At 49.8% G+C, this 71711-nt stretch overlaps 1 long non-coding RNA gene across 1 annotated transcript; it reads left to right on the top strand.

Annotated features, from left to right (window-relative positions):
- The first annotated feature begins 32887 nt into the window (after positions 1–32887).
- On the top strand, positions 32888–47561 carry LOC129399428 (uncharacterized). Its single transcript, XR_008627073.1, has 3 exons — positions 32888–33019; positions 37762–37886; positions 47066–47561. It is a non-coding gene; the product is annotated as an uncharacterized LOC129399428 (long non-coding RNA).
- The last annotated feature ends 24150 nt before the right edge of the window (positions 47562–71711 follow it).

Below are 71711 nucleotides of genomic sequence, written 5' to 3'. Positions count from 1 at the left end.
CTCCCAGAAGCACAGCCACAAGTGCAGCCTCTGATAGCCTCCTATAGCCTAGTTCTCCCTCTCAGAGAACCTGCAAGGTACCAAAAGCATCCTGCTTGCATGGCAGAGTCTGGCAAGCTCTCTGTGGCATATTCGATATGCCAAATACAGTAACAATGATGGATCTCATTCCCCTGACCCTGAAAGAGCCTCCAATGCAGCACCATTGGGAAGAACGAGTAAAGAGAGGCTGCTAAAATCTCAGGGCTAGGATGAATGGAAATATTACTGGTGCCCTTTTGAGCAAAGCAATGATCAATGGGATGATAGTGATACAGTGATTTCTAACAAATAAACCTGTAACTTCTTACTTTGGGAGACATAAAAACTCCCGTGTTTATGTCAGCAGAGGCTGGTCTCTCCAAGAGGCAGATATCCTTATGAACCACAGAACGGAACATTTATAGACCTCTGGGGCTCAATAATTTTCCAGGACTCTGTACATTCCAGAACATCTGTTTGCCTAGATGAATACCCTGGTCCTCTTCCTTGAGGAGAACCCACTGTCCAGTCCTGGTGAAGAGAAGTGTTCCCTTCCATTTGGGTGGCTGCTGATCTCCGTGCTCGTAATTGAAGCCATGTAAAGCATGCACTCTAGGGCTGGAGGGATAGGACGGTGGCGATGGGTGTTTGCCTGACACGTGGCTGGCCAAGATTCTATCCCTGGAATCCTAGACGGTCCACTAAGCACCACCAGGAGTAATTCCTGAGCACAGAGCCAGGAGTAACCAGTGAGCATTGCCAGATATATCCCCCAAACCAAGACCAACACCCCCAAAAAACGCATGCACTCTACCACTGAGTTTGAACCAGCAGGTCTGTGTGGGCCAATGTAGATTTTAAGGATATCGATACACACACATCTGAACACATACGCACAGTTAATTTTAAAGAGAGGTTACGCATGCAGAATTGTTCTCAAGTTGGCCTGGAGACCTGGAAAATTTTGTCTCATCCTTAATTGGGCTCCAAATGATGATAAATCAAATCCACTCTGGGGTTTGCACGTGAAACTCACATTGGAATTTATTTCAGGACCTTCCTCAAGTCACAGTAGAATGCCACTTGCAGGACTGATGGTGGATATTTTTGTCTAGAGATGTTTATTCTCCCCAACTGCCTTTCAAACTCCAGCAGCAATAAATGACCCAAACCAATCACAGACTGTATGTGAAAGCTGGATGACAAAAGGCTGCTTCTCTGCTCACCCCTCGCGTTTCTCAATCCCCTGATATTTCTTCAAACTGGAACTCTAGTGCAGGCCACTACTCTGCATCCTTGAAAGGACAGACTCTCTCTGGAGCCTTTGATGAACCGACTCTGGTGGATAATAGCGGCCCCGCATGGGTGTTTTGCTGCGGTGTGGGCAAGGTTCCCTCTGCTATCACCATAATTTACAAGGCTCACATAACCATGTAACGACTTGGTGATTACATGGAAAATATCGTATAAATACATAGTAATTACAAGTTCATGCAGATTACTTGGTATATACATTTGAAGTTACAGAGTAGTTCAAAGATTAATTATCCTGTAACTGGCAGTATTTAAATCATCCCCCCCACCTCTCGTATACAAATACATTAAGGACGACTTCAAGGCTGGTGAGGATGGGGATGTGATGAGTATGATCTGAAAAGAAAAAATGGAATTTGACAGGCATGGATTATTTAAAGCATGCATATGTGAGCAGAGCAGCCGCTGCACTTTGATGCAAATTATAGGGGAAAGAGCAGGGGGATGGAGTGTAGAGAAAGGTGCTGAACAAAGTAAGGATTTCCTGCTGGCGACTTGAAATTTAAACAAATAATCAGTTAAATGGCGGCTCGGCATTACGTTCAGAGTTGTGTGCATTAATGTCAACATCTGGTACCAACATTTTGACAATTCTATTAAAATGCCCCAGCATTCCCTATCTAACACCTGTTAGCTCTAATTTTCTTTCCTGAGAAGCACACCAGTAGACAGGGTAGATTCCAAATCATTTATCACTTTTAAAGTGCTTCCATATGCCTGTTGGACCCAGTCTGGCCCTAGGCAAACGTTTTCTGAATGCATTAAAATTCAGGGCTAGTTTTTCTTTTCTTTTCTTTTTTTGGAGTGTAGACACCAATGTTTCATTGAATTCATGTCTGGTAATTATTAGCTTAAATTATGGCTCACACGTGACTTGACAAAGTGGACCATGAATTAAAACACACACACACATACACCCCAGAACTCTGCAATAGAAGCACCCCAACTCTTATATAGCTTGTTATTGAGTTGTCAGTCAGTAATCATTAGGCAAACACTCTTCATGGAGGGAACCGCTAAGAGGGCCAGGAATCCCAGGAGAGGATCTAAAAATGTCAAAAATGTTACAGTATAAATGAATGACACCAACAAACGGACACGTGTTAGAGATGCAAGCAATTAGTTAATATATTACAAGTTTCAACCTCTGAGCAAAACAGGCAACAAAAAATTTCCTCTTGACAAAAGGCTACAGATAAGATCAAGTTGATTCCCAGACAATACAATCTCCCTGAATTGGAGTAACCCTCCAGCAGGCTGGGAGGGAAGGATGGGGGGGGCACTGGGGGTTGTTGGATGTCCACCCCAGGGTGGGTCCTGCTTTGCCTGGAAACGGACTTGCTTGAGAGTTGGGCTCTGGTACCTGGGAGAAGCACAGCGTGAAAGGAAGAAATCCTGGGTTTGGCTCAGGAAGCTGGCTGCCACTCCTAGCTGGGACTTCAGGATGGAGTTTGGAAGGTAGGATGAAATCTTCTTGCTGGTTTCCAAGGAAAGGAGGAGACTGCAAAAGGCCACGTGGGTGGGACTCTTCTGCTTATTCGTTGCTTTCAGAAGAGATTTTTAACAATAAAATATTATAGACCACACTGTTCTCTTTCATATGTGTATATATGCAGATAAACGCAAATAAAGATGTTATACATAGAAAAAAATACACAGTCATAATCTGAGATGAATAATAGCAAAGGGCATATATATGTATATACACAGATGAAAAGATATTTGAAGCCAAGTACCCATGTGCTTGTGGGCTAAGGATTTGGATAAGTCCCTCTGAAATACTAACAAGACTGCAAACACACGAAAAGATGAGAAAAGATGAAAACCTGGGTTCACAAACTCTAAATGTAAAAAATTTGTAGACAGTTAAAAATGTCCGCCCCTGTACACACGCACACCTACACGTTCACACTTCGTGTGTTTACTAAATAACATTTCAGCACAGTTTTCATCTTATAAGGAAAGTGTTTGAAACTTGGAATAAGTGCACTTAATTAAAGGAAGGCTGTGAAAATGTGCACTAATCTGATATGACTAATAGCAAAGTGCATGAAATTGCTAATTAGAATTTCATTAAAGGTGCTGCTTTATCAGACTGTGAATATCACAACCTTTAAAATTCTTTCAGGAGAGCTTAATTCCTTTTCAAACAGAAATATTCTTTAAAGACATTTGATTTGTTCTGAAGGAATCCGAGACTTAGACTGGCACTTAAAATGTGGCCAGTCTTCCAGAGGAGGATGTCAGAAGAGGGACAGAGACAAGGGACTTGGTTCCGTTTGTCCGGTGTCTACCTTCTCCTCACCTCTCTGAATTATTGTTCAAAAACCCCATCATGAAGAGAACAGAGTCTTCAGTTTGTGGCACATGGCATTTGTTTTTAGTTGAAGCTAAACGTTTATCCTCTCCTAAAAGAATAAAGAAAAAGAAACACTTAAGACATTAAAAATAAAATCACTGAAAAATACACAGGTTGATTTTCCTGTGCATTGCATACAGAAAATGAAAAGCAAAAGACAGGAAAGTATTTTTCTCTCCAAAGTAAAATATCATTCTTTTTTTAAGTGATAAATTTTACTCTTTAAAAGCCAACAACATAACCCTCTTAATAGGTTAACTTTTCTATTATAAAATTGCACTTTTTAAAATTAATGAAGTCCACTATTGACAGCAGCAAATATTATTTCTCCACTTACTTTGACTTACTTCCCTAGAATATAGGCTTTTCTTATTTCACGGTATACTTAGTCCCTGCACTATATCTGCATTTAAGCTTGCTTTTGCCATAAAACATTTTTTTTTAAAGCACCTCTGTTTTTCTATTCTTCTATCTTTTTTTGATGCCATCTTATTTTCAGTTAACTTGTCTTTACCTTCCTAGACATGCAGTCTGGACACAACTGCCAATTGTATTTTTTCCCCATTTTTCCTGTTGTCCAAAGGTTCTTGCAATTAGTAACTGGGTTCTTTTTAATATTCAAGCTTGATTGAACAGTTACATTTTGTTACTGAGAAACCATTAACGTTAGTGGAAACTATTGCTCACTCAAAGCCTCAGGTTTACTTTTACAGAAATTCTACTTTTTTTTTTTTAAAAAGCAAAACAAAAACCCAACAAGGTAAGACAGCCTGGCTTCCAACCTACCCAACACGTTGGTAAATGGTGATGCAATTTTGCAGAATTGGGCGTTTTAAATACATGCTTAAGAGCTCCTCAATCACATTTACCTGATGATTCTATTTTGAAAGTGCCCGGGGTGGAGAGAATAAGAACAGAACTAACTTTAAGAAACTGATTTCTTTGGACATTTAAACAAATCTCAAGTGGGTTAATTAAGGTTTACCCTGACTTTTAACTCCAGCAAAAGAAATTTTCATGGCCCTGAGATGATTTATCAACAGGGCTAGGTAACAGATAAAAGATTCTGGTTTTCTTTCCAACATTTTGGGGGTACATTTGTACAATAAATGCAACTATTTCCAAAGATCGGTCTAGACTTAAATGAATGAAAATGACGGTGGTTAGCTGTAATGTCTGGAGACCGAGGTGGGGTGTCAGCCTTGCCTTGAGTACGGGCCACCGTATTCAAACAAAGCGACTTAATTCGAGTGTTTCAAGTTTTCAAATGGGGAAATATTGTTCTAATATGGCCACAATGGGGCTGTTGTCCTTGCCAGCTTCCCGCGGCTGCCGGCTCCTTACAGCTCGTTTTATGCAGATCCCCGAGATTTAATTCCTCCCAAGTAAATTGCCGAGAGCGCGTGACACAAAGGCGGGCGGACCCGCCTTTCGCCCGTCAGTGCTTGAGCCAACGGTGGCAGGAGTGAAAACAGCGACCAGGCAAACCAGCCCCCCGCCAAAGTTGGGGTGGGGTCTGCCCATCCGGCCGCGGGGAATCGCCACGGAGCCTCCCGTGCTCTCTGCGCGCGGTTCACCAGCTGCCCACGGGGGTCCCCTCTGCGCGCGCGCGCGGGTCGCGGCCACGGCGAGGGCACGAGATGGGGGTGGGGGGTGCAGTTAGGGCGTTCGGCTCTGGCCCGGAGCGGCCGAACCTCGGGTGGAGAGGGGTCCCCGGGCTGGGCGCTCCCGGGTGCTCGGACCCCAGTGCTCCTAGGTGCGGTCGCGCCCGGAGGTGGCTGCGGCGCGGGGGACTCTGGAGCGCGTCGGGGTGCGGGGCGCGGGGCGCGGGCGCGATGCTCTTTCGTTTCCCTTGGCACGCGGGGGGTCCCGGGAGCCCCAGATCCGAGCGTCCAGGCGGATGGAGCCTCGGATTTTCACTCCCCACATTGGCGAAGGGGGAGAGTTCGGGCCCGGGGTGGAGCCGAGACCCTGGGGAAGGCGCGAGGGGGCGGCCCGGGGAAGCGGGTGGCCGCGGAGAGCAGCGTCTGCGGAACCTCAGCGCTTAAGGCTGGGGTGCGGGGTGCGCCCGCGCCTCACAACAGGTCGGGAGGTTTTGAACCGACCACCGAGATACGGTGGGTGGGACCCCATCCTCCACGACCCAAGCCGCACACTCCCCTGGGGACGCGCCCTCCACTCCAGCTTCTTAGCCGGGGGCGCCGCTGCTCCGGTGGGCTGGGGTTTGCAATGCCTGTGGGTCCTCAGAGGGGCATTTCCTGCAGATGGCGTAACCCCCTAACCTCAGCTCCCACCACTGCAAGTGATGGGACCCTACATTCAATGGTCCTTTGGGACATGTCACTGATTGTTAGCAAAGCGCTCTGAAGGGCGCCTGGACAGTGGCAAGAGTCGCAAGGTCAGTGAGTGGGTCACTACTCACCCAGTCTCAGTCATCTGCACTTTCCTTTGCCAGGACCTCCCCAGGGAGGCTCTGCCACAGGGCCTTTGCACTATCCCCACACCCCCTTATGTCCTATTCTGGTTCAGCCTGAGCCCTCCACTCTACTGTCACCTCACAGCATTTTTCATGACCGGCTGGCCAACCACAATCACAAAACTCTTTGTTTAGTTCTTACTATTTATCCTGATCTGTAGGAGTTTCTCTGCAAGCTCGGAGCTTCTTATGGTTCTCCTTCCCTGAAAGTCAATTTCCTGAGAAGGAGGGCCCTCCACTGGCCTGCTCTCTGCAGGACTCAGTACCCCCATCAGTGCCTGTGCAAATAGGGACTAGGTTGGTGCAGTCTCTAGGCTGTGTGGATGGTGTTGGACCCACACAGCAAGGGTACCACTCATCAACTTCAGCCATCAGTCTGGTCAGTGAAATAGTGGGAGTGGAACTTGCATCTTCAAATCAAAAACACGGTTTATTCTATTAAAAAATTAAAAAAAATTTTTTTTAGTTTTTGGGCCACACCCAGTAGTGCTCAGAGGTCACTCCTGGCTCTGTGCTCAGGAATCACTCCTGAGGGGGAGCGATCCCCTTTATCCCATATTGCTGGGGATCGAACCCAGGTCGACTGTGTACAAGGCAAATAAATGCCTTCCCCACTGTGTTATCCCTCCAGCCCCAAACTTGGTTTATTTTTGAGTCATAAATGTTTCAACTATATATAAGTTCCTCTCCTATGTGGGACTTCCCTCACCTCCCAAAATTATGTGATTATACTGTCGTGCTTTCCTTTTCCCTAGCTTGCTTTATTGTAAGAATACAGTATTTCCTAACTAATGAAATAGGTTTATCAAATCTTTAGTTACAGTTCAGGCCTGCCACGACCACATTTTAGTAATTCAACTTTGAGGGAGTCAAAAGCTAGAAGTGGATTCTTGATTGCATAGATTTGGGGGTGCTGACGCCCCCATCTCTTGCATTATTTGAGGTCCACTGTGATTTTTCTAAAGCAATCTACTTTTTTTTTTTTGCTTTTTGGGTCACACCCAGCGATGCTCAGGGGTTACTCCTGGCTTTGCACTCAGGAATTACTCCTGGCAGTGCTTGGGGGACCATAGGGGATGCTGGGGATTGAACCCAGGTTGGCCGCGTGCAAGGCAAATGCCCTATCTGCTGTGCTATTGCTCCGGCCCCATCAATCTACGTTTCTTAAGAGGAGTGGCCGGTGAGAGTGTGGCAGGTCTTTTTCAACATCTCCATCGCTCTGTCCTGCCTGTGTTGCTGATGAGGCCAGAGCCCCTCATCAGATCTGGGAGGAGATCTGGGTCTCCTCCTTCATTTCACTTGTTCCCTCACTGGCAAGGGGGCAGCCTCTGCCTGGGCACCCTGCAAACTTCCTCCCTGCGGTGCACCTGTGCCCAGCAATAACCCCATTCCCAGCACTTTCCCCTTGGCCACGTCCTGCTCTCTGTAGCTCCTCACCCCCAGAGCTTTCTGTTCCTTTGTCTACCCCTTGTTTGCATCAGCCATAGCGGCACACCTGCCTTTCCTCCTTCCCAGAGCCAGCTGCTTTCCCAGGCTCCCGTGGGCCTTGCCAGACCACGCAGAGAGATGAGCGAGGGCAGAGTGGCCGGGTTGGCCTCAGAGCCTGGCTCAGCTGGACAGTGAGTCAACTGACCAGGCTCGCCGTATCCATCCATGTGGGACTCGGGCGTGGAGAGTTTCTGGAGCTCGGTCTGGCTCCCCACCTCACTGGGTTCTTTATTTCCTCGGTGAGATCATTATAAACAAGAAGGAGCTTGGACACACAGACCACTCTTGGTGGCCGGTACTGTCCCAGGTCCTGTCTGATCCCAAGGAGAGATGTTGGAGAAGACTACTGCCAAACAGAGAACAAGGAGTGTAGACACTCCACCCCTCACTGCATGGGGCATAGGCAAGCCCCCTGGGGAGAACTAACCTGACATGAGCACGTCCGATGCGCCGGGGACCATTCAAGGAGCTGCATGTGGGTCAGATCATTCGTTGTGACACTCCCCTGGCTCTTGCAGTCTATTGTAACAGGTTCTATAATAACCTCCGTTAATGCAGGAGGAAGTGGAGGATCAGGGCAGACTCAGCGCCACAGAGGTGGCACAGGCAGAAGTAAGTGACAGGTCTGAACGTGGAGCCAGAGCCTGAGCCAGAGCCGCACTGCCCTGTCCAGACTCAATGAATAAGATGCAGCTCAGGCTCTCGAGAGACAGGAAACAGAGGCAGGGGTCCCCGGCAGGAAGAGTCCATAGGAACACACTGGCAGTGTTCTAATAGCTGGATGTCTTTCAGAGGCTTATTGGGAGGAGTTACTTATGCAATACACGGAAATGTTTTCAGTGTTCTCGGCACAGAGTAAGGGGTGGATATTAATGGACCCACATTCTAAGTGGCCCGATCAGTCTCCATTCATAGGTGCCTCCCCACTTAAGATACATAAAATCCAAGACTCATAGGAGGAGTACCTGTAGGCTGCATGTTGACAGGAGAAAAGCAATCCCAATGTGTATTCCAAGTACTACTATGGGATCCTTATTAAGTGCTTTATTCTTCAGAGCTTCAGTTTGCTTATCTACCCAAAAGAATTAAAATTAAAAATCAATGACTAACCTTGAGAATGAAATGAATAAGGAACATCCACAAGGCAAGTGGTACTTTTTTTACCGCTGCTCCCTTTCTGTCAGGTGACGTGATGGGTTCATGTGCCTTTTTCCCTTCTCTCCTGAATTTGCAGAAGAAATTTGGGGCTGAATCTGCAGTAGAAATCTAAGGCTGGAGCGATAGCATAGTGGGTAGGGCGTTTGCCTTGCATGCAGCAGACTCAGGTTTGATTCCTCCACCTCTCTCAGAGAGCCCGGCAAGCTACTGAGAGTATCTCGTCCGCACGGCAGAGCCTGGCAAGCTACCCATGATGTATTTTATATGCCAAAAACAGTAACAACAAGTCTCACAATGGAGACATTACTGGTGCCCATTTGAGCAAATCGATGAGCAATGGGATGACAGTGATGACAGTGACAGTGATATTCCCTACACTTCCCACCCTCTGGCGTGATCAGGAGCCTCATGTGAACAGGACTAATGTTTGCTGCATCAGGCCTGGACTGAGGTTTCTTATAAGATCTTTCATCTCCATTGCCTGTCATCTGTCCCCTGAGTGTCAGACTCAGAGTGTGACCTTGGAAGGCACATGGTGGACTTAGAGTCACTGCCTTCAGGTCCCCACCATCCTCCACCTGTGCCCCATTGTCCTGCATGGTGGCGACATGCTGTATTAAGTCATTGAGTTTTAGGAGCTCTTTGTTACCGCAGCTAGCAGTGAACCTATCTGACACATGCATCTGTAGACTGTCCACCAAAAAGAATGCTTTTGCTTGCTTGTTTTTGGGCCATGCTAGTGATATTTAGGGCTTAATCCTAGCCCTTCACTCAGGGATCACTTCTAGCAGGGCAAAGAGAACCGTACAGGGTATCAGAGATTAAACCCGAATTGGCCATGTGCAAGGCAAGGGCCCTGCCTGTTATACTATCTTTTCAGCCCCATAACATCTACAAAATTGTGTTAGAACTGCTACTGTGTGTGAGGAATTGCTTTCAATGACTAAGTTTGACCATTTCTGCATGAAGTGGGGATTACTGTTACCTCCATTGCTAATATTTCCATAGCAATTTCCCATTACTGTCATTTCCTTATAGGTGAGAAAACCAAGACTTGGTGAGGTGAACTAATTTTTCTCCTCAAGGTTTCAGGGATGAGAGAGTGCATCTCTCCTCAAAGGTATGTGCCTTTCCCTTAGGAAATCACATTTTTATTTGGAAATTTTAGATCAAAATTCTACTTGGCATTTTGCAATGCCTCCTTTTGTCGTTCATCCCAGGACATACAACAGGGTCCAGTGAGACTCTGGCGAGGGCCATGATTTCTGAGAGGCCAGCCTGAGTTCAGGTTGGCAACTTGGTGGAGACCTCGCCTACCCTGCTCCTGGCCTGACCCTAATCTGCGTGGAACTACAAAGGCTACCTGGGCTGCACCCCAACCCCCTGACCCTAACATCCTGGCACAGAAATGATCAGTGTCCCTGGACCCACAGGCAGAATAACTCAGTGGAGGAGAGGCAGATGCCGCAAACCCCAGAGAGCCAACAGGCCAGGAGGAAGGGGCAGGAACGTATTTACCAAAGAACTGGGATTGTGATGATCCTAGACTTGAAGCCAGTAAGTCAAGTGGTCCTGGGCAACTCCCCTAACTACTCTGAAACGGTTTCCCCCCCTCTGTGAAATGGAAGGCACACTAGTACTTACTTTTTAGGCTCATTCTGAAGATGAAATAGCAATATGCACAATATGCTAAGTGTTTAGGGTATAGAAAGTTCTCTAGTTCATACTTATTCACTCTTCATTACTGAAGAATAATAGACATTCAACAGGAAAAGGAAGACCCAAGGCACTGAGCAGATGGTGGGAGCCAAGCTTCAGGACTGAGAAGGCAGAGGGGCCTTTGTAAATGATTATTATTGAATCAACATGAGATACAAATTTGTTCATGATTGGGTTTCAATTATACAGTGTTCCAACACCCATCCCTCCATTGGTCTGCATTTTCTATGATCCATGTCCCAGTTTCCTTACTACCACGCACTCCCACCCCCAGCCTGCTGCTTCTGTGATAGGCACCTTTTCTTTCCTCTCTCTCTCTCTCTCTCTCTCTCTCTCTCTCTCTCTCCTTTTGGGCATTATGGTTTGCAATACAGATACTGAAAGGTTATCATGTATATCCTTTATCTTCTTTCAGCACTCAGGTGTTGTCTAGAACGATCATTTCCAACTATCATTGTCATAGGGGTCCCTTCTCTATTCTAAGATACTGCCGTTTCACCCACTACGTGTGGTAAGCTTTCAACCATTGACCAGTCTTCCTGGCTCTTGTTTCTTCTGTGTTTGGGTGTTAGTCTCATACTATCATACTATGTTTTTATTTTTTTAAAAAAAGCCCACAAACGAGTGAAGTCATTCTTTGTCTCTCCCTCTGGCTCATTTCACTCAGCATGATAGTCTCTCTATCCATCCATTTATAAGCAAATTTCATGACTTATTTTTTTTCTGGCGGCTGCATAATATTCCGTTGTATAGATGTACCATAATTCCTTTTTTTCCAGTGATCTGTTTTCAGGAACTTGGGTCGTTTCTAGATTCTAGCTCTGTGACTAGAATGGACATAGGAGTGCAGGTCTTTTTTCTGCAGTGTGTTTTTGGGCCCAGAGGGGTATTTTTGAGGATAATATTATAGTCTAGTCTTGCTTGGCCCATGGGAGCCATGGGAGAAGAGGCTAGAAAGATAGGTGGAATCGGGTGGAGGAGAGTTTACTGAACTCAGCAAGGCAATGGGAGCCATGGATGGTGTGAGCAGGAGAAGGTCATCACCAGAGCAGGGGTTTTGAAAGACCCCTTTGATTGTGTGAAGTAGATTGATCCGAGGGGGACAAGGAGAGATACCCCAGAAAACAATGGTCCTCAGCCAGAAGAAGGGTGTGAGCAGCTGGCAGGATGAGGGATGAATTGGCTGTCAGGGCAGAGATGGCTCTCTGGGGCCTAGAACAATGACAAATTCATGATGTGGGAGGTGTGAACTCCACATGTCCTTGATCCTGGGCAGGCATGTCCGTGGTTCTCCCAGGGTCCCAGTGAGTCCCTGGGAGCTGGAACCCAATGCAGGGTTTTCCCTTTGCACCCCAGGCTTGGAGTCTCTCGTCATCAGTGACCACTTGGTGTCAAGAAAGAGACAGAGGAGTAGAGCAAGGGGGACAGGCAGCCTTTTGGGCCTAAGGAAACCCAGCACACGTGGTGTCCACAGTGGGGGGAAGCTCTCTGACAGCCTGAAGTCAGCTTTCACAGATTCCCAGGGAAGGGCCAACAGGGCAAGGGGTAAGGCTCCTTCTGGTTTCCAGCTCAGTTCTTAGAAAAGCGAGCTCAGTGGAAGGTGTTTGTCTTGCATGCGGTGGACTTGGGTTCAATCCCCAGCACCTCACCTGGTTCCCCGAGCTCTGTCCGGAGCGGCCCCTGAGCACAGAGCCAGGGGTAAGCACCACCGAGTGTGCTGTTCCCCCCAACCCCAAAGAAATCTATGCAGCTGCCTGTCTAAAGCGTGTTTTATCTTAACCTCTCCGTGTAATCCTGAGAGCCCACCTAATCAATTGAAGATCATAAAATATTAGACTTAATGCTGCAAAGTGCTGCCTTTTAATTCACATAACAAGCTCCTAAATAATTCCAATAGCAAACAGACCCTGCAAGTGAATGGTGGGGGGCTGCTTGGAGCAGCGGGAGAGTGCCAACACATGCCACATTTCCCGGATCGACTCCATTTCAAGAGCCCATTAAGTTAATTGCCGCTTTCTGACAGCAGAGAGCATGCTGGGAGCACAGCAAGCTTTATTAGCCTCCGTGGCATCGCACACATCAGCCATTTTGCCCCTACTTGTAAGCACTGGGAGCAGCATGGAAAAAAAGGAAATCAAATTATGAGACAATAAATGCTTTTGGCAACACGTGGGCATCAGATTCGTGGGTGAATCCAGAAGAGTTCCAGTGTCAATTGCCGGCCTGTTAAATCCTCCGCAAGACGCAGCCGCACCATTTGTGTTGCAAAAGGCTCCTCAGAGCATGGGTGTCACACTGGCACTGTGTGGCGGATGCAGGTAAGCTTTGTGCCAGTGAGGGGCGCTCCCTCGCACCTCCCGACAGCTCTGTTGGATGGATGGATTTGAAACAGAATGGGGAATCGGGGCGGGCATTCAGAGAGGGGCTGCTTTGCCAGTTCAGACTTGAAAGCAGACTTGGCTGGTTGTGAAATCTCTGAGCTTCCGGGAGTGGCAGGCAGGGGTGAGCAGGAAGGATGGTGTGGAGTGACATCCCCTGCCATCTGCCATTTCGAGTTTCCCGAGCAGCGTATTGCTTCCATGTCCCAGGCTCTCCCCTCAGCCCTCCTAGGAGGTACAGACTAAGGGGTAGAAAGCGGACAGGAGCAGGGCCACTCTGCAGACAGGGCCTCTGACACCTGAAAAGCCTGGGCAAAAAGAGATTCATCATGGCTGGACAGGTCCCGTAGCTAACTCTGGGTCCTGGGTGCTGTGGTGGGGGTCTATCCCTTCCGTGGCTTTGGCAGCACCCCATCTTGCTCTGTTCCTCCTTCCGGCATCAAGATGACGATGCAGTGATGACATGCTAGATTAGATCTAGAGTCTTATTTTGGTTTTGCAAGACTGGTGTTCAAACCCGCAGATCACGCATGCAAAGCATGTGCTCTACCTCTGGGCCACACCCCTGCTTTTCAATCCAGATTATAATCTTGACTCAACCTTTGTTGTCAGCGTGGCCATGGTTTAAGTGAAAGATATGACTTCCCTCACCCCTACGGGCAAAAAGGAGGCTGGGAGCACCTACCCAGTAAGGTTTAACCCAGTAAGGTGTGTGCGCGCGTGTGTGTGTGTGTGTGTGTGTTTGCACGCGTGTGTGTGTGCACGCGCATGTGTGTTTGTTCTCGCGTGTGTGTGTGTTGTGTGTGGCAAGCATTTACTGGGTAGGATTCTTGTGAATAGGATTTGATCAACGGCATTTGATGGAGTACTCTCCATGGGAAGAACGGACTCAGAGGCCGATGTGAGTGGGTATTTAGAATCTCAGGCTCAAAGACCAGCTCTCAGCACCATCTCGTGTCATCATCCACACGTGGATTCTCTGCTGAGCACAGTGACGCCAGTTTAATGGGGTCACGCACGTATGTTCAGAGCGAGGCAGACTCTCCCTGAACACAATCCCCGCCCCAGTCAAGACCTCGCCTCCTTGTCTGCAGAGATGATCGTGCTGGAGGGAGATGGAGTCCCACGCTGTCCCCTCACTGCATGGACACTCAGGCCCAGATGAGGGGAGGGTCGAGACTGAGGTCACACTGCGAGTGAGTGGGGACAACAGCCATGGTCTCCAATCTGTCCTGTCTCCTTTTTAGACCTTCTGGACCCTGACCTGACTCGCCCTTAGCTGGGAAGAACCAACAGTACCACTGGCCGCTTCCTGCATTCATGGGGAGGGGTATTCCATGGCTCCCCATACTTCCTCTGCAAACAATACTCATCATTTGTAATCAATCATAGCAATAGCAGCTCCGGGCAATTGTGTCTGGGCATGAAGCTACATCCACATCTACATCTGCATCTACATCTACATCTGCATCACTGTCGATTCCTGCAGCCCTCGGCAGGTATGGGGCCGCCTGATACCCATTTTTCAGAGGAGAGTGAGGTTTAAGGGTTGTATGCTGAGAGACAGAGGTGACACTGGAACCAGGGGTCATCAGACAGGCCTTTTCCTGTGGCAGCACTTCAGCCCAGCTACCCCAGGAGAGAAAACACAAATAACAGTGGTCCAGATACATATAGGTTTCCCCCCAGATGTTCTCCTGCGGTGGCCCTGCTAGCTTTGTGGTCATCTGGGTGCCGCCCTGTGTCTTTTCTCCTGCTCTGCCATCTGCCACTTTTGGCTCTTCCATCTTCAGGGCATCAAGATGCCTGCTGCCGCTCCAGCCACCACAACTTCATTCCAGGTATAGGAAGGAAGTCGAGGAAGTGAAAAAGCTGCGCTAACAGTCTCTTCTGTCTTTTCAAGAGTCTCTCAGAAGTCCTTCTGCAGCGGTTTCTCTTGTTTCATTGGCAGGAGCTTAGTCGTGTGCTACGCTTAGTGTAAGCTGAGTTTTTAATTGGGCCCATCACTCCCTCCAGGACACCGCAGCTGACGAGGAAAAAGAAAGGCGAGGATGAGGAGCAGGAAGAGAGTGGGGGACACAGCATGCTGACTGCCCCCAACCCCCGCCTTTCTAGGACCTCCATCTGCCACGGAGTCCATCGCACACACAATGGTGACATTTTGAACTAAAGGAAACTCAAGGTAGCCCGGGCGCACGTTTTGCAAGCCAGCTGGAGATAATTGGCATTGCCCTGGGATGCCACAGGCCTGGGGTTGGAGCCTCTGTGATTTCTGGGGCTGTTTGTTTCGGGCCTGGCAGCGATGATGAAATCGGCAGTAACGTACGTTGTCAGCAGCTCTCAGCCCAGGTTGCTCCGTTTAATGACGGGATGTTCCATTTCTCTGGGTTTCTCCTCTTCAGGATGCAGGTCTCTGTAGCCGATGAGATGCTGCCGACTATCGATTAGGCTGTGGAGACACACACAGGGTGAGAGCACCTGGTCCTCGAGCAAAGGGCGTGTCCTCCCAATCTACAGGTCTACAGAGGACACCCAGAGACCCAGAGAGACTAAGCAACTTGCCCCAGGTCACACAGTCAGGGTTCTGGGCTCAATGTTCGTGCCCCACCCACACCGCCCCCTGCTGCCACCCCCTTCCAATTCATCTGTGGTAGCTTTGATACCCCCCCCCCCCGTTTGGAGGTGGGGCCTTTGGGAGGTGACAGTGTCTGGAGAAAGCCTTGGGTGGGGCCCTAGCTAGGGATGGAGAGTTCAGGGCTTTCCTGGAATGTGAGGGCATGTGGTGGTCATTGGCCAGCTAGGAGGAGCGCCCTCGCCAGAAACTGGCCATGCTGGAACCTGGTGCCGTGCCAGCCCAGTGCGGTGAGCTACTGTGCTTCTGGGTCAGCTGTGTGCTGAGTTTGTACAGTAAGTGCGAGAGTCAGAAGCTGTACAGTAAGTATGAGGGCTAGAGGTTGGGCGGTGAGTGTGAGAGCTGAAGATTGTGCGGTAAGTATGAGGGCTAGAGGTTGTACAGTGAGCCCAAGAGCCAGAGATTATACAGTAAGTATGCGGGTTAGAGAGTGTACGGTAAGTATGAAAGCTGAAGATTGTACAGCAAACTTGAGAGCTGGAGATTGACACTAAGTACGAGAGCTGGAGGTCATTGTCCCATCAGACCAGGTGACCCCTCGGTGGTCCCGGCTGCACTGCTCTTCAGAGACAGTGACCCCCAGTGACACATAGAACCCTGAAGCAAGCCTTTGAAAGGCCTCTCCTCCCCCTACCCTCTCTCTACCCACATCCCTCTTCTAATCCGTACCACTACCGTCCCCTAGAAAGTGGCTGCCCGAGTCCAGCCCCCCAGCACAAGCCGGGGCCTGTGTGATGCCGCTATCCGTCTCTCGTCCCTCACCTCTGCTCACACAGTGGTGAAACCTCTGGGGAAAGGGAGCTTCTCTCTCTTTTTCTCTTTATTTTTATTTTAACCTCCGAGGCAGTGCTCCGGGATATTCAGCCAGGCGGTGTGGTTCAGTGCAACCAGGGCCCGATGATGACTGCTGGTGCCGGGACATCTGAGCCACATGCTCTGATGCTCCCGGGTCCCCTGGGACACCCCCATCTGCGCTCAGGAGGCCATGTGGTGCTGTGGCTGTCACTTGGGTCTGGCGCACGGAAAGAATCCACCTCAGCCTCTGAGCTTTTCCTGCCCGCCCCCCAAAGTGAGGTTCTCATCCCTTCCTGCTCAGGGGCCCAGGACTGGGCCGTCATGGGGGTCCCCGGCACCCAACCCCATCTCAGCAAGTAAAGCTCCTGAATCTGAGGACACAACAGTACCCCCCGCCCCTGCCCTGCTTGCGGCCCCGAGAGGCAGGAAGAGGAACGTGCCGCTGAGCCCCTCCGTTCTAGTGCCTCCCGACGTTCACATACATAATCTAAATATATGCTTTGAAAATTGAAAAGCACCACCCTATAGAAGCGGGCTGCGGGCGGGGAGGGGCGGAGGATGCGCTCCCGGAAAATGTCTCTTTAAAGACCAGGTTCGCCAAGTGTTTTCCTGCCCTCGAGGAGACACTTGAGCGTGGCAGCAGATGGAAAATGGAAATTGGAGTGTCTCTCCCAGGCCACCGTACAAGTATAAAACAGGCAGGATCTATTCTAAGCGCTCATTAATAGCTGGTCTCCCGGGGCCCTGCAGCAGCCAGAGGATTCGACTCATTAAAAAGATGGTGAGGTAGAATCCTGTGCCTCCTCCTCCGCCTGTCACCAGGCCATCCCGGCGTGGAGATGCCACCAGCAGGTCCCAGATGAGCACCCCGGGCTGCTGGCGTGTCCAAGCACTCTCAGCCCCTCCTGGACAGGCAGCGAGAAAAGATCCCGAGCATGAGTGCTGACATGAGGCTCTTGGTGACTCTCCGCAAAGTGCCAGCAGTACCTGGTCCTTCCCGGGGTGGGGACCGCCCAGGCCTGAAACGAAGCCACCTGGAGCTTTCCTGACTCAGCACCACCCTCCAATCCGAGGTCCAGTGATGTGTTCCAGAGAGACTCCCCACCTGCCTTTGCACCCCCATTTTTCATCTGTTCTCTGGTTCCTGGTAGATCCTTTGTCCTCTCCTTCCTGTCTCCAGCGAAGGGGGTGACACGGTCATGTCTCCATCGCCACATTTGCAAGGACATCGGCTCAGGGTCTTAGGCAAGCCAAGGCTCACCCCTGCCCCCTAAGGCCCCCAGATGGGGCTGGGGTCACTGGCAGGGATCCTTGTCCACCTGAGCCGCAGGGCTCGAACCCCGAACACGGTGGCTATCAGGCCTGCTCAGGGACAGTCCGGGCTCCCCTGGAAGTGCTCGGGTATCCATGCAGTCTTGGGATCCAACTCAGGGCCTTGGGCCTGCAAGACAAGTGCAGGCCAGGTCTTGCTGACTGGTTGATGCTGTGGTCCTGTGTCTGCAAGGTTTCCCACCCGTGGTGCTCCCCCCTTGTGCCCCCCCCAAAGGCACACAGGGGCACATTCACCGGGACTCTGGCTTCTCTCAATCTCTGTCTCCTTCCTCAGGCCATGCATGACCCCAAAGCTACAACGGAAGTGAATAGGCAGTGGAAGGGCTGGTGCTCCGAGCTCACGTTTCAGAGAGAAACACTCTGCGATTCTGCGTGGGCTCCGACGGCATCTCAGCAGAAGAATACGGGGTGTCCGACAGTGCCCCCTGAATCAACGCGACCCCACAGCCCAGATCAAGGCAAGAAGGCAGAGGGGTTGTTTCCTGTTTGTTTCTTACCATGTGGAGGAATGGGTTGGATCTATTTTTACTCCTCATTAACGGATGGGTGAGGTAGTCTTTATAGCCGCTAATAATGAAGTGGGTGTTTACAGCTTAAAACAACTCAGTGTTAACAAAATGGGTGCTCAGCATTGGAGGCAGGGGGCAGATGGGAATGCTGTAGAACACACACACACGCACACATACACACACACACACACACACTCCAAGAGGATCCTCAGTTCAGGCCCAGTCCGGAAGGACTTGAGTTGATCTACGGTGATTTCATCCACAGAGTTTCAGAACTAGATCAAAATTCCTGGGGCAGAATCTGTCTTGCATCAGTGAATGCCAAGTGAGATTGATAGAGAACGGAGTCGTTTCGCAATGTCGAAATCTCAAGGTGTGAAACATCTTAGTGATAAGATGGTTGCAACTTAACGCTTGTTTTTAAATGTGTCTGTTATATGGAATAGGGGAGGCTTGGTTTAGAGTGCTGGCTGCTCTTGCTCAACGGCTATACGCGTTAGTCAGTCATTTACCACTGGAGACGTCAGTCGACTCATCTATAAACTTGCGGATTTGAGCTGAATCTTTAAGATCACCTAGTTTGGGGATACCGTAGTTTTTCCTGGGCATAATTTATTTCTTGTTCTATTGTAACACTTAAAAAAAGGTCCTGGGGCAGGGACCTTCTTAGTTTCTGAGAAGCTAAAGAAGAAGAGGAAGCTAGAGCAATAGTCCAGCAGGTAGTGCATTTGCCTTGCATGCAGCTGACCAGGGTTCCATCCTCAGCATCCCATATGGCCCCCCAATCCCGCCAGGAGTGCTCCCTGAGTGCCACCAGGTGTTGCCTGTTGTGAGGCATGTGGGAGATGCCAGACCTTGAGCTTTGGGGGCAAGAAAAGCCAAGTAGGCAGGAGGATAATCTTGATAATCTTGGGTCTGGCCCCAGAGAATCTCAAACAGCCCCTGACAAGAGCCGAGCCATCGTGTCGCTGCCGTGTCCCTCCGTGGGCTCGGAGGCCAGTGCCCAGCACTGCCCCACTCTGCCCTGCCTCACCCTCTGCCTGAGTGACCTCACCTATCTCAGCCTCTTTCCTGGGGTGCAGATGGTGGGGTGTCTGCCTGGGAAGGGGAAGTGGGGGACAGACTATGGTTAGGGTATGGCAGGGCGGGGACTGTGGCTCTGGAATAGGGCAGGGGTGGGAGGGGGCACTGTGTGTGTGTGTGTGTGTGTGTGTGTGTGTGTGTACCTAGGCAGATGAACCCTGATATCATGGCCTGGCTGGGGGGAGTTGGATGGTTGACGGAAACAACTCCGGCTCCTCAGAGTGCTCTAATGAGACCAGGTTCCACTGTGCAGGGGATACCAGTGTGATAACAAGACAAGTGGCTCCTTCTTCTAGGGGGCCCAGGGCATTGCTTAGTCATTCTGGTGTGTTCCGCCTTCAAAAAACCAAAACCAAAACCAAATCAACACATCAAACTGAGATGAAGGAGTGAGCCATGACACCAGTGACCCTCAGCTCCCCCTTTCGTGAGCTGCCCTCTCAGACCGCTTCCTTCAGGAAGCTCTCCCTGCTTTCTCCCACAGAGCTGGGTGTGCCACCCACAAGTAGGGGGTGTCATCAGAAGAGGTAGATCTTTCTGGTTCTTTGGATTATTCCTCATTCTAGCTGGGCAACCAGCCTATTTCTTCCAACGTTTGACGCATCCAGTGCCTGGGCCAGAATCAGGAATTCAAAAGAAGCCCAGGAAGATGAAGCTTCTCGTCTGGTACAGGATTGACAACTGCTGCTGCCTGCAGGTGCGGTCCAGCCCTCTGCCCCCTCTTGTGTTTCTGTCAATAAAGTTGACTGGATGCCAGCCACGCCTGGCGTTTCCATGGTGTGGAAGGCTGCGGAGACCACGTGACCCGCACAGGTCACGCTCCGGCTTTTAATGCAAGTGTTTGTTAAGCCTCCCCATGTTGGGGAGAACAACCTAGAAAAGGATGCTTATGGCGATACTACATCCCCGAGGGACCAGACCAGAACTATGCCTGGGCTAGCAATAAGGGGTGGCAAGAGGCCTGTTGCTATAGATGGGTTGGTCTGGGATACTGCCATCAGGGAGATGCTCTGTGAGCAGAGACACGGACATGAGGGCCACCTGTGAAGAGATGGGGAAGAACACTCCTGGTGCAGTGAACAACCCGTGCCAAGGCCCTGGGGTGAGCTGCAGGAGTCAGGCAAGCTTATCTGTCCGGGAATATGGGGCACCAGGTCTAAGTCGTTCAGACCAGTGTGGAAGAGGCGGGCAAGGGCTAGAGCTCTGGTTCCCCAGGGGCCTTATGTTCACTTGGGATATTTTTAAGGCGATGGACAGGGGCATAAATTCAGGGAGCATGCAGTAAGGAGGGAAGACTTCAAATCATGCATGGCACAGTCCCAAATCACGGGCGTCTCCTGGGCCGGCGGGACTTTGAATGTCTGGCAGATATTCATGTGGTAGAAAGTCCATTTCGAATGATCTGAGCCTGAACTTAACTCTGTTATTTATATACACAGAAGGTAATTTTAGCATGGTTTCAATTATGCACGGGATTGTTTAGGATCGGAACTACTGTACTGTATAAATTAAGGGAAGTCGCAGTGTGTTTTGTTTGGAATGTTACCAAGCGGTGTTCACCATGTTGGGAAAATCATGTCACCCCTGGCAACGTGACTCTTGGTATTTGAGTCTCCAAAACAACACGGCTGTTGTCAGTCTGTGTTTGCAGCCGTGGCATTCATTACGCATTTACACATAAGCACATGGCCTTGCGTGGCTTGGTAAAGTCATTCCCGAGAATTTACTTATGGACACGGGTGTTGTTTTCCTGCAGATTCATTTGCTTTTTCGCCCTCATATGAAAGTTGGGATGTTGCATTGATGAGAGCATCTGGTGTGTAGCTAAATGACATAACCTCTGGATTTTGTTTCAAGGATAACAAAGGCTCCTAATAAATTACTGTGTGAAATATTTCCCCCTCCAAAAAAAAAACGCACCAGCACTGGGTCCCACAATTTTGTGTGGATCTTGATAGAATTTGAACTTTTATGCTAAGAAAAATGAGGCCAGGACAAGATTGTAAGAGGCTTAGGTTCTGTGGGCAGGGGTGGGTATTACACCTCCTCTTTTTTTGTTTTTTAAATAAACAAATTGGGGGTGTGGTGAGATTTGGGACACACCCAGCTGTGCCCAGGGCTCAGTGCGCAGGGATTATTCCTGGTGATGCGCAGGGATCACATGGGTTGAACCCAGGCTGGCCACATGTAAGGCAAGCTCCTTAACTGCTCTGCCTTGCCCTGTCCTTCCCCCTACTTCTTTCTCATTTCCTCTCCCCCTTTCCCCTTTCTTCTGTATCCCTCCCTCCCTCCCTCCCTCCCTCCCTCCCTCCCTCCCTCCCTCCCTCCTCCCTCTCTATCCCTCCCTCCCTCCCTCCCTCCCTCCCTCCTCCCTCTCTATCCCTCCCTTCTTCCCTTCCTTCCTTCCTTCCTTCCTTCCTTCCTTCCTTCCTTCCTTCCTTCCTTCCTTCCTTCCTTCCTTCCTTCCTTCCTTCCTTCTTTCCTTCCTTCCCTCCTTCCCTCCTTCTTTTCTTCCTTTCTTTTTTCCCTCCCTTCCCTTTTATCTATCTTTCTTTCTTCCTTTCCTTCTTTCCCTCCTTCCCTCCTTCTTTTCTTCCTTTCTTTTTTCTTCCCTCCCTTCCCTTTTATCTTTCTTCCTTTCCTTCCTTCCTTCTTTCCTCCCTCCCTTCCTTCTTTCCTTCCTTCCTTCCTTCCTTCCTTCCTTCCTTCCTTCCTTCCTTCCTTCCTTCCTTCCTTCCTTCTTTCCTTCCTTCCCTCCTTCCCTCCTTCTTTTCTTCCTTTCTTTTTTCCCTCCCTTCCCTTTTATCTATCTTTCTTTCTTCCTTTCCTTCTTTCCCTCCTTCCCTCCTTCTTTTCTTCCTTTCTTTTTTCTTCCCTCCCTTCCCTTTTATCTTTCTTCCTTTCCTTCCTTCTTTCCTCCCTCCCTTCCTTCTTTCCTTCCTTCCTTCCTTCCTACCTTCCTTCCTTCCTTCCTTCCTTCCTTCCTTCCTTCCTTCCTTCCTTCCTTTTTTCTCTTCTCCCTTCCCCTTTTCTTTCTTTCTTTCTTTCTTTCTTTCTTTCTTTCTTTCTTTCTTTCTTTCTTTCTTTCTTTCTTTCTTTCTTTCTTTCTTTCTTTCTTTCTTTCTTTCTTTCTTTCTTTCTTTCTGTCTCTTTTTCTTTCTCCCTTTTTCTTTATCTCTCTCTTTCTTCCTTTCTTTCCTTTCTTGTGCTGGGCATGGAACTCAGGGCCTCACACATGCGAGCAAGTACTCCACTGCTGAGTCACACCCCAGACCCTACACTCTTTTCTTTGTGTCCCCCTCCCCCTCTCCCTCTGGCACATGTCACAGTGTGATGTCCAGCAGGGTCCTTGTCCCTGAAAGTGCTACCAGCCAGAGCCACCTCAGTCTCCTTTCAAGTAAGATGATAAAGGACAAGGGAATTCAGGTGCTTTCCTGGACCAGGCAGCATGTCATCAGTAATAGTCTTAAACCTGTGTGTGTGTGTGTGTGCTTGGGTGGGGCTGACCTCTTCTTCCCATGGTCCTGATTCTTCTAAAGTCTTCCCTGATGGCTAATCTAGCCTCTAGCCTAGCCTCTGCTCCTGTTCTCTGACCTACGCCGCAGGCCTCACCTCGTCCCAGGAGGCAGCTTCTTACCTTTAGCCCCCAGGACAGGCTCTAAGAATATCTCCGAGCGAGTATTCCCCACACCAACAGCAGATGTGCCCACAGATTAGCTGGTCCCAGTGGTCGGAGCTAGGAGGAAAGCGCACCGTCTCCCTAAAAGCATTACACACTTAATTTGTGAAGTTACATCACACATTTATGCACAGACTGACTTTCTGGGGACTGATTCCCAAACTGAGGCCATGCAGGGACTTCAAGAGGTGCACATTTCTGCAGGCAGCGGGGCTGAGGGGGGGCTGTGGGTGTCCAAGGCCTTTGCACCTGTGAAGTCAGAGGGGACAGGAAGATCCCAGGGGTCTGGGTACAGATACCGAGACCCAGTGAGGTTGGGAATCTTGCTACCCTGGACATGTTGTGGGATAAGAGACAGAACCTGATCTTGAACCCAGATCAGATGCCAAGGAGCCATCTCGGTGGGGTGAGGGGCAGGGTCCATGATACGGTTCGGAGGCCCATACACACCACGATCTAGGGCTTTTGTTTGCGAGTCGCAGAGAAGGCTGGGGACTGTGTGAGCAGAGATGTGCGCAGGGAACACGGTTCAGAGGAAGCCAGGCAGGGGAGGAAGGTGAATTCCCTTTAATGCCATCAGCTTCAGCTTCAGCTTCTTTCTGGGCAAAATTATGGTTCAGAGTGATCATTTCAGGGCTAGCCTGAGAGTCACTGCAATGCACGTGCAGAAGAGACCATTGAAGAGCTATCTCTCCAGCTCTCTTTATGATTTTCACCCTGCTTGTAAATTATATGACTTTGTTTTTGCTTGGGCTGGAGAGATATCACAGCGGGTAGGGCATTTGCCTTGCATGTGGCTGACCCAGGTCTGATTCCTCCACCCTCTTGGAGAGTCCGGCAAGCTACCGAGAGTATCCCGCCCGCACGGCAGAGCCTGGCAAGCTACCCGTGGCATATTCGATATGCCAAAAACAGTAACAAGAAGTCTCACAATGGAGCCATTACTGGTACCCGCTCGAGCAAATCCATGAACAACGGGATGACAATGACAGTGACAGTGTGTTTTTGCTTTGCTAGTTATTTATTTTTATAGTAAAATAAACCTAACATAAAAACAACTGATTTAGTTTTTTTTTTTTTATGGTGGCATTACATACATTTACCAAGTTGTACATACCTACTAAGAAAAAAAAATCCCCCAACCCTATACATAAGAAATATCTCCTGCCACTTGTAGCAAAGAATAAATGAAATAAAAGCTTTTAGAAGACAAGAGCCCCACGTGCCACTTTGCCCACCAGCCAGGGGGCAGACAGAATTCTAGAATCTTTGTTTCTTGTAGCAAGTGGCGGTTTCTGCGGGTTTCATCAGTCACCAAACTGCCTGCCTCTGAGTGACCCTCTAGCACAGCCCGCCTCTTCCTCCCTTTCTCGAAGCTACATCTCCCAACCAGAGCTACCCTTTCAAAAAGCCCTTCTGATGATTACAACCCCCAGAAACTTCCACTCCTCTGAGGTTTAATTAGGAGAAACTGTCTTTCTGGTACTTCCAAGAGCCAGGCTCTAAATTTTCTCAGTGGAAAGGGAAGGTTTGCAGCGGATGCGTCGGAGTCAGCAGAACCTGTGAACAGTCTCCCCCTCCGCCTTCTTCCTCTGGTGCCACAGCAGGAACGCTGGGCTGCGGGTCACTGAAGTCACATTGCAAGTGTGGCCTGAATCATTAGGACTCAGAGAACGGGGACGATCGGAACGCAGGAGAACACATTAGCGATGGATAATAGAGTCTAAATAAACATAATCAGCTGTTTCTCTCTGTCTCCAGACCAAAGCTTCTCTATAAATACCCTAATGACGCCCAACCAGCCAATTACTTGTTTCTTGGAAGAGCCCCTTATTAATGGCGTTGCAGTGAGGGAAAAAACATTAATTATTGGACACAGTGGGATCTTTTACGTTCTGTCTGGTCCGGACAGCACCAATTAATGCAACAATTATTATCAACGACCGTAGCAGCATCCTGAGTGCAGCCACCCCAGGCTGGCTCGATGGGGTGGGGAGGGTGTGTGTGCTGGGGGGGGACGTTACCCACACTCTTTTTATGGAGCCTGCCTCTTCATCGCTGCAGTAACTGCCAGAACAAAGCCAAGGGTGGCCAGTGTGTGCTGGGCTTTTGCTTTTTTTTTTTCTTCAAGGCTTGGGACAATGTTCCCAGGATGCTGAGAGGACCAAGGAGGAGAGTAAGCATGGGTCTATCCAGAGGGGTTGCTAAGTATATACACGCAGAGCCATGGGGAAGAGATGCCCCTTTCAGAGCATGGAACACCCAGCTGGGCCCCTGCGCTTGTCTTCCATTCCTTACCTTGCCGTCACACGTAGCCCCACTACTGCTCTTTTGCCTGTGCTAATTCAACATCGTGCCCCAGGACAGTTGCACAAGCTATCCCCACATGCCACAGGTCTGTCCCTAGTCTTTGCACCACTGGCCCCTTTCTCAAGGCAGAATGAAGGTCCCTTTTGTCGGGAGGTCCCTTTCCTTGAGCCTGAACCACAAATAGGCTTTCTTCATCCTATTAGTCACATCTTATTTCTACTTTATTGCACAGCTTCTGTGACAAATCATCATACTTAACAGATACATCTTTGGATTTTCTTCACGCCTGTTTCCCCCACAAAATACCAGCCCCATAGCTGCAGAAACCTTGGCTTCCCCACTCACTCCACCCCCAGCATCTGAGTACCTTGCATTGAGTGGGTACTCACTAAATATTTGGGGAAGGGCGTGAATAAAGCCAGGCGTGGTGTAGAAAGAGATTTTATTTAAGAGGCTGCCTGTCAGCTACCACAGAATGAAACCAGCAAGGGTCTTGCAGAAAATCCACAGGCAAAGAAAACGGACTCAAACGGCTCTGTGCCGAGCAATGGCATCTCTTGCGAACTCTGTGTGCATCCTGCTGCTGCTTTGTAAAGGGCACGGTCCTGCTGGGGCCAGACCGGGAAATCCTGGCTTCAGGATAGCTCGCCTCACGGCACTCGGTTTGAGCTGGTGAAAAAGGACCTGACTCTGCCCCGTACAATATGGATAGAGCAGGAGCGAAGGCTTTATTTTTCTCTTCTTGGCGACAAGGCGAGGTTTTCTTCGGGGAGGCATTAATTACAAAGCACTTTGGAAAATTGGTTCAGTGGAGGCTGCAAGAACTCCCCGGAGCCCTGGTCAGGGCTCTGAGAAGCAGCTGTGTCACCGGGGACCTTCTGGAGAAGCATTTCAGCCCGTGTCCCCTGGAAGTTACCCTCTGTAGCTCTGGCAGCTCAGACAAGGTCCAGGCTCAGAAGCCTTTTGGATTCTTCTGGATCCCAGTCACCCCACTCACAAGTTGGGGGGCCACCCTGGGTACCCCATTCAAGATGTGATGCTCCTGAGTTTACCACCCAAAGTGACCCGGTACAAACTTAAGGCAGCCGTGGGGAGTGGAGTGCCCAGGACTGCCGTGCGGATGTGGCCCCAGCAGGCACCACCACCCCATGGATACTTAACTGTCTTTAGGGAACAACTGAAACAGGACAGGGATGCTTGGGGCATCTGTCAGGGTTGGGTTTTGTTTTTATCCCCTGGAAAGTGGCAATGACCTCAATTCCCCATGATCTCACCCCCTCTGCATGCCTCCAACACATTGGGTCTGGAGCGCATCGAGCTCGAGCTGCCCCCCCTTTCAGGCTGTGTGGGGACAGAAAGGTGACAAACCCCCAAGGACACACTCTACTGCACCTGCCAGTGCCTGGCTTGTTCAGGGCCTGGCTTGGGGAAGTCCGTATCATTGGCATCCGGGTCTTTTTTTGTTTGTTTGTTTGGCTTTTTGGGTCACAGTTGGCGATGCTCAGGGGTTACTTCTGGCTTGGCACTCAGGAATTACTCCCGGAAGTGCTTGGGGGACCATATGGGATGCTGGGAATCGAACCCGGGTCAGCTGCATACAAGGCAAACTATCACTCTGCTGTGTTATCACTCCAGTCCCGTGGCATCCGGGTCCTTTCAGCTGCCCTTCCCCTTAGCCCGTGCCAGATGAATGGGGAGCCCCAGGGTGGCAGGATCCAAAACTGTTCTTCCTAATATTTCTGGTGCCTGGGACAGGTCCCAAGGCCCTAGTGGACTATCATGTTTGGGTTTGCGTGAACGCAGAAACTCTTGGGTGACTGTAGCTGCAGGAGCATTTTTCAGATGTGGTCCCCGCAGCAGGAAGACCTTCCTCTCCCCTCCCAACATGAAGGAGTTTCAGGGTCTCTGCGCATTCCCAGCTGTCCAGCATGGAAACCAACCCCAGGGGAAAAGCTCTCAAAGAAGGAACTTCCATATGGGTTCAACCTCGGCGGTGGTTATAGAGACTGGCAAGAGCCATGGAAAACTGTGGTCAGAGTTTCCCTGAGCACTGGGTAGAAATCACGGTGACCATCTCTCTCTTCACATGTTCGGGGTTTTCAATGAGGGAATGGACTTGGCTCAGTGTCTGGGACAAAACAAACCTGCCATAGACATTAATGACTCTTATGAGCACTGTGGCCATGAAGAGTATGCGACCATCTAGTACATTAGGGTGGAGAGTGTCCCTAGGGAAAGTCCCACATATGACAGATGCCCAGTGTGAGCTAAGACTTGTCCTAGGGGTCATAGAGGCAGTGGCAGAAGGCTTCTGCTACGGGGAGCCAGTGGCCCACCAGTCATATATGGCTTCCTGTCCTCTGCAGATTTGCTTCTTTGGAAGTTGGTCTGTGTTGTGCAGGAGGACCGAGCAGGGAGTACTTGACAAGGGACAGGGACATTGGTGACCATGGAGTGTGGATTGTAGTGAAGGTGATTGGACGGTATTGTATGACTAGCTGAGGTCCTCCAGATGATCCCAGTAGTCACTGACCATCTTTAAGTCAGTCAGTGCCTGCAGACACATGAGCATGGCTAGAGAAGAAGTAAATAGTGGAGAGATTCCCAAGCTCATTTGATCTGCGGCCTCCTTTTCAGAAATATACAAACACAAAACCACCCCCTCAAAAATCTACCTTTATTTATTTTGTTTTTGTTTTGGAGCCACACTTGGCTGCACTCAGGGTTTACTCCTGGCTCTGTGCTTAGGGATCACTCCTGGTGGGGCTCTGGGGACCCTAGGGGTATCGGGAATCCAATCCAGTGGGTTGTGTACAAGGCCAGCCCCTGACCTGCTGTGCTATCTCTCCAGCCCTGAAATCTACCTTCTTTCAGCAAACAAACAGAAAGTGCCTCCCAATAGCACCTGACTGTCTCCCCTCTCATCATTTTAGTGCCCCTCCTTGGGGGGTGGGGGGGACGGATGGATCACTATCTTCGATTGACACTGATCTGCATCCTGCAGCTTAGATCATCTGCACTTACAACACTCGGGGAAGATGCCTGTTTGAAGGTACGACTTGCTTTTTCTGTGCGAGACATCTAGATATGTTTGACATTTCCTTATCAGCAGATAAGGGAAAGGTCTCCGGTTATCAGCCGCAGCTCAGCAGAGTGGATGTCTATTTCTCGAGGATGCCCGAGAGCCCCCCAGTAATGCCATGAATGCCAGGTTTGACATCCTTTGTTTGACATCTCCAAAATTTGGGGGGAAAATCGGAATCTCCGTGCAGGCATTTTCCACGACAGGGAGACCAACAAAGGGAGAGGTATTTTAGTTATGCAGTTGTGAAGTGCACGGTGGGAGGGGGGGCACCACTTGATTTCTTTTGATTCTCAGTTACACTTCCTCCTTTTACTTCTTCCTCCTTCCTCCTCCCTCCGGGCCTTTAGCCTTTAAACACTACAATTTCCTGGAAAGCAGATGAAGATGGTAGTCATTTAAAAAGCATCAAATTTTCTCTTGTGTTCGGCCCAACATTCATTGTCTCTTCCAGTGATTTCCATTATTAAAGACAAATGACTCTTCTCTTGAAATGGAATATATAGTCTGTTTCCACAACCACAGCACAAATACTGTTAGCGACGCTCAGCCTTCCACTGTGCAGTTGGCTAGCACAGGCCTTGAGAAAACAGGCGGCTGGAAAGCCGTGTCCTGGTTTTCTGCACATGTCTCCTGACACATTTCAGCTAAGGAGTTAGACTCCTTCTTCACAGTTTGCTCTCTGCTCTCTGCCTTCCCCATCTGGTTATCCTCTCAGCCTTCCCCGAGGCTTGCCATCCCTGACCTTTAGTGCCCAATTCAGTATCTTCCTCAATGTGGTACCCAGACGTGACCCTTGATTAATTGGGGTCCCTCATGGAATCTGTGCCGGTGACATAATTGTTCTAACTATGAACTTCATTTAATTAGAAACTGCTAATCTTTGAGTTGCCCAATGACATCATGTGATTTTGATTAATTTCTGTCTATTTGCTTAGTTGCCAATTTCTAAACTTTGTCTCCAACTCGATGAAGAGAGGAAATGCCGAGCAGGTAGGTAAACCAAGAGAGCTTTGCTGAGCACTAAAAGGAAAATGAAAGAGGGGGTGGGGGAAGAAACCAGTAATGCATGAAAGCCACAGAAGCAGAGTCACAGGACCGGAGACTCTACCAAGTGGCAACAGTCCTCATTGCTGTGAAGGTGGACCCATCTGCTGGGCTTCCCATGGTGGGCGGGATGGAGGAAGGAGGCAGAAGGGACAAGGGAGAACCTGCTGGAGTGAGAGAGTAAGGAAGCAGGCATGGAGTTTGGGGGTGTCGCTCAGCAGTGGAGTACTCTCCTTGCATTGGTGAGGCCCTAGCTTTACTCCCTAACAATGCATAAATGAAACCCAGGGCCTTGGGATAGGGGGTAAGTTATCTAGATGTGTGGTGCCTCTGCTGTCTTTGGCACAAAAGAGTCCAAATTACAGCCCCCCCCCCATCTCCGAGGGCAGTATTGGACCTGAATAAGGGAATTCTGTGACACAGCACAGTAGTAAAAGAAGTAGGGGCAAACACTTTTTGAATCACCGCAACTATGAGTGGTGACCTGGGTTCCTTGGGGAGGGGATCGTGAGTCACCTGCCGCAGGAGGTGTTTAAGGAGCACCAGCTGCCTCAGAGTTTCTAGGACAAATGACTCACTCAGGGTTAAGGAAGCTTGTCAGCAGTGGGGGGAGAGGGGGAGAGGGCAGTTAGAATAGAGAAGGGACCACTATGACAATGACCGTTGAAATGATCACTCTCAATAAAGTTGAGTGCTGAAAGTAGGTAAAGGGATGTACATGATAATCTTATAATACTCGTACCACAAACTATAATGACTAAAAGGAGGGATGGAGAGGGGAGGAAAGTGTCTGCCACAGAGGCAGACTGGGGGTGGGGGATGGAAGGAGGGAAATTGGGGACATAAGTGATGGGAAATGTACACTAGTGAAAGGATGTCAGAACATTGCATGAGGGAAACCCAATCATGAACAACTTTGTAACTGTGTATCTCATGGTACTTTAATAAAGTTTTTTTTTTAAATTCAGATTCTGAGTTAAACAGGTCTTGGCTGGGGCTTGAAATACTGCCCATTGACCCACTTGAGTAGTGGGGAGCATGCTGATTTCTCAGGGAGGTCCTGGAGAAAATCTAGAGTGACCACATGGGGTGATAAGTTGGGCCTCAGAGGGGCCTGTGCAGTGATCAATGACTAGATGTGGTGACTTGAGTCCCTGAAATGCAACTGGGTTCAAGCTCCAAAGTGCTGAATGTGAAGACTTAGTACAAGCATTCGGACAAGAACAGGGAGAGTGCAATCCTTTTAATTTTATTTTTTATGATTTTTAATTTAAACAATGGTGATTTTAAAAAAGTCATTGATAGTTGTTTTAGGCATGCCATATTTTAACACAAATTCCACCACCTGTGTCAGCTTCTCTCCACCAGTGTTCCCAGGTTCTGTCCTCATCCTGGCCCCTCCCCTCCACGCCCCCCCCCATGCTCTCCCCTGCCCTGCCTGTCACCTTGACAAACAATCACAAAGTTCTGGTGGTTGCAGCTTAAATAATGTGTTTTATGTGCTGTTGAGTCTGTGTTTTGGGTGTATGGCTCTCCCTCTCACCCAGTATAACTGAAGCCCAGAACCCTGTTCGCCCACTAGTGTTCTTTCTCTTCTTTCTCCCCCCCCCCACCCCGCCCCACCTTTTTCCCTTCTCTGTCCTCCTCTCTCAACTTGGTGCAATTATTTTTATTAACCATATGATCAGATATATTTTGGTTATCATAGGTTAAATTATATTTTGAAATTGCTTTCGCTTCTTCCCTTTAAATTATTATTATTATTATTTAACCATTGGCGATTAAGAAACTTACAGAGGCTTCCATCCCGTTCCTGGTGGGCTTTGCTGCTGCCCTCTAAGGTGGCACCTTTAGCAGACAGACACCCCGGAACTGATGTTTCTCCCACGCCAGCCTTAAGCGGGTGTCCAGAAGCAGCCCCGCTCGTGACGCTGGGGCACGGGGCAGGAGTGCGGCCGGCTCAGGCGCCGAGCATCTGGGCGCGCTAGCTGTGGTTTGCTCTGGGAAAGGTGGCCGGGCTTGGAAGGAGCCTCGGTGCTGTGCCCGTTTCTCGGTCCCTCTTTCTGCCCAAACAAAGCTCTGACAAATCCCGTCTCTGTGGGGATCACCCATTTCTTCCCGGGAAGGGCTGTTTCTGCACTCGGTCTCTCCGGAGGAAAGCAAGCAAAGTCTTTGGCCAACAGCTCCTCGCTGAATTTACTCATCTCCCCCTCCACGCCGTGGCTACCTGGGAGAGACCTTTCCCTGGAGAGCTGGCCACTCAGGAACCCCGGGCCAGAGGCCCGGCCAACGGCTGTGGACGCAGCGCCGTCTCCTGGATAGTTGCCGGGAGATCTGGCTCCAACCCTCAGGAGGCTCCTGCGGATGACAGGTCACTCAGAGCTGTGCAGTGGGTGGTCACGGGCGGGCAGCTGCTAACTCAGGTGGGCGAGCGCAGACTTTGAACACCATCTCTCATCGGGGCTCCTCGTGACCTGCCCTCCCTCTCCCCCTTTATTTTTCTGCAAGGCTTGATTTTGGGTTGCGTGAAAGTGAAACTGGCATTCGGAAACAATCCGTGCCTGCCCTGGCACCCTCTCCCATCTTCGCTTGTCCTCTTGAGGGCTGGCTCCGACGAACTGACCGCAGACCTTCTCTGGACGTCGGCAAACCGTTGATCTCAACAGGAGAGATGCAACCGTCCAGAGCCTGCATCCAGTGACCCGACGCCTCTCTCGCTCCAACGAGGGATGCCCTCTGGGTCGGGATTTCCTCCTCTGCCAAGCAGTGTTGCTAAGCTCCGCCTTCCTGTGCTGGCAAGAGTCTGTAGGACCCGGGCTTTAGAAGGGTTCCGGCTTCTGGCCCAGCTGCGCACAGGCCGCCTGCTTTTCTGGGCTAATAAGGACTTCCTGAGTGACAGACTTTTTTTTTTCTCTCTCTCTCTCTCTCAAGCTGGAAAATGACTTAGAAAAATAGCCCCAAATTGCTCACCTCCTTGATTAAGAATCGGGTTCTGAGTGGAGATGATGTAACTGACGTGTCTATTTTGGGCCGACTCTGCCATGCGGGGAGTGACCCGCTTCCCCCGCACTTCATGGAGGTCATTGCAATGGGTTTCATCAACCAGCAGGCTTGGAAACCAGCCAGGGCTGCTAGAGCGTTCCTGCCACTCCGGACGGCTTTCACGGCAGCGGCGCTGCTGGCGGGGCAGGGCTGGGCAGTGGCGTGCAGGGACAGGGACTTGGCCACCGTGACATTGGCATCAGAGAGAAGGGCAGCTGACTGAGTGTGGACCCGCCCCCAAAGGGCTCTGGGAGACCCTGTGCCTGGCGGAAGCACAGAGAGCAGAGTTGGCTTAGGTTTGAACTTGGGGAAGCTGGGGGGGGTGGGGTGAGTGTCTGGGTCCAGCCCGGAGGGCAGCGTGCAGGGAGAACCCTGGCTTGGAAGCTTCTGCCGTGCGCCCACCCGCCGCCCCCTCACACTTCACCTGCTGTGTTTCCAGTCGAAGGTTGGGGGTTCCCATCCCATGCACACTCACCTGTGAGAATGTTCTGAAGCTCTGAAGCGTGGGGTACTGCATGCACCCCAGGAAGACCCTGTCATGGGATTTCTGGATGTGATTGGAGATGGGATCAGTCTTTGAAGGAGACGCCTGCAGGTACAGAGAATTGGGGCTGAAGGGGGTGGGGTGGGGGTTCCAACCTTCTTTGGGGTGAGGGTGAATGGCAGTGAAATATAGAGCGGGGCTAGGTCACCAGTCTAAGTCGAGTTGCCTGCGGGGATTCCTCGGTGAGTTCAGCTGGACGGTGTTGGCTGGGCGCTGACCTCACGGGAAGCAGAGGCCGGTCAGAGGGAGATGATCCTGGAGGAACTCTTGCTGTGTGGCCTGGATGAAATCGCTCAGCCTCTCTGAATCCCGCTGTATGTGTCTGCCTGAGGGAAGCCAATAGATGTCAGCCTTGAGGCTAGCCTAGCCTTAGACAGGAGGTGGCCAGAGACCCACGGGACGGTCTGGTCCTGAACCTGATCTTGTTGCTCTCATCAGGATCTTGCCCACAGTCTTTTGCTCCTCACTCAGGCTGTTCTACCTCAGTCGCCCCCTCAGAGAAGCCTTCCCTGACCACCTCCTCAGAGAAGCCTTCCCTGACCACCTCCTCAGAGAAGCCTCTGTTCTACCTCAGCCACCTCCTCAGAGAAGTCTTCCCTGACCACCCTCTGGGAGCAGGCTCACTCCTCCCACTGCTCTTGCTAGCTATGACCACCCTTCCGGTTTGTTTTCTTCCTTGCCTGGGTCTCCAGCTCTGATTTCCTTGTTCCTTTCTCGTTCCTTCTTCGGGAACCATCTCTAGTCTTGCACCACGGACCTGCCAGGCAGACACTGCTTCTCCGTGGTTTGGGACTGCAGCGCTTTCCCCAAAGCCTGGAGGAGTTTGACACAATCTCCCGGGGACGTGGGTGAGTTTCCGAGCCTGCTCAGTCCCTGATTTTTTTTTTCCCAAATCCAGGAGTCCAGCAGCCACTTTTCAGCTTGTGGTGTGGGAAAGATGAGCAGAGATTTCAGAGGATCCAGAGTTACAGGAAGTGAGTGACCTAGGTGGGCATTCACGCCCCCCAGCGCAACACCCCTTACAAGACAACATGTGAATAACCAGCATGCAAGCAGCAGACCCTTCTTTTTCTCTGGCCCGTGTGTGCTTTGTGTACAGAAACAAGGTACACAGACAGCAAAGCAGGAGGTGCACCTTGCTTATACGTGTACCTGATCAGTATAACCTTAAAGAATGAGAAAAGGGGGCCAGGGAGCAAGCGCAGTGGTTAGGGGCAAGGCATGCACGAGGCCCTGAGTTTGGTCCCAGCACCCTCGGGGCACCCAAGCACTGCTGAATATAATCCTGCTGTTGCCTGAGCATGACCCAAGAGCGTCTTTGAACTTGCTGCTTTGGTTCCATCAGAAAGAACCAAACCCTTTGTAAGGTCGGATAAGAACATTGCTTCATAAAATAATCTTTAGAGTGGATGGTTCCTCATCAATAAAAATTATGGAACATTATGAATTTCTCTTTTAGCCTTGAGTGGCAGGGAGCACCTCAAATTATTATCAAATTACAACATTTAATAATATCAGCTCTCAGGTTGATACATCTACTGGTTTCTGTGTTTTGTAAAGGAACAGGGGTGGAACTGGAGCAATAGTGCAGTGGGTAGGTCACTTGCCTTGCACATGGCCGACCCTAGTTTGATCCCTGGCACCCCATATGGCTCCCTGAGTCCCACCAGAAGTGATTCCTGAGCACAGAGCCAGGAGTAAGCCCTGAGCACAGCCAGGTATAACCCCAAACCAAAAATAAATAAACAAAAAACTGGAGATTTAAGTAAACAAAAGCCTTTTTGAAAATGTGAATTACTTACTAAAATCCCATGATGACGTTTTCTAGGACAGATACACCACATCAACACTTCCTAATTCTTGCTATCACTGTGTCCCTGAGTTGATCTCTCTATTTTGGCTGGGATTAAATGCTCCTTTACTGCTTAAAAGAGTTTGGAAAGCTCCAGAAGGGTCTGGACACTTCACTACAAATGCTTCACTCAATGATCTAATAAGCGATACAGGGAATCCTCTCTTCTCATTCCATGGGCGTCTCTGTGTAGTTAAGAGGGGTTCTTTCCCAAGATTTTTTTTGGCTGCAGTAGTTTGTCTTTCATTGGAAATAAAACTGAAGGAGAATCCAAATATTCAAATCAGATCACAGCAAGGCAACTGCGATTGAAGTGAAAGGTGGGGATGACAGGGGAGAATCCCGAGCCCCTCTGGCCCTCTCTACCCCTCCCACTCCCCAAGTCCCCCACCCCCTATGCCCTCCTCTCCCGATCCACTTGAAGTATCCCTGGAGTTCCACGGAGCCCATCGGTGGAAACCCCAGAATTGTAGGATTGCATCAGCAAATCAAAATGAAATTTCAGTTTCTGAAATTCACCTGCCCAGAACCAAGACCAGATTTTAGACTTCTCCGGGGCCAGTGGAACGTGGGTCCTGTTGAGGACATGAGTGTGTGTCGGATAAATGGGGGTGAAGCGTTTTGTTTCCCCGGGGGTGACCTGTTCTCCTGTTTGGGGACGTGACTTCTCGAGTGCCTGCTCCTGTCGTCCTCCCTTCGCTTTTCAGGCAGGTGACACTGTCAACTCCCAGCCTTCGGGGCCTGTGCGTGTCTTGTCTTTGAATCACAGTGACAGGGGACTTCCTGGGTGCAAGTGCTGGTCAAATAATAACGTTTCAAAATTTTGCAACCGCAAGTTCAATTTCTTTTGAACATTTGGGGATTTTACACAGTAGCGTAAGCATTAATTTTTCACTTCATGGGATTTGGAGCAGAGCAACTGAGAGGGGGCGGAAGTGTGATCAGGAGAGGCAACTTTCCCCAAGCGGGACTGTATGAAAGACGGCTGGAAAATGTTGTTGCATTTTTGCTAGGAAAACTGGGTTCATTTCCCTTCCATTGAAATATTTCTTTAAAGCACTGGCAGGCTTACAGCAGTGAAATGAAAAACAAATCCCACAAAAATCCCAAAGTACCATAAAAATAATGAATAAAGTAGTGCAAAATGCTTTGATTTCAGTAATATTTTTTAATAAAGTCGGTGCATTCCAAACAGATTGTATTTATCTCAAAAGATACTTTTTCGAACAGTGACTTAAGACCATAACAACTCTTTGGTGGTCTGGCTTGTGATAGGATAGTAAAAAAGGACCCGTGCAATGGAAAGGACCTGAGCTTTGAAAGTAGGCTGCCATGGATTCGAATCCCTCCTCCTTCTGTTACTGCCCTCTTTTAGTAACCCTCCTGTCCAAGCTGAGTGTCCTGCTTGTGCAGGCTGCCAGGGGTCGCCCAAGAGGATGGAAGCTCTTAGTTCCCAGGTGAAGAAGATATGTAGACTGTGGGATTGATTTCATTTTGATCTGTATTTGTATTTAAGACACTGCAAGACTCCACATTCGAACAACACAGTTCAAACAGACAGTTTTATAGCAAACATCCTAATAGCTAAGTTTATGTCATATCCATGATAGTCTTTAAATTAAATTTCTAAAAGTGGAATTTTTGACAGACTACATCCACCATTTTACATTTTGCTATCTTGTCCTCCAGCAAAACTTTACCAATTTGTAGTTCTCCAAGTAGTTCATCATAATATCTGCTTCCTGGTATCCTTATTATTGTAATATTGGCATATCATCAAAAGAGGAAAATGTTGCTAATTTGACATAGTATTATACTTTATGGTAGTTTACCTTTATCATTATGTGTTTCTTCCTTCTAGTTTAATTTATCTGCCATATCTTGTACGTGGTTTTAAATTTTTTTTTGTGCTGGATTATTGTAGTTGAGCAAACAGAGAGAAAATAAAATTAATTAAGAGCACAGTTCAGTTAGTTTGACATTTGTACACAACTGTGTAAACACACACACAGAGAAATAAAACACTTAACAGTGCTTCCAAAATGGAATGGAATCTTCATCAATCTCTGTGTCTATCCTTGTGGTAATGCTGCCTTCCAAAACCATTATCAGCTGAGAAGTGAATTGAATTCAAGGTGTGTAAGACATCTGCTCTGGGAAACAATCTCATCATAGGCATTAAAGAAAACTTAGTTAATAGAAGATTTGCCATACTGTGTTCATGGATTGGAAGACTATATTGTAAAGATGCCAATTCTTAAAAACCTCATCTCTAAAATGCCACCACAAATAAACTCCATCAAACTATTTTCTCTGTAAGTTTAACAAGCTGACTTTAAAATTAATTTGGAAATTCAAAGGTCAAGAAAAGTGAAGACACATTTTTAAAAAGTGAAGACAATCTTGCTGAAGAAATTCTAAAAAGTAGAAGCTCTAAACTACCAGATATCAAGACATTACAAAACAAGAATAAGACAAAGGTGTATATGGGCAAAAGTCTTGAACTGGGTAAAAGAGACCTCAGAGGGAGGGTCCTCTGATATATATGTATATATATACATATATAGATGTATGTATGTATGTATGTTTTCATATGCCAATGAATTATAAAATGTTCCAAACTGCTTTGTTCTTCATGGGAACGCAAATTAAGACCATAGTGGGATCAGCTCCATACTATTTAGTGAGTAAAATTCAAGATGGATATAGCAAGTTCTGGAAGAAAGTGCAGTCAATGGAGCCCTCACATACAGCTGATAGTAAAGTAGTCTATTGATACATCATTTTAGAATACTGGCTATATTTAGGAAACGTTCCTGACTTTTGTACTTGAAGTGTTGAATGTTTTTTTTATGGTTTTCAAGGAGGGAAGAAAATAATACCCAAATAGTGCTAGGATAATAGTGCAAAACCAACATGCCACCTCCTTCCTTTTATCTAGAACCCTGTCACATTGACAGATCTCCCGCCAGCATCATACATTTTGCTGCAAGTGTGCTGACTCCTCCTCCAAGGATTCTATTTGTGGGAGGTGATGCCAGTGTGGGACTAACCTGCAAATGGCAGGTAAGTTCTGAAATGGGGCAAAGTCGAATAGCGATGCTGTATTAGGCGGTAAGTGGGATGTTGGGGGCTGGGCTGCAAGCCTCAAAACCACGGACGAGATCTCTCTTTTGGAAACGGGGTGATGGGGTCCACAAAGCTTGGGAGCTCCACCTATTTGCCATCTAATTCTTCTTATAAGGCAGAGACACTTTTTCCAGGCTGAAACTTGTTGATGAGAATTCTCAGCCAAAAAGAGCAGTCAGATGAGATGGTGGGTTTCCTAGGCCCTTTCAGGCTTGTGCCCTCTCAGCATATGAGTGGATCTTCTCCCTGATCATCTGCAGACCCAATAGGAAACTCAAAGTAGGGAATAAAAGCTCAAGTTCATTGTCATTCGCTGTTCAGAATGGGGCTAAGGGGCTTCATACTGAGAGCAAACTGTCCCCTATTTGTGCATCATCAAGTTTCCCAAGGCCCGAAGCCATACTGTCAAAGCAGAGATTGTTCTGAATGCTTCCAACATATGTGCCATGGAAATCAGAGGCCATGAGCCACACGTGGCCATTAAGCACTTGAAATGTGATCCAGGTGATAGAAAATGGCATTTTTAGTCTCTCCCCTTCCCCCTCCACCCTAGGTAATTTGGGCCACACTTGACTGGGCTCAAGGGCTTACTATTTGTTCTGGACTCAGGAATCACCCCTGGTGGTGCTCAGGGGGAATCTTATGAGGTGCACGGGATTGAGCCCCAGCTGGTAGCATGCAAAGCGAGCACTTTACCTGCTATATTCTCTCTCTCGCCTTGGCATTTTAAATATTTTTTTTTCAGTTAAACGAATTTAAGTGACTACAATAATGAGTGGTTATTGTATCGGAGAGTATTGCTGAATTTGGGAACACTCCAGAATCTGTTCCCATATTCAGGCAAATCCACACTTCGCTTTGAGTAGCATCATTAGAAAAAACACATTCAAGTAATTACCAAAGTTGAATAGGGATGGTGTTCTAATACCTCACACCTAGAACTTTCTATGAAGATTCATGGACGGAATTCTTTCTGGTTTTAGATGAGGAGTAACAGAGCTCTCTGGTTTTGTTTTTACTTCCTGAATGATGATTACTGTATGATCATAGTTCTTTCTGCATTCATTACCAGACAATCCCCATGCATGCCCGAGACCAGCTTTTGCAAGTGTGCAGGAGTGCACAGCATTCCTCTTTCTCTTTCCCAACTCAGTTTGACTTTCTCTCTTACAGAGTGACAAGTAGGATTGGCGAGAAATAACCCTGGGTGCTTATGTCAGCCTCCTGAGAGGGAGCTCCATGACATCAGAGACCCCTCCCCCTAAATCTCCACCTGACTAGAGCTGGTCTTCTAGTGGGAGAGGCTACAATCCCTTGAGCCCCCAGGATCTCCACACCTCGGAAACAGTTGACAACTGAAGTACACAGTTGACAACTCTGCTCAGTCCAATCTGGACACTGCTTGCATGGGAAGAAGCAGAGTGGCCACCCCCTTTCCTGGGACTTAAGGCTGCTGTGAGCTTCTGGCCTCCCCTGGGGACTCCGTGCTCCTCCGGATGGACAAATGAGCGGCGAGAACAGCAGATACCTCCTGGTGTGTGATTCCCTCTGCAGTCCCTGTCTTTATCCCACATGGCAAAAACCGTTGCTGTTTGCCTCGCTCCCTGCACTATTTCCCACCTCATTTTTGTACTTTATCAAATGATTTCATCTTGCTTGACTGCATCCGATTTTTCAAGCTGCATTAAACTCTTTAGGAAACAAGGAGATGAGAAACCATTTAAATTCATCAGAATCAGTCAAACATGGCAGTGTGGGTTTCCTTTCTCCCCACCCACCCTGCTTGGCTGGGAGGCGGGCTGGCTTTGTGTAAATCAGGAGAATCTTAAAGATAAGCTGTTCTACATTTCAGAGCTTAGGACTCCAAACAGAAGGAACCAGAAGTTCTAACCCTCAAAGGTCACGAAAACAATTGTTCTGGATGTAACATTTTAATAATCTTGAAGGTGGAACTTTCTGGGACTTCTTCATTTTCCTTCTTTTCTTTTCTTTTCTTTTCTTTTCTTTTCTTTTCTTTTCTTTTCTTTTCTTTTCTTTTCTTTTCTTTTCTTTTCCTTTTCTTTTCTTCTTTTTTCTTTTCTTTTCTTTTCTTTTCTCTTCCTTCCTTCCTTCCTTCCTTCCTTCCTTCCTTCCTTCCTTCCTTCCTTCCTTCCTTCCTTCCTTCCTTCCTTCCTTCCTTCCTTTCTTTCTTTCTTTCTTTCTTTCTTTCTTTCTTTCTTTCTTTCTTTCTTTCTTTCTTTCTTTCTTTCTTTCTTTCTTTCTTTCTTTCTTTCTTTCTTTCTTTCTTTCTTTCTTTCTTTCTTTCTTTCTTTCTTTCTTTCTTTCCTTTCTAAGGCTTCTAATACCTGAGGGATGGGCATGGGAGGAGAAGAGATGGAAAGAAGGCAGGAGAGGTGAAAATAAGAGGAAAGAGTGGTGAGGGGATGGGCAAAGAGTACAGAGGTTTCCCTGTTTCCATAGGTCAAGTGTCATCTTCAGAGCCAAACCCCAAATCCCTACCACCCAAAGCCCTCTGGATTGGTTGAATCTATAGTCAAGAACTAGTAGAATATTCTTCGAGATTCTGAGTTTGTTCTTGCTAGGCCATGGGGGGACTGTTTCATTTCTTCTGTTCAACCCCCTAACCAGCCCCATTTCCTCCTCTTCCCCCAATTAGAGGTCTGGGAATTAGGAAAGAGCCAATTGATCAGGGATCACAACGTTTGTCACTTTATTCCTTCTGGTATCTGTCAGTCTGTCTTTGGAGTCTGTCCAAAGGACCGTGGACCTTATCTCCCAGAATCCAGGATAGAGGTGCTCTCACAAGCATGTGTGAGAGCATGCTGGAACTCCCTCAAGTGAAAAAATTCCAGGCTTTCTTCTCTTCATCTCTAATAGTTCTGTCTTCTCCCTGCCAAAGGAGAACCTGTTTGGAAAAATCAGGCCACGATTACCCCAGAGAGAAATATGTTTGAGTCTAGTGAAGGTCTTTGCTGAGTGACATTAATTATACTTGTTTAGGTTTGACATTATTAATTAACCTTCTCCGCTGTTTATGTTATAGCCTCTTGTTAAAACAGAATGATTAAAACAAATAATTAAAGAATATTACTACCACCTTTCGTGCGTATGTCCTTTTGAGAGACTCATTTGATAAAACACATTGGGTCTGCAAAGAAAGGTTTCTTGGTCTTTTCCTATTTTTTAATTATGGTTAAGTAGGCATAGTCTAAATGGATCATTTTATCATTTTTAAGTGTACACTTCAGTGCACACTGCCACACTGTGTCATTGTCATCCCAATTCAGCTGTTGAAATTCTTCACCACCCCAAACAGAGACTGCGTCCATAGGGTACTCCCCATTCTCCCTCCCCCAAGATAGGGAAATGTTACTCTACCATCTATGAACGTGACCATTCTAGGTACCACACATGAAGGGAATTGGCAATATTTATTGTTTTGTGCCCAGCTTCTTTCATTCCACACATCTCTTCAAACTTTCTTCACATAACTCCATTGGGCGGAACTCGATTCACTTTTTAAGGCTGAATAATATTCCCTCCTATTATACATCATTTCATTTATCAATTCATTCATCAGTGGACATTGGAATTATTTTTGTTCTTAAAATATTTTAATTTTTTATTCAGCTATGACATATGAAATTCTATTCATGAAAGATGAATAGTGACATATGTTCCCGAGTGACTGCCATAATAAGTGAGTTCAAGCCATCACCCGACATAGTTACTGTTTCATTCTTGCGATGAGAGCTTTTAAGATCAGCTCTTGTAGCAGTCTTCATGTATACAACAAAGTATATTAACCATGGCCAGTCTTCTGTATATTACAGCGTCTATTTTGTAGCTGGGACTTTGCATCTCCGCCCCCCCCCCCCCGCCCACTTACATTGATCATTAGTTGATTAGTTGACAATAATCTAGCATTTCGGGATTCTGATATCACATTCTATTTATGGGTTGGTGGAATTTATTGCACCCACCAGCAAAGTTTCAGTGTTACCCCACCACCAAGAGACCCTTGCACCTCTCTGACCAGCTTCTCCACCCCCACCCCTTACCCCCACCTTTCATCAACCACCATAGGTTTCACAGAGTCTAAGGGTTTTGTCTTAGTTTGCCGACGTGTTTGTCTAAGTTCTTTGTGGTTCACCGATGAGGGAAAACATTTCTCCGTTGTCTTTCACTTTCCGACTGCTTTCACTTAGCACCAGTATCTCAAGTTCCTCCTTCCTGCCTGTGCTGTGGCTAGAACAGCTCTGAACACAGCCAAGCCTTGCTGGCAGCGGGGTTAAGGAGCCACGTGTCCACAGGGAGGCAGAGCTTGGGTTCTCACACTGAACGCAAGATGGAACAGCCCTGGGAGTTCAGACAGAACAAGACCAACACCCAAGCCATTAGCACATTGGGTTTTCCGGAAGGGTGGTCTGAACAGGGTGCTGTACAGATGTCCCCCTCAATAGACCCCACTTCTCCACCTAGGTGCTTCTTTGAAGCAGCCAGAAACTGGGGCCCCTGAGCTCACAAGGGAGGGACAGAACTCTTACACTGCTCCTCACATGGGCCGCCTTTCTGAGGGGGCCTGTTTCTCTCTTCAAACTGCCCATCACAACCAGTGAATCAAAATGCATCCCCTTGATATCACTTAAGCCCACAATTTGGAGCAGGAAAAAATTTAAACAGATTTTTAAATTCGTGCTTGAAAAAAAAAAAGCACGCTCTCAATGAAGTCAACTGCTGGTTTGTTGGCTAAATATATGATCCATTTGTTTCTTGCATTTTAATCATCCCGTTTTAATAACACACCACAGTACAAACAATGGTGTGGGTTAATTCAGCTGTGTTTAAGAAGTCTTGTTCTGCGAGCCAACGCTTGTTGTTCTGTCTAGTTAAATGCTCATGCATTAAAATGCTAATAATTAAACTGTAACGATTGACTAATGAACTCTGCCAGCGATAAATGATGGTCTTGTTAAATTCACTGTGCGCCAAGCCTCCTTTTGTGCCGAGAAAGCAAAAGGTTAAAGCGCTCTCAAACCAGTGAGTGGATCTAGATGCAATTACAATTTTGCCTTGAAACGAATCTTTACTACAATATTGTTTCCATTCCAACCCAGGAGGGGTAAAGGGAGGTGGGGTGGGGAGGGAGATGACTCGGAGCTCTATTCGCGGACCAAGATGCGGAGCTTTCTTTAGCTCCCAAGGCAGATGGCCTGGGGATTCAGACTAAAGCCTTCTGAGTTGCACACATCCTTCTGGAAGCCTCGTCTTCCAAGAATGTGGACAAAGATGGTGATTTTCCAGGACATAGCAGCGGGTAGTCCTGCATGCTAGGGACTATTTAGAGCATGTAAGCTCGTCAGAGAGGGAAAGTTCTCACCCAATCTCTGATTTTGTGTGTGGGGAGGAGACGTTGCTTAATCTTTCACAATTTCTATTTATTTTCACTTTTAAGAGCAGAATAACAACAATGGGTCTCTTTAGAGAACATTCACTTTGTCCTGTTGAGCTGCCAATTTCCATAATGCCATTAATAGGCCCCCAGTTTCCCGGACTTCTTCTATCGCCTCCTAACTCAGGAGCTCTCGTGGGAGCCAAGTCCAGGGCCAACCTCCATGTGGGCATGTGACCAGTCCTGACCAATCAGAAAAGCACACCCTCAATGGGAACCAATAAGAAACAATCCTAGGTCTCCTGCCCTAACCTCTGCCCGTCCCCTCCAACACACACACACACACACACACACACACACACACACACACACACACACACACACACACACACACACACACACACACACTGACTCTCTCTCACACACACATACACACACACACACACTGACTCTCTCTCTCTCACACACACACACAGACTCTCTCTCTCTCACACACACACATACACACACACACACACACACACACTAACCTGGTTCTCTCAATGACATGAGTCAAAACTTCCTTTTTAGTCCTTCCTTCAATCAGTGGGATCATGGCTGAGGGACCCTGCACTCTGCTGGTGGGCATGGTGTAAGCAGCCCTACGTACAGAACAGTAGCGATCATAAATAACAGTACGATCATAAATAACAACACATTAATTTAAGTAAGTAAAATAACACAAAGCACACCCTACCATCACCTCCTTCACTTGGCTTTGTTCACATTTATGTACTTGGGTCAAGACGCCGTGGGCACTGAGATGGAGCCCACTCTTAGCTGTTGTGAATGATGTTTCCCCAAACACAGGGTGTGGATTTGCATTGTCTCTCCTTCAGGTAGGAGTGGCCTAAGAGTGGGATTGCTGGGTCAAAAGGAATTTCCATTTTTATGGGACTTTCCATATTGTTTTCCGCAGTGGCTGGGGTTTGTATTATCACCGAAAATATGCCAGGTCCCTTTTTCTACATCCTGTTAACGCTTGCTCTTTCTGATCTTTTTGACATGCGTCATTCTCACCTATATGATAGAGGTCATAAAGATGAGAGGTCATCTCTCTTTTTTTGTTTGTGCTTTGGGTCACACCTGACAGTGCTCAGGGTTTAATCCTGGCTCTGTGCTCTCACTGCTGGTGGGCTCAGGGGATCATATGGGGGTGGCAGGGAATAGAACCCAAGTCAGCCATATGCAAGGTAACCACTGTCCTATCGCTCCAGCCTAGAAGAGGTGATAGCTCATTGGGGTTTTGAACTGCAATTATCTAATAATAGGTGCGGTGTCTGTGGGTCAGCTAGAAGTCTCATTTGGATAAGTGTCTGGTCACTTCTACTCATTTAAAAATTTGGTTGCTTGTTGTTTTGTTATTGTGAGTACTTTATATATTTTGGAAGTCAATCCCTATCAAATGTATGGTGTGCAAAAGTCTTCTCCCAACTGCTAAGTTTTTGTATTGTTTTTATAGTCATTTCTTTTGCCATATAATCTTTTTTTAATTGAATGTAGTCTGTTAATTTTTTGCTTTATTTCTCTCCCCATCAAAACATTTTAATGTAACAAAATCATGATTTTATAGAAGGGCTAAAGAAAGAAAATGGCAGATATTAAATCCGAAATCACAATACTAAGAATAATAATCTAAAACTTTTAATTATGTAATCATTATATATTCTTAACCAATATATATAGATGTTCTCCTAAATTTTAAAAAGAAATGCCTATCTTTTTAGCATTTATTCACAACTTGTGTTTAAGAATAAAAAGGGAATCATTCTAACCATCACAGTATATTACTTGCAACTTACCATGGCACATACATTTTTTTTCATGTACACAATAAATTTTTCATGACTTTTTAGTTGCTTTGGGCCCACATCGGCAGTGCTTAGGGCTTACTACTGGACTTCAATCAGGATTCACTCTTCCTGGTGCTTGGGGCGCCATATGAGATGTCAGGGATTAAACCCAGGTTGGCTGTGTGCAAGGCAAATGCTCTACCCACTGTACTCTCCCTCTGGCCCCTCATGTCATTATTGTTACTATTGTTGTCATTATTAATCTCATTTAAAACACATGCCTAGCCTGAAGTTTCCTTAAAAGAAGGAAAGAAAAATAATTCCATACACTTGTAGGAATTTACCCAAAGAATACAAAGACACAGATTTTAAGAGATATATGCAACCCCATGTTTATTGCAGATAAATATACATATATATATACATATATACACATATATGTATGTATATATAATTCAAGAGCTTAAATTAAGTGACATTGACAGATAATTGGACAAAAATTAGGTGGCATATAACCAGTGGAACATTATCACTGTCACTGTCATTCTGTTGCTCATCGATTTGTTAAAGCGGGCACCAGTAATGTCTCCATTGTGAGACTTGTTATTACTGTTTTTGGCATATCAAATACACCACAGGTAGCTTGCCAGATTCTGCCGAGTGAGCGAGATACTCTCGATAGCTTGCCGGGCTCTCTGAGAAGGGCCGAGGAATCGAACCTGGGTCAGCCAAGTACAAGGCAAATGCCCTGCCACTGTGCTATTGCTCCAGCCCAATGGAACATTACACAGCTTTTTTTTAGAAGGATGAAATGCAGCCTTTTGTTATCATACAGTCGGGCATAGAGAGGATTATGCTCAATGAAATAAGTCAGATGGAGAAAGACAAACATTATATGATATCTCTTGTCTGTGATACCTAAAGAAAGAAAACAAACAAGTGAGCTAAATAAAAGTAAACTTTTAGACTGGGCTGAAATTGGTAGTTATAAAGGGGAAAAATAGAAGAGCAAATTGAATCAAAGCAGTCAATTGTACCACAAAGGATAAACTTTTACTTGTAGGGAATAGAGTGGTAGTACAGTGGGTAAGCTCTTTCCTTGCATGTAGCCAACCCTGGTTTGATTCCCAGAACATATGGTCCCCTGAACCCTGCTAGGAGTTATCCCTGAGCACCACCTCCAGTCAGTCTACCTCCAAAAAAGCTAAACAAAACAGCCAACAAAAATAATTGTGCCTTTAGTGGGGAACTCGTTGTCGTTTATACAGTTCCTGATCCCTAATGAAGTCAGTCCAATACCTAGATAACATGACCATGCAATGCTACTTCAATAAGCAACAGCAAAACACTTACTAGTTCTTGTTGCTTCAAAGGTGGTGAACTCGGAACCCTTAAGACGGCCTGCATTTCCCGCCATAAGAAATAATGCTGCATGGCACATTCTGGTGGCTTCTCGCGAACACCTTTCACTCATGTCTCACAAAGGATGGATAGACCGATAGGAACAGATGGCCCATGGGTGTAGAGCTGGTTCTAATGTGTTTGTCTAGTGTGTCTTTGGGGGAGATTAAGTCCAAAGGCACTCAGGGTTGTGTGGAAGGGACTGTCCCCAATGTACCGACTGAATGGAGCACAGGTGGCTTGGGTGACTGATGAATGAGATGCATCTAACCTTACCTACCTCCAGTCACTGCGTCTGGCGAGGGGAAGGGGTGTGGGAGGGGTCCAAGTTGGCTTCCAGCACCCAGAGTCTATGAAGACTTTCAGAGATGTGTGTGGAGGAGGGAGCACTGGTGTGTGCGGGGTGGGGGGGAGGGGGGAGGGCTGGTGTACTGTCAGGAAATGGGGAGAATGTTCTGTGATAACAATCACTGTTCTTTCCCTGAGGAAAGAATGCAGGGTTCTACTTGGTTGGCTCCTGGAATGCCCCCTCATTGCCCTCCTCCTGAGGAGAAGGGGAGAATGAAATTGGCAATCGCTGCTTCCACTGCTTGGAGACAACTGAGAAAATGTGGGGAGCGTGTCAGCGTTCCTTCAGGAGGAAGACACATGGGCTGAGGGGATGGCAGCCCTGAACTCAGACCCCTCGCAGTTCCATCTCGAATGCGGTGGGAGTGATCAAGAAGGGGCTGCCCGGCACCCATTCCTTTCTCAGAGGGAGCACCGAGACCGGAGGCCATGCTCTGGAAGAGAGAGACACTCAAGGTGGGAGCCATCTGCAGCCCCCCAGCAGGACCATCCTGCCCGACCAGCTTCCCCTTCGACAGGCTCGATGAGGTAACGTCTCCAAATGTCTTCGGTCAACTGTAAAATGTTCGATGTCGACGCGAGAGTTCCCTCTGACTTATAAAGTGAAGTTACAGCAGTGTTAAATGAAAAGCTCAGATGTTCAAATTCCTTTTCCTCCCCGGATAATAAACGTGGTGAAGAATGGATTGGACTTCGCTCTGCTGTCTCATGATTTCTACCGCGTGAACTCATTTCGTCCTCACAAAATCGAGGGGCCCGGGGTAGGTGTGCGTATGGTGCTGTGGTGCAGAGATGGCACGGGGGTTCACAGAGCATCAAGCCGTTGGGACAGACTCCCCCTCTCCACCTGTAGCTTGCCGGGGCCGCGACGCAGCAGGGACTCACAGGAAAACTGCTCTGCCCGGAAGAAGGGACTTGGGTGGGGTCTGTCCTCGGATCCACCAGGATGTCCCAGCAGACCAGCACTGACCACCCTCCTAACTCGGGGGAGGCCTGCAGTACCCCTTCTGGGGTTTCTTCCAGAACTCAGGGCCTTAGGCTGAGCCGGACCCAGGGGACCGTGGGCTGTGTCCATTCCGTGCCACACAGGCAGCTGTGCCCCGCAGACGTGCCCCTCTGCTCGGGGGAGAGCCTGCGTAGGGGTGAGCCCCCGCGGGATTCCCAGGGTTCAGCAGGGTGCTCCCCACGGCCCCTCCAATGCGGTCACCCGGGAAGGTTTCATTGCTTGCACCTGCTAAAACATTCGCGGCATCCGAGAGGCAGTGAAACACATTTGCTTTTCATTTTATCTGACTTTGGAAACCTTTGAAGTGTTTAATAGGAGAGCCCCGGACAGAACCCCACCTCTTAATCATTTACTCATCGGGAACATTCTCCCTGGTAGCCTGTCAAGCAGAAAGTGACCCGAACCCCATTTTATTAAGTGTCACATGCCCAGTCACTGTTCATTAAAGGTGTGTTAAGGTTCGCATTATATAATTTATGAGAAAGAGAAATAAAAAAATTCCATTGTTTTATTAATAGGCAGCTCTGGGCTCTGGGCTCCTAAGCCTCTTGACGGAGAGCCGGGAACAAGGCCAGGGGGCAGAGGGTGAAGGCGGCCTCTGTTACCTGCCTGTGCCCACCTGCGTCCCTAGGCCTGCGGGCTCCAGGAGTGCCAATAGAGCACTGTCAGGAGAGTCGCCTCTACCTGGCCTCCCATGAGACAAAGCAGCTCCCGTCTTCCTGTCTGTCCAGCTCTTCCGCCTCCTTTTCATAAAGTTTCCAGACAAACAAACCGCAATGGAAAGGACTGCGGAGAGACCCCAGGGTCTGTGTGAGAACAGTGGCTGGGGGTTGAGGGTGGCTGCTCCACCCTGTGCCAGCCTTGGGGGTGCCCATGAGGTCAGTGCTCTCTGGCTGCTCCCCTCTCTGAAAGGAGACTATCCCCATGTCTCAGAAGACCAGAGGCCCCCAGGGTTGGGCTCACGTCGCCCTGGTCCTTTCCTCGTGCCGAGGGGCCTACTAGGCTCAGGCTGTAGGGGATGCCAGGCGCCTGGCAGCCGAGCTGGGCAGCTCCACACGGCAGCCCTGTAGGCCTGCCCACCGGACAGTGCCCTCTCAAGGACGATCCATGGGTTTGCCAGGTATTTTTGAGCTCAAGCCCATCAGGACATCCTTCGAGGGTTGACCCCGGCTGACTCTTCCTCCTCTGGCATAGTGGGACCCCCACTCTCCTCTCCGAGCCCCCCCCCATGCTTCTCCGCAGGTGCCAGGGAAGGTTGGGGAGCCCGACCAGCCCCGAGCATGGCTTTGAAGTGTCTCTGCTGGGTTGCGGAGGAAGGCTGAAAGGGCAGGGGTGCAGGCGCTGTGTGCAGAGCCCGGGGGACTGGCCCTGAGCCCACGTGGTCCCACTGCACACCTCTGGGGGTGGCCCTGGTCCCCTGCTGGGCGCAGGCAGCACCGCACTGCTGGATCACATCTCAGAGCCGCCAGGCCTGCACAGCCAGGCTGTGTCACCAGGAGTGGCCCCTGATGCCCTGATCACTGCTAGGCATCCACTGTCCCCAATCGTCCACAAAATGTCCCAGCTGAGAAACCCCACTGTCCCTTCCAGGGATCCCCCTCGTCCTCTTCTCCCCCCCAGGTAATAGCCACTTTACATATGACATACATGTACATAGTGCCGGATATTTCCAGAACATCTGGAGGTTGGTCCTGCTAAAATGTCGCCCACATGGGTCCCATGCTTCCTGCTATGACACGCCCGGAGAGCTGGTGACTTTTGGATTTTCAGCATCGTCTTCATCCAGGGACTCATTAGGTGCAGCCTTACTTGTCCCCCTTCAGCTCAAATTTGTGAGTTTCTCCAGCTGGAAGAGGGGGGATCTCCGGTGCAAACTCTCTTCTGAGACATGTTACAGGTGAGTCAGAGTTCTGAGGCCGGGGCCCTTTAAAGTCGGGGTGCAGAGGGCGGGCCTGGTGGGAGGTACAGGACTGTTCATGCTTCCAGCTGACCCAAACAGGAAAGATGAGCCCAGAGGTGGATCAGGCTTCACTCATCAATGGCAATTATTAAGCTGTTGCACTTGGAACGGCCGGTTCATCTGACAGATGGACAGTGCTGACCAGCTGGGCTTCAGCATCCGCCCGTCCAGTTTACACCTAGAGCAAAGCTGCAGCCCCCCTGAAGGGGACCAGGCTAGAGTCCTGGGCTGCCGGTCCCACAGCCAAGAGAACTCGGAGCCCTGTAATCAGCAACCACCCCGCAGCCCGGTGAATCGGGTCCCCCATTCTGCACAGTTTTCTGCTGCATGGGGGGAAGAGCTGAGTAAGCTCATTTGGCCAGTCTGAGGGTAAACCAGTAACTTCAGCATGAAAGACTGGGATTGGGTATGGGTGATCAAGCTGTGGGTAACTCTCTGGGGTAGCGTCAACGAAGACTTCCGGGAGGAGGTGACGGCTAAGCAAGACCTAAAACTGGGTAATGGGCAGGAATGCAAAAGCAAGCTCAGAGGGAACTTCTACCCTGTGGCAAGGAGTTGGGACTTCCACTGAGGGCACTGGAAGCTGCCTTGAGTTTTTATTGTGTGTGGCAGGGTAGTCACAAGAGAAATTTTGTTCATGAGGTCAAGTTGCCAGGACAGATGTGGGGGTGAGACAGGAGTATGATCTCTCCAGGGGGACGATGTCAACATGGGGAGACTGTGCCCAGGAACCCCACAACCTCCACAGGACCACCTAAAGGCAGGTGAGAACTGGCCCAGGGTGGCCGGGAAGGGGGTGCAGTCCTGCCCATGACACCAGGTGGCATGGGACTGTGCCAAGTACTGAGGGAAGATGCAATGCTTCCTCTTAAAGGCCTCGGCTGTGAGTCCCCTAGTAACGCTTCCTGATGAACTGAGCCTGCGCTCTGGCACCCGCCTGCACAGAGCAGCTCACTGCATCCTGTCCCGGAAAAGAGGCACCTGGTCCCGATTCATAGACGGGGAAGTGGAGGGGTGGAGCCCCACAGCTGCTGCTGGAAGGGTTGGGAGTTGGGTGCGATTGACACCCCTTGGCTGGGACACCCCTGGAGGGAGTGCTGGGGGCAAAGGCATGTGGGCTGGAGAAAGGTGTGACTCCCAGGGTCCTGCTGCAGGTCTCTGGGAGCTGGGCTCTGTCTGCAGCCACCTGCTTGCTCGTCAACCTGGTCTTTCTGTCACAGACTGTCCAACGTGAAGGCGCCATCCCCCTGCCGGTGGGCAGGGCATGGGGGTAGGGCGTTTGCATTTCTGAGTTCTACTCTTCTCGTGTTTGGACTCACCCAGCTGGGTCCGCGTACTGGCCATCTCAAGGTGCTGGATGTTGTGCTGCCTGTGACAAGCTGGGAGGGGAGAGGAGGGGGAGGGGAGGAGAAGGGTGGGGAAGCAAGAGGGGAGGGGCGGGGTGGAAGGAGGACGGAGAAGAGGAGAGGGAAAGAGAAGGGAGGAGAGGGGAGGAGATGAGAGAAAAGAAGGAATGAAAAGGGAGGAGAGAAGGAAAAAACGGAGAGGGGAGGAGGGGAGGGGAGAGGAGATGGGGAAGGAGAGAGGGCGGCCCTGGCCCCCTGCTCTTAGGCATCCTCTCTTGCAGAGCTCCTGGTCAGGTCTGCAGGACGGGCGCCAGAGTCCAGAGACCCTAGGGGTCACAGATCCCTAAGTCTGCATGCAGGGCACCTCTTAGACCTTCATCTTGTGCTCAGCTGTGGGTTGAAGGAGTTGATGTGAGTTGAGGAGTCGAGCGACGGAAGACAAGAGGCGCTGTCGCCCAGCATAAATCAGAGCCTCTGACACCAGCTTCCTTTTGTATGATGCATTATATAAACAGAAAGACCACCCCCTGCAGATTTCAGGGTTCTAGGAGAAGGCTAGAAGTTCTAGGAGTGGTCACCTGTGCTCTGTGCTGGGGTCCGTTGCTGCATCTCTTGATTATGTCACAGGACCCTCCAGGCCACGGTGGGAATGAGCCATATTCATAAACGCAGATTCCATGTGCTGTCAAAACATGAGCCCCACCACACAACCTCCCCCGGGACCCCTGTTCTCTTGGGCGGGCGGGGAGGGGGCGCGCTGGGACCACATACCAGAGAGAGGGTTTGGGCAGGTGCAAGCAAACGGAAACGGGACAAAACAAACAAACAAACAAAACAATCAAACCTGCCGTGATTTTTGGTGGCGTCTGTTATTCCTAAAAGCATGAATGTGACTTGCTTCTAACTTGGGGTACCTGGGACAGGTGGCCTCGGCCACTGAGATTCTTATCCCAGAGCGGTGGTTGTTCTGGGAGCAAAGGCAACAGACAGGAACGTCCCACCTGCCCCCGAATAAGAAGCGGGCAGGCCCCTGCCTGCAGAGCACCGAAGCAGATTTAGTGCTGTGGGAATTAGCTCCGAGTTGCCACCCAGATGCTGGGGGTGGGCCCCGGGGCCCAGGCCAGGTGTCCCTTCCCGGACATGGGGGGTGGGCGTGACATGATGGATGGCTCAGGGTGGCTGGGGATGCCCTCCAGGCGGCTCTGGCCTTTCCTGCACGACCTCCACACCTCCATTCTCCTGAGCTCCAGCCTCTCTCACTGCAACGCTCAGAATCGTCTAGAGAAGCTGGGAGTCATGAACAAGCTGAAAACCGATCACACGTTTGCTTTGACGTGACTGACCCGGATTCTATTCCTCCTCCCCTCTGCCCCTCTCGGAGAGCCCGGCAAGCTACCGAGAGTATCCCGCCCTCACGGCAGAGCCTGGCAAGCTACCTGTGGTGTATTCGATATGCCAAAAACAGTAATAACAAGTCTCACAATGGAGACATTACTGGTGCCCGCTCGAGCAAATCGATAAGCAACGGGATGACAGTGCTGCAGTGCTACCCTATTTCGATAATATAAAAACAAAACCCATCTGACATGCAGACACCTAAACTCCCCTTGGCACGTGTGCCTGGCACGTGGCCCACCCTGGTTCAGTCTCCAGCATCACATGGTCCCCCCGACATGGCTGTTTGCAGCCCTGGAGGCCTCTGAGCACTGATGGGGGAGTCTTAGGGGTCCCTGAGTACCAGTAGATTTGCCGGAAAAGCCCTGATGTTGCAGGGCCCAGGCAGCACCACACCCTTGAGCTCTCGTACAGAATCACTGGCCCGGTTGCTGGTAGCTACCCCCGGGGCACCACTCGGAAGCTCCTCCCGGCTCTCCAAGAAGAACGTTGGGTCTGTTCTCACGCCCCGGGTTCTCTGGGGAAACGTTGCTGTGATCGCCAGCAGGTGAACTGGAAACCAGTGTCCCCTGCTGCAGGGATGGTTTCTGAGAGCTGCTGCTGGCCACGCTTTGGCCCAGTGACCACCACACGCTCCCGAGGAATGTGACTCTGCTCAGACCCTTACTGAGTGTGTGCAGCTGATACTCCAACACAGAGCCTGCCGGGCTCTCTTCGGGCCCACACCCAGCATGTCTGACCCTCCTCCGGAGCACTGGCCTCCTGGTGCCGGGGTCACTGCCCGCCTGCGGCCACTGCAGATGTGACAGCCCCTGAGAGTAGTTAGTGGTGGACGAGCACTCTGCCCTGGACAGAGTTATGAGTGTGTGCCACCCGACTCGGCCTCACTGCTCCACCCGAGTCTCGTCTGACCGCAGAAGCGCCATGAGCCCCAGTTGGGGGGTCCCCAAGGAGGAGGTGAATTTGGAAATACAGAGTCCACGAATAATGAGGCTACCACGGTCCCTCACAAAGGGGAGCCCCACGTCCCCTGCGCCTGGGGTGCCAGCCCTGGGCTCAGAGAGCTGCCCGTGCAGTGCGACTCCCTGTGGGTTCCTATCTCCATCGCCACGTGCGCTGGAGGAGAGGCTGCAAGGTGGAGTCGGCCGGTCCCTGGAGGAGCCCAAGAAACCAGCGGCGGCGGCCTGCCCTGCCTGCCCAGCTTGTGACTCATGGGGATGGACAAATATTTCCCCTCTCCATGCCTCAGTCATCCAATCTGTAAAAGGGGGGTTCTCCATGTTTCATCCTGCGGCCTGGGAAGGGGCCTTGTAATAATAGGATGGCAGTGAGGAGCCCTTGATATACAGCCAGCAAGGACTCACCCATGGGTGGGACGCACATGTTGAGCTGATGAGCTGGGAGCTGAGAAAGACAGGGGTGTGGAGAGGAGGGTTCAAAGCACTCAGGCCCTGCACCCCACCTGCGTGGGTCCCAGTCCTAGCTGGCCCCTACCTTCCCACAGGAGCTTGAGTGAGTGAATGGACCCCCAAGGGTCCAAGTAGCCTCTGGGACAGAGATGCTACGGTCAGTACTCAAGGCACTGGGGCACCCCAAGGTTCACATGACAGAGCCAAGGAAGCACTTGGCCCCGGGCAGGAACACCCAGAGCGAGAGTGATGGGTCCTCGTCTGGGCTGAGGGGTGAACATCACGCTAGAGATTCAAATGGCACCTTCTGCAGAGAGTGGGGTGAAAAAGAAATAAATCCAAAGTCCCACCATTGAAAGGCCCCCAAATGTCTCAGCTCTCCTTTCTCCTGCCCAGGGAGTCGAGGTCACCGGCTGGCTCTTGGCTAGGGGTTGGGGGATGGGATGAGGCCATGAGAGAGCCCACAGAGCACGGAGTGGGGGTGATGGAGAATACATCTATCTGTCCTTCCTCCCATCCCATCTCCCCAACAAGGTGCTGGCAGGAAACCTGCAGAGACTGGAATTCGGGGTGCTGGGTGCCAGGCTGAGGAATGTCGGTGTTTGGAGCTTCACATGGAAACTCGTGGGTCAATCTTGGGTATACCTCCGGGCTCTGGAAAGCTTGGGGGGGGGTGTCCAGGGGCTCATTTGCCTTTGGCCTCAGGAAATGTCAGGTCTGGGTCTTCTGAGCACGGGGCCAGGGGCCAGGCAGGGATCCTGCCTCGTCTCCTGCTTTCTCTCACACAGCTTCTAAGGACATTCCGTGGCATTGTATTGACAAGGCGTCCCAACTGTCAGCTCCCTTGAACACAATGTATTTAATAAAAAGCCATTAAGCCTTGTAAAGCTGTCAGAAATCTAAGTGACACTTGTAATAAAATCTTGTCCGTTGACCCGTTCTGGCTAATCAGGCCCAGTGACATCATCACGCTTGCTCGGAACTGGGTGATACCCGGGGCGCGAGGTGTATTCAGACAGCTTTATGATCCGTGTGGATTTGAGTTATTAAAATTGTACAGTTTTGCAAGGAATTTGGGGTTTAATAAAGTGCTGAAGAAACTACAAAAGGGAGCAATAACCTCCTCCAAAGCTGGTTTTCCTGTGGGCTGGGGGTACGTACCCTCAGGCCCGTCCACCTCCGCCCTGCTGCCCTGTAGAGTTGGTACCTGCAAGGCTAGAGAATAAATGACATCATTCCCAAGGATCTCAAGAGGGAAAAATTGTGCATCGATGTCAAAATTTATAGATTGATTCTGACTCCGAGCAAGTATTAGCCTCCATTGCATTATCAACCCTGCTGGGCCTTTTTTTTTTTCCAGAGTAAACAGAACTGCTAGGTTAAAAATATCTTTGGCCCTATTTATGTCCTGGGTTGTTTCCGGGGCTCACATCCCCTTAAGGCATAACTTTACTTATCTTGAACTCCAAAATCCAGGCTTCATGTAACAATCAGAATGAGAGAGACAGACAGACACAGACGAGGGATATCCATCTGCTCCATTGTCTATAAATTTAGGCTAATGGGGCAGATATCAAAAAAATGTGTTGGGCGCAAGGTAAATAAATCACAGCTGGTGTCCTGGCATAAACTGGCACAACGTTCCTGATATTTCAGTCAAATTATTCCATTTGTTTCTAAAGATATTTTAATCCCACATGACCTCAAACTTCCCGTGAACCAGGGCCTGGACCCAAGGCCGCCCACGGCCTTTGCAATAAATCCGTTTTCTCCCTTCTCGGCCCTCAACCCGGGCCCATAGATCACCTCTCCCTGCATCTTGCTTCAATTACTCAATTAACTGCAGGAAAGTTCTCGTAGGTTTTGCAGATGTTGCTTTATTATCAAGGCCTCAGATGAACAGGAGAGTTCAGGAGCGGAGGTTAGAGGAAGGGTGAGGGGGGGAGGGGCGGGAGGGCACGGAGGATATTCCCAGAAACTGTGGGGGCCGAGGCTTGGGAGAAGGACATTGCTCCCCCCTCCCCCCCACTTCCCTGTGATGTGAAATACCCTTCACAGCTCGGGGAATTTGTGATGTTATCTCGCTGAGAAACTGCTGGAGAGAAGTAGGTATTCCACCTTCCGATGAGATAATGCTGTGATTAACAGATGCTTAATTGGGCCATTTATCACCAGCCAGCCCTGCCCCCAAGTCAGTGGGCTAAGTAAATTATGACCCACCCCGCAGGTGTGGGACTGGCAGACCTATTACTCTTCCTGAAATGGGCTTCAGAAGATTTTATACGAAAAGATGATTTATTTCCAAAAGGAATTCTATTGTGCTCAAACTTATCCCGAATGCGCTCAGGATCTGCCGGGCCCTTCTCCGTTTGTACACAAAGAACCTGGCTGGAAATGGAGACCCCAGTGGCCGTCTGTGAGGACCAGAGGCAGAGGGCTCCAGAGATGTCCAGAGCAACGGGGCCATTTTACAGATGTGAGCACTGAGGCCTGAACCCACGTTGTCAAGTGGCACAGCAACTGGACAAAGCTATGGCTGTCTTTATTATTTCTTTATTATTTTCTTTCCTCCTTCTTTGAATGGTGGTTTTCCTGGGTGATGGACGATAATGACTGTGAAGTAAGAATTTCATTCTGAACTAGATTTTATTTTTTTTAACTTTCAAGTGGGATTTCCCAAGCTCATCGTTGCTGATGTGGGGGACTAGTTCTTTCTGTTGTGGGGGACTGTCCTGGGCCTGGAAGGATGTTTTGCAGTCTCCCGGTTTCCACCCACTAGATGTGTCACAATTAGAACAAACCAAAACATCTCCAGGTCTTGGAAGACAATGCCCCTGGTGGGGAACCAGTGCTTTAAAGCGTAGTCATTGTCACATTGAAGACTTCTTGGTATGAGCAAAACCTTTTTTTAAAGAAATTTCTAATTTTTTTTATTAAAAAATCCTTTAATAATGTAGGAGTACTGCTATTTGTTCAGCCATTGATTAAACTGATTGAATTGGGCATGAACTCCACATTACTTTATTTTATTGTATCGCTGTGAGATAGAGTTACAAAGCTTTCATGTTTGAGATTCAGCCCTATAATGATTGAACACCCATCCCTCCACCAGTGCACATTTTCCACCACCAATGTCCCCAGTATCCTCCCCCCACTGACCCCGCCACAACACACGCATCCCAGTTCTTACCCTGCCTCTATGGCAGACAATTTCCCCAATATTCTCTCTAATTTGGGGCATTATGTTTTGCCCAAATTTTCCCACCACCATTCAAGCCTACCTGCCAGGGGCAGATGCTAGATAACTTATTTTCCATTGCTCATTTTGAATGGGGACTGGAGCGATAGCACAGCTGTTGGGTGTTTGCCTTTCACGCGGTCGACCCGAGTTCGATTTCTCCATCCCTCTCGGAGAGCCCGGCAAGCTACCGTGAGTATCTCACCCGCGTGGCAGAGCCTGGCAAGTTACCCGTGCGTACTGGATATGCCAAAAATAGTAACAATAAGTCTCTCAATGAGAGACATTACTGGTGCCCGCTCGAACAAATCGATGAGCAATGGGATGACAGTGACAGTGACAGTGACATTTTGAATATCACGAGAGCTCACATGGCTGCGATTATAAATGTAAATTTCTAGATTGTAAATGCTTGGGTTCTCTGTATGGCACTAATCCATTTTGGGATTCAGTGGGAGTTTCTGGGCCAGGGATGTTGGTGCTCTTAGGTGGGGCCTGGAGGCAAATTGTGGGCATGACAGCCACTCTGGTGGGTGGGCAGGGACCCAGGGAGGAACAGCCCAGGTCCTCTGTCACCATGCAGCCTGGAGATTTAGTCCTGGAACTCGAAAACCTGGGCCTTGCTTGTGGAAGCTCTTGGTTGCCGGGATTCCATCTGGAGAAGGCAGGGAGACGGCACCTGCTCCATCTGGGGTGCCCTGGTGAAATTGGCCTGGTATGGGGCCTGGAGAGATCTCCAGAGCGAACACTTGTGGAGTGATAGAAGTGTCTGAAACCTTTATTGTTGGTCTGTCTTTTACTCCTCAGTGACTATATTTCTTGGTTGGCTGGAGCAATAGCACAGAGGGTAGGGCATTTGCCTTGCATGCGGCTGACCTGGGTTCAATTCTTCCATCCCTCTTGGAGAGCCCGGCAAGCTACGAAGAGTATCCTGCCTGCACAGCAGAGCCTGGAAAGCTATCTCTGTTGTATTCCATATGCCAAGAACAGCAACAAGAAGTCTCACAATGGAGACGTTACTGGTGCCTGCTCAAGCAAATCGATGAGCAATGGGATGACAGTGATACAGTGATACAGGATTCTGACTGCTCCATTTTACAGGTGAGAATGTTGAGGCTCATGGAAGTGGGAGCCCCCCTCTTATTTACCAAGAAGAGGAAGCTGCTGAATTTAAACATAACCTTCCAATCTCATCTCCTATTTTTCTTCATTTCGAACTGGTCTTTAAGAATCTGTTGGGTTAAGAAGTTATCTCCATCCCACTCCCTCCCCCACTTTAAGGGGCAAAGGCTCCGTGGGGTGTGTGGAAGGGACTGGAAAGCGGTGGATCAGGGAGAGATATCTTTCTGTATCCGAAGGAGCACAGTGCTAGTCTGTGTCCTGGATAAATGCACTCCCGACCGTAAGCACACAGTGCAGTCAGGACCATCTTAGCAAAGGCATTTCACTGAGCAAATATCTAAGTGTGTGTCAAAAATCTCACTGACTGCCGAGCCTGGAGGCTAGACTGAGCTCCGGGGCTTCTGCGGCTGACTGATACCTGGGCTAGGAGATAACGAAGACCACAGCTTGCCAGGTAGAGTCTGTACGATCCAACATCAGAGTGAGAGATGGCCAAGGAGGGACCACCGCGCGGGGCGTTTATCTTACCAAGGATGACAAACTGAAGACAGTGCAATTTACTTGGGCATGTACTTGGGGGTGAAATACAGCAGTGGTTTTGCAGAGTGTCATTAGACCCTTTTGTTTGCCTCTATTGTTTGTTATCACAATCAGATCAGCTACAGCAAGGTTGCCAGATTTCCTGCCCAATCCTTGGATTCCTCTGCCTGAGCTTGTGGTTTTCAGTCTTTCCGATATCTTCATTTATTAAATTTTTTTGGCCATAGCTGGTGATGTTCAGGGCTTGCTCCTGGCTCTGTGCTTACGGATCATCCCTGGTGGGGTTTAGAGGACCATATGTAGCGCCAGGGATCACCCCACTTGGCTGCATGGAAGAAAACATCCTACCCACTGTAGCATCTTTCCGGCCCCTTCACCTATTTATTTGTTACTGGTGACCTATATGTATTAATGTTTGCAGAGTGAGAACGGATAGACAGTGCTTGGGGGTAAGTCACACCAAATCCTTCATGAACAGGTATCAACAGGAAATCTGCAACACCGTGGCAGCTTGAATGCAGGGTTTCACTGTCACCGTGGAATTCCTGTGGGAAGAAAGCCCTCCCCAGTCTACTCTCGCCCAATATGTCCCCCCAGAATCTGCTGTTGCTGCCGGCGACAGCTCAGCCCTGTGCCAACCCCGGACAGCGGCTCCGGACTGGACAGAGGATGGTGTGAAACCCTATGCCTGCTCCTGTTCACTGATTTGGGGGCCTTTGCCAGCCATCAGGCATTTTCTAAAACTCAGGCCCTATTTTCTGTCCTCCTAATCATCTACTGAATTTTTCTTTTCCAGCTAATAAGCTAAAATGTGAAGAGGAAGTTCATCCCCTATTAAATTCTAGTGAGTTCTTAGAAACACACCCTCCACATACCACACCCACATTTCACATAGGCACTGCACACACTCTATACATACACCTACCACACACAGCATCAGACACCACACACACACAGATATACACACCACTCATACACTACACACAGACACCAAATTCACAAACCTACCACACACCATATACATCCATCACACAGACACCATGCATACCATATACACCACATACATTTATATCTTAGAACACATCACAAATACTACATAAACACATACCACATCCACACACGCTTCCACACACATGCACACCAACACACACCCTGCACCATATGTAAGGCCATGCTTTTTTTTTTTCTTTTTGGGTCACACCCAGCGATGCTCAGGGGTTACTCCGGGCTCTGCACTCAGGAATTACTCCTGGCGGTGCTCAGGGGACCATATGGGATGCTGGGAATCGAACCCAGGTCGGCTGCATGCAAGGCAAATGCCCTACCCACTGTGCTACTGCTCCAGCCCCCGCGATGCTCTTTTAAGGCTTCTCTTTCCTCAACATGTGGAGAAAGACACCAGTGACTCACCTCAGTGATGTCCTTCGCTGCCTCACTGGGCCTGCCTTGGGGAAGGCCTGAGCCCACTGGGCAGAGGAGACCAATGATGCTAAGCGAGATGACGTCAGGTTTGAACCCCAACCTGCCTCATGGCAAACAGGCCTCTGCCCCTGACACTTCACCCCTAGACAAAGCCATTCCAGAACAACCTTCTGCATGCCAAGCCCCGTGCTGGGTGTCGCCGTGGCCTGCTGCTTTAGGCCCTGGAAGGAGTCCCCTTCGCAGCTCTCCTGTCCCAGCCACGTGGCAGCAGGGCTTTGCTCCATCCTGCCTCTCATTGGCGCTGCTGCTTGGTCCCTGCAGCCCTCCTGGCGACTGGGGGCTGGAGGCAGGCTGGACCCAGGCTCGGGCCCTCCGTCGTGAGGTGTGTGTGTGTGGGGACCTGCTAAGTAGCTCCTGACAGCTGCGAGTCTCCTTCCATCTCCGGCCCAGCCTGACGCCACCAGCTCATCACACACCTCCCCACCCACGGCGAGGACAGAGCCAGGCAATCATTTCCCAGCCGAGATGTGCAAACTGCCTGTTTGCTGACCCTCGCCGTTCCCCCCTCCTGCTGCCCTTTTCTCTGGCCTCCCCTGGGGTGTCAGGGCTTTCATCGTTTGGGGAGTGAGACCGCCCCATAGCTGACAGGAGTGTGCAGGGGAGGGTGACCCCAAAGGAAGCTAGACCGTCCCCCTCTCGACATTTTCTTTTAGGAAGTTGTTCTGTTGCACAGGACCCCTTTGAGGACCGGGAGAGTGACCCTGGGAGTGTGCTCGAGCTTCTGCCATCTCATGGAAGGCCCTGGGTCTCAACCCTGGCACGGCACAGCCCCCAAACCGCAGGGCATGGCCTGTCCCACTGTGTGCAGCTGGCACTATCACACAATCCCCTGGGACACAGATGAAGTTTGCTGTGAGTTAAAGGCGCGGTGGGCTGGGGTTCTCCTATGATGGGCAGGAAGCCCACTTGTCATACCCCGGCAGTTTCTGTCTCAGCTCACAGACAGAGACTGAACTCGGGTTGGGTTGACCCGAGTTCAGTTCCGGATGATCACCGGACACCTGTGGGCTCACACCTAGGGACCTGCACTGCGTCTGGTGAGGAACTGCTGCTGGTGTCAGAGATGACAGCACAGGCCACGAAGGTGTGGTGCTCCAGAGGGCCCCTTGGGGTGCAGCAGAGGGGGCTCCTGCAAGGAAGTGCTCACAGCAGCGCTCTGGGCTCGAAGTGGAGGCAGTGAAGGCAGGAAGTCGAGCCGTGGGAGAGAAGGACCCCAGAAAGAGCCGACAGAATCTTCTAGATCTTCTAAGATGGCCAAGGCTGGCTTTGTTTAGAACAAGGAGGCGGCCTCTCCACTTCCCTGCACTCGGGGATTCAGTGCTCTCCCCATGGACCGCACACCTTGGATGTGGAGAGAGCAAGATGGGGTCTCTGACACCCCGCAGAACTGCCCCCAGGACCCCGTATTCACCGCAGAGACAGGGCCCAAGGAGGGGATTGTGGGAGTTCAGAGATGACAGGGCCTGGAAGGGGTGGCCTGTCCCAATGTATAATGCACGGGAGCAGGGAGGGGCCTCTTGGGAGAGCGGAGAAGGCCCCGGACTCCCGGAGGCTGCTCTCTCTTGGCTGGGGCTTGGGCTCTGAGGATGGCTGGCGGGGTGGGGAAGGGGGCTGTCTTTGGGGTGTCTGGGTCCTGTGAGGAAAGGATCCTTGGACCCGCCCCTGCGGCCTTCAGACTCCATAGCCCACCCTGAGCTACCTTCTGGTCTTTATTTTTTTTTTGCCTTTTGGGTCACACCCGGCAATGCACAGGGGTTACTCCTGGCTCATGCACTCAGGAATTACTCCTGGCGATGCTCTGGGGACCATATGGGATGCTGGGAATCGAACCCGGGTCGGCCACGTGCAAGGCAAACGCCCTACCCGCTGTGCTATCACTCCAGCCCCACCTCCTGGTCTTTAGAACCCAGCGGGCTTGGCCTTTGTGGGTCCTTGGGACTCGTCACCCGTAACTTACTCAAAGCCGCTGACGTGCGGGACGCTGCCTTGCCCACTGCAGCCACCTGCGGATTCCTAGCGGCCTGACTCTCAGCAGGTTCGTCCACGGCCCAAGGTCACTTTGTCACTCGCCAGTGGGCTGCCCTGATCCAGAGCTGCCCGAGGGCTGCGGCGCCCACTCGGGGACTTCCAGTGTTGGCTGGCTTTGGCAGCCTGGCGAGTCCTCCCCGCCCAGTGCTCTGGGCCCCGTGCCCCTGTGTACAGGTGGGAAGGCTGTCGCCGAGGACAGGGGTGCGGAGGGAAGTGGGTAAGTGAATTACTCCGGCCCCAGAGGGAGCGGGTGGCGGAGCCATAGTCAGCGGGCCTGCGTTTCCACTCGGCTGCTCCAGCGCTCCTAGCCCAGCTGATAATTGCTCATTATGTGCTTAATCTGGGCACAGCCGGGCCTGGCAGCGGGATTGCATCACATCAAAGCGAGCTCTTCAAAGGAGCAGAAAGCTGGCCTCTGGGGTAATTAGCAGAGGGCCTATTCTCTCCAGCTCGGGACAGTTGGAGGGGCCTCAGGCAAGGTCCGAATGGCACCGAGCAAAGCCCAGAGTCCCAATTCTACTGCACTTGGTCAGGGTGGCAGTGACTCAAACTGGTGTGTGTGTGTGTGTGTGTGTGTGTGTGTGTGTGTGTGTGTGTGAGATTACGCTCTTGAGACATTTTCCTGCCTGCCTGGCCTAGGTTGTCCTGACTGATTGTCCTTCTGTTTCCCTGGAACTTTGTGTCCCATTTCTTTAGTCTGTCACGTTCTGGAAGGATCTGGAAAAAAAAAAAGATACTCATTCACATGACGCATGCATGTACATACATGCACATGGACAGACCGCCATCACCAGCGGGAACCCCCAAATAAAAGCTGAACATGACACAACCTTGCTTGTGCGTAGACGTGATCGCGATTAATTCACTGGGACTCAGTTTCCCCAGTTTCCCCAGTTGCCTGAGAGTTGGGTGGGCTCTTCAAGGGGAAGCCACTCTAAGGGACTATTGGCCCAGTCATCCAAAGAGCACCCTCAGGGTGAGGGTGCTAGCAGGCCTCCAACAGGGGCTCGGAGAAATTCAAAGGATGAGCCCAGAAGTACTCCGTGATACGCCCGCTCACTCCCAGCTGCCGGGGCTGGCCGAGGTGATGTTATGTCTCTAATCCCATTTGCAGGCCCCGCGCACACAGCCAGGTGTCACACCAGCAGGGCCAACGTGTAGAAAGTGCTAAGAGACGTTATAATGGAGCCTAGAGCCTGTCTCCGATGGCCTGGGGGGCAGCAGGCTAACAGGCTCCGAGGGTTCGATACTGAAGAAGAGGGGGCGAGGGCGGGCCAGCGGGGTTCAGGAAACCTCATGTGGTCTGGCAGGCAGGTGCTGATTCAAGAGCGGAGGGTACAGATCAAAGCTGACGGTTTTCTGCGCGCTGCTCTAATAAATGACAAGGTTCCCCCTGCTCCCCTCGGGAGTCTGTGAAGAACTGAATCTTGCTCCTCTCCATGGATTTTTAAGTGGTGGGGCCTACTCTTTCCTCTAAGGATCCTTTTTTTGGTAGAAGTTTCAGCGTTTTTTTCATAACAGACAATATAAAATGTATAATTTCAGTTCTGCTTTGGGGCAGGGACTGAGGTTTGGGATGGAAACATCCGAAATATGGTGGTGGGAAGGTGTCATGGTGGTGGGGTTGGTGTTTGAATGATAAATGTAATGAAATATTGTGAACTGCTTTATAAAATAAAAAAATAGAAATAAATAAATAAATAAATAAATAAATAAATAAATAGTGGGGCCGTAAGTTCTGAACAACCGCCATCAGCTGGGAAAGAGCGTAGGGGCACACTTGCAGGGCAAGTGCTTTTTATTACTGCTGCCTGTTTTACATTTCTCCTTTGTTTTTTGTTTTCTGGACCACACCCAGCGGTGCTCAGGGCTTACTCCTGGCTCTACGCTCTTCACTCCTGACAGGGTCTGGGAGATGGGGAGTGCCAGGGGTCATCTTCCATAGGCAAGGTGATTGCTGCACCTGCTGGACTATCTCTCCGGCCTCTGAATTGTGAATTTTATAGTCAAAACTAGCAGAATATTGAGACAAATGCAAGGCCTTTCTGAGCCCAGGGGCCTGGAAGCAGTGGGGGTCACCCTTCCTAGTGTCTTGGGTGGCTGCAGAGACTTTGGGACTCAATGATCCTGCAGTTTTCCTTGGGCAGCAGAGTCAAGGCCTGCTGACCCAAGACCCACTGACCCAAGCCCACTGACCCAAGCCCACTGACCCAATCCTCCAAGGTCTGCTGACCCAACCCCCGCTGACCCAGCCCCTCAGGGAATGTTTTTTTCCCTGCTGCTGGGGCCCAGACCTTAAGCCCAGGTACCCACCTGCCGGTGTCTTCTGGGTCCTCTCTCCCGGGCTGTCAACATCAGCTCCTGCCTCTTCTCATTCTTCTCTTTCTCTCCATGACCCCCCATCCTTCTGTCAGACCCTTCCCCCCGACTTTGTGACTTAGGGTCCATGCGGAAGGTCTTCCTTTAACTAAATTTCTCTTTCTCCGGAAACCCTGCAAATAGGTTGGCATTCTGAGTATCCGGACACTAGAATTTCTTCCACAGGAGGATGTGGGGTGGGAAGGGGGTAAGTATCAGCCAGTAGAAGGTGCCAGCACACAAAGGTGGTTTTATGGAGATCCTGTCAAATTTGATTCCCGTCAGATGCTCTTTCAATGATTCCCTGTAGAAGTTTAACAACACCTGGTTTCTACTGAGTTTATTGGGTATACTTTTGGGTTGGGGCAGTCACACCTGGTATGCTCAGGGGATACTCCTGGCTCTGCACTCAAGGATCATTCCTAATGGACTGAGAGGACCATATGGGATGACAGGATCGAGCCTGGGTTCACTGTGTGCCAAACAAGTGCGCCTACCCGATGTATTATTTATCCAGCCCCCTGGATTCTGCTGAGTTTAAAAGAAAAAGCGAAAGAACCAAGCTCACCGTTCATCTCATTGTCTAGGGTCAGCCTGCTTCCAGCTTTTCCAATACATGAGACCAATCAGACGTTGCTATTTAGTAACTCATGTTTTAAAAGTGTAGGGGCTGGGAGGTACCACAATGGTTGGGGCACATGGCTAGATGTGTTCAGCCCAGGTTCAATCAGGCAGCACATGGTCCCCCAAACATCTCCAAGTGCATCTCTGGGGGTCCCCAACCACTGCTGGGTGTGGACCTCAAGGCCTTCAGCACCTTAGGGTGACCAGAGTAATTTCAGGCTCTGTAGGGCCCAAGCAACAACATAATCTTTGGCTTTTGCGTTGAACCATGCCCCATGGGTCAAGAATCACTGGTGGGGTCCTTGGACTCCTGAGCACAGTTTGGGAGCCCTCCACAATAAACAAAAGAGATAAAATTAAAATAAAAATTTTAACCACCTGTGCCTCTTTCAGTGTGCTGAAAAAATTCATGTGTGTTTTGCATTTTGACAGCAGCTTTATCAGATTCCAAGCACATCAACAGACAGTTTGCAGGGATGAGTCACTCTTCAATATCTGGTGGTTCACATAATCACCTCTGGAGGCCACCCTGGGGCACTTACACCAGAGGACAATGAACCCCCCCCCCCCCCAGTCAATCTGGTTGGTTCTTTCCACCTGATTGGGAAAGTAAAGGAGTAGAATGGAGAGGAGGAAGTGGAGGATCAAGGAGTCCGGTGCTAATTAGCAGGAGGAGTTGGTTTGTCACCAACTCCTGAATACAGATTCCTTAAGAAATACCCATTTATGACTGTGTTCATGGTGCTCTGCTGTGTGCTTGGAAGATTCTGGAAAAACAGGCTGCAAGCATCCATAGATGGAATGCTGATTAGAAGAGGTGAATGAATCTGATGATGATGGCAAGTTGCTCCCAAAATATTTGTGTGTCAAAGCAGTATATTCTACTCTTTTAATACATGCCTTTGTCAGTTATACCTGCCCAAAGCTGAAATATCTTTTTAAATAAAATATATGTTCCCAAATATTTGATCTCTTCCAGGGATACTTTCTTAATTGCCAGAAAATCTAAAAATATAATTGGTGTCCTTGATACATGTGGTATCTTGTTTAGATAGTTAGAGTGGGAGAAAGAATGCAATTTAACTGTCAAAATGTAATTATTTCTCACATAACTTAAAGTGACCACCTTCCCATACTTCTCATGGTTTTGGATTTGAAAGCAAGCAAAGTTACCAGGACAAGTGGTAGTTGGTTTTGAAGATATGGGGTTCTAGCACTACTTTTAAATGACTTTATTTTCATCACAAGATGTGATACTCAATTTTCTAGCTCCTCAACGCACAGATCTCGCCAGTGTGGGGGGATAGTGGGTCATTCTGAGTAAAGGATTAGAGAAATCTACTCTGAACAGAGGGTAACTCTATGCTTTCCCCCTACAAAAAGCTGTGTGTGTGTTGTGTGTGTGTGTATGCACACACGTGCATGCACACATGCATACACATGGGTATATATCCTTAGCTACTGTGGGTTTCTGCTGTATTTGTTGCTTTGGGCTTCATTATAAATACATTGTTTGGATGGTTCTTTAAACAGGATGAGCACTCAGAGTGGATTCTCTCAATGTGAAAGTCCTCCGCCCAGACTGGTTGCCGATATGAATATCATTTATTCTGGAGAAGCTTGTTAGGTGCTGGGTGCAGCCTAGCAGGCTAGACTCTGGGGAGCTGTGTCTGGGTACCACATGGTCTCTCTCTGCAATAAACTCAGACACAGGGCCAGAGAGATACTACTACGGGTAGGGAATTTGCCTTGCACACGGCAGATGTGTGTTCAATCCCTGGCATCCCATATGGTCCCCTGAGCCCACCATCAGAGCCAGGGGAAGTTGACCCAGGTTCTATTCCCAGACCCATATGGTCCCCAAGCACTGCCAGGAGTGATCCCTGAGCACAAGGCAGGATTAAGCACCACCACCAGGTGTGGAAAAAGAAATCTAAGCAGCAACAGATGATACACTAACCAGAAATTATGATTTTTATGGCATTGTATTTTTGTATTTAGTAAACACAATACTACCCACACTGGGTTTTTTTGTTTGTTTGTTTGTTTGTTTGTTTCTGTCTTAGCCTTCAGTCAGTCTGGGAAATATTTCTGTTTTCCCCAGTTCTTAGGTGTGAAAAACTTGAAGGACGTTGTGTGTGCTCTTGACATAAAACTGAAACATAGCAGCCACTGATAAAAACTTAAAAAACGGTCTGAATAAACTCGAGGAGTTATGCCTCGTCTTTAAGCAGCTTACCAAGATGTCGGGAGATGTTGAAAATGGTGAATGGGTCAGAGCTCCCTGTTGTCACATCTAACCTGTTGCTGCCGGTCAGAGCCGGTTTCCCAGCATCCCTTGTAGCTAGGTGTATTGTCACACGGCTGGGCTCTGCCCAGTGGACTATTGGTGGAAATAATGTGGCACTTTCAGACCTGGCCCCTCAAGCTTCCTTGCAGGCAGTTGACCCAGGTTCTATTCCCCAGACCCATGTGGTCCCCAAGCACCACCAGGAGTGACTCCCCATACTCCCTTCATTTTCCAGGCAACCAGATTTGGCCAGTGGAGACCTTTGGTCTGGGAGCTGATGATATACCTGGTGGGAAGAGGTCTCTCCCCATCCCCCTACCCCAGACTGAGATGGGAGCAATGCATGTTGCACTGAGCTCCAGAAACTTCTGAGCTTGTTTCAAGCACAGCAGTTAGACTATCCGGACTCGACCAGGAGTGCCAGGAATCAGGACTGAGAGCAACCCTAAACAAAAGGCAGGACAAATCAGATTCCAGGAGCTCACTAGAGTCCTGGGCAGAGGCCACAGGCATCTGGGAGTGACCAGGACACCTGCCCTGGTGCCTTCATTTATCTCAACCTCTCTGCCTCTCTCTGCAGTCCCCATTCCTAGCAATATGGTTGATCATCTCTGGCCGGGGCCAAGGCCCCCTCTTTCAGAAAGCCTTCTCAAATGCCTCGTGTAGAAAATTTCTCCCTCCCTTGAACTCCAGATGCACTCGGTAATGTTCTCATGGCTGCTCTTACGGCTCTTTGTCGACTTTCTCTCGTGGCTGGGCTAGATCCTCTAACGGCTAACGGCGTGCCCCTGCACCTTCATACCCCCCTCCCTTAAGTCTAATCGCACAATGAAGGCAGAACCGCAGCCTACTGGCAACCAGATACTGGTTCATGATGAGACACGGCCCACAAGACACCAACGTCAGCTTTGGGGGGCAAAGGACACTGCCCGCAGTCACAGGCTCACTGTTTGTTGGTGTTCACTGAGCACAGGGCTCTGCAGTGTACCCATCAGAGAGCGATTCCTCTCTGCCGACTTCACTGTCTCTGTTTGCAGCTTGCCCAGAGCCAGCCCCTAAAACCTGTATCTGGCACACCACAGAGGCTGTGCCCCAGAGCCACCAATTCCCTCCCAATCATTCCCTCGGACCCCTCCACCTCCTAGAATTCTCACCTGGTCCAGAGGAAGAGCTGTGAGCAGGGAGAGGGACCCCCTCATCTGTGACGCAGCAGGAGAGGCAACAGAATACCCATGGACTGGGCTCAGTGGCACTGAATGACAGCGGCTGCCTACACTTCAGTGCTGTGGTCATTCTGGCATTTTAGAGGGGGTGACTCATGCAGGTCCCCTCCCCCGACCCCCAGCCAAGAGAGTTGGGTGTGGATGTGCAGTGGAGCTCACCTGCCCCGGCCCAAACTCAGGCAACCGAGATGGCAGGTAGAGTATGAAAGGAAGAACTGCCATCTGCAGGCACCATCAGAATTTGACTCAGGACAGAAAAGCTGTCACCTTCCAAGATGGCTTCCAACCATTTCCTGCTAACACTGACTGAGCTGGGAACAGCTCCTGGTACGGCCCTCTCAGGATAAAATGAACGCTGGAAGGGCCTTCTTGGGCGCCCTTTGCAAGAAGCAGCATTGCATGATCGCAACGTTCTGCTCTGGCACCTAACAGGCACGAATGCACGTGCATTAGAATGTAGGTAGTCAACAGGTCAGGGACAGCCTGCCAGCTGTGTGGCTTTGCTCTTTAGTGACAGGAAAAGCAGCCCTAGTGGGGATGGGGGGGATGTGGGGATGTCCCCATGGAAGAGGGGACTGTGTCACCCCAGAAAGGGACTAAACAGGGGCCCACACCCAAAAACCCTGCTAAAGCTGCCAGCTCTTTTTGAGTTTCTCCAGTGCAATTTCTTTTCCAACTAATTTAGAAGGAATGTTGACTAAAGAGAATTTGGACTCCTGGCTAAGGGCCTATAACCTGGGGTGTTTTAAACAATGCCGCCGAGACTGGGGGGATAGCTGCATGGCCTGGAGCACATGCTTTGCATGCAGGAGGCCTGGGTTTGATCCTTGGCAATGCACAGGTTTCCTGCACGGTCAGAAGCACCCCCGCAACCCACCCTTATACTTAGCTAGTAATAGCCCTTGAACACTTATGATGTAGCCCCTAAACAAAACAAAGCAAAAACAAATTACCACCAATAGCTGTGTGACTTCACGTAAACAACTCGGCCTCTCTGAGACTTCATTCCTATCTTTGCAAAGGGGGGGGAGGCGGGGAATGATAGTACCAATGCCACCAGATTATTGTGACAATTGAATGAGATCATGGGGGGGGTCACAGGCCTGGGGCTAGCATGGCAGCAGTGACTGACCAGCAGCAATGACCGTTTTGATGGTTGTCGCTGACCTTCACCATGGTCATCACTAACGACACCTGTTCCTCTCCTGCACCGGGGCTTAGACACACTGTGTCCTTCGCATGAGTGGAACTGCCTGAACGGACACACACTAGCACACGTGCTTACGTGGGCACGCAGGGGTGCACCATGCATGCACACAGAGTCTCTGCTGGATTGACTACCCTGCACGTCGGCCACGCTGTCCACACGGCTCCCATTTCTCTTGCCCCCAGACATCTCTCCCCTTTGCACGTCATTACCTTTGATGCATCTGGTGATCACAGCCGAATTCTTACCTCTCCTTCAACACCCTCTCCCTCCTTGCTGCCCACGCTGGCTCTCAGCAGCCCATAATCTTCTTATCACACTTCATCCGTCCCTCCTGACTGCATGCGCCACGCTTCCCCTCGGTTCCCTCCAATTTTCTTTCTGAAGCTCCCTCTCTGCCCCCTTTCTAATCTTCTCACCCACTTCATCATTTTAAATCTGGCCTCTGTAAGCCTCGCTCGTCCGCACCCTGGATGGTGCAGAAACCTGCCTTTCCGCTCTCGCAGCTGCCGCTCCCCATGGGGGCTCCGCTGGCCCGACAGGTGCCCAGCTTGGCCGGCACAAGGCCCCTGCGTGGATCCCACCCCACCCGCCATGAGCGTTGAGACTCATGACGTCTGAAGGAAAGCATTTTCCTTTCCATCATTCTCTGCCAACGGGCTCTCCTGCCAGGGTGGGCAAGCATGATCCTAATTTTAATCCAGGATGGCTCGGAGGGTCTGGCAGTCAACGACAATGTGGGAACAGGGGACGTTTAGCTGGGTAGGGGTGGCTCCGGACCCCTTGGCCATAACCCTCAGCATATTCTCCGGATATTGGCACAATTCAGGGGGTGCCTCTCCTCCTTGTTCCCTACGTGGCTCAGCCAGTCCATGAAGACCTAGAAATGTGACCTCGACATAGTGGACTCTGCCCTGGGAACCTGAACTTTGCTTTGTTCTGCCTCTTCCTGTCTCCTGAGGGTGATTTCTCTTAGGTTGAAGGACTTGAGGGATGTCCTGGAGATGAGGTCAAAAATGGTCCAGGAGTGGCTGAAGCGATAGTGTAGGGCCATAGCGATAGCACATTAGCACTTGCACACAGCTAGTGTGTGTGTGTGGGGGGGGGGGTTGGGGGAGTTAAGCAGCCTTCCACATGGCTGACCCCACCTTGATGCCCAGCACTGCATTGGGTTCTCCGAGCACCGCCAGGAGTGATCGCTGAGTACAGAGCCAGGAGTAAGTCCTGAGTACCACCAACTGTGGCCCCCAAACGAAAAATAAAAACCAGTGGATCAGGAGCAAAACTTCTCCCCCTCCTCCCCGAAGTCTTCTCTGCTTGGCCACTTGGGCCAATTCCCAGTGCGTCCAGCACAAAGGCAAGGGACCCGCAGGAGCGTCACTCAGAGCTCTTTAACCTCCCTTCCCCCATGTCACTTGTGCAGTGGCGCTGGTCAGGGCCCTGGTCAGAGCACTGCAGAATGATGGACAATGCACACTCGCGCCTTGCTGGCCTGGAGTCAAGCCCAAACCACACAGGTGTGGGAAAATGGGTCAACATGTCCCTCCCCTTAAGGGAGACC

This window comes from Sorex araneus, chromosome 11 (genome assembly GCF_027595985.1).
Source record: "Sorex araneus isolate mSorAra2 chromosome 11, mSorAra2.pri, whole genome shotgun sequence".
Taxonomy (NCBI): Eukaryota; Metazoa; Chordata; class Mammalia; order Eulipotyphla; family Soricidae; genus Sorex; species Sorex araneus.
Note: the sequence above shows the minus strand (reverse complement) of the source record. Positions and strands in the feature narration are given on the sequence as shown.